Source organism: Anguilla rostrata, chromosome 4 (genome assembly GCF_018555375.3).
Source record: "Anguilla rostrata isolate EN2019 chromosome 4, ASM1855537v3, whole genome shotgun sequence".
Classification (NCBI taxonomy): domain Eukaryota; kingdom Metazoa; phylum Chordata; class Actinopteri; order Anguilliformes; family Anguillidae; genus Anguilla; species Anguilla rostrata.
The window spans coordinates 8,261,033-8,329,044 of NC_057936.1; the positions used below are offsets into that span (position 1 = coordinate 8,261,033).

A 68,012-nucleotide genomic window follows, 5' to 3' on the forward strand; every position below is an offset into this window, starting at 1 on the left:
ATGATGTCATACAGTAAACCTGATCTGTCTCCCTGGAGATTTGGATCTGAACTGTGGCCTGCAGCGATGGGACTCTCTCTGGGGTATGTTCTGCTGGGGCACCCATGGAGGGCTTCTACTTAACCCTCAGAAGGGAAGGTAATTTGGAATGTTCTTTTATTTTATTTTTCAAAATAACAAGTGAGTGTTCTAGAACGCCACTGTTTTCAGTTACCAGTTGTGATTGGTTAAAAATACGGATTGCATGATGCTACATGATGTCATACAGTAAACCTGATCTGTCTCCCTGGAGATTTGGATCTGAACTGTGGCCTGCAGCGATGGGACTCTCTCTGGGGTATGTTCTGCTGGGACACCCATGGGGGACTTCTATTTAACCCTCAGAAGGGAAGGTAATTTGGAATGTTCTTTTATTTTATTTTTCAAAATAACAAGTGAGTGTTCTAGAACGCCACTGTTTTCAGTTACCAGTTGTGATTGGTTAAAAATACGGATTGCATGATGCTGCATGATGTCATACAGTAAACCTGATCTGTCTCCCCGGAGATTTGGATCTGAACTGTGGCCTGCAGCGATGGGACTCTCTCTGGGGTATCTTCTGCTGGGACACTGCTGATTGGTAGCTCCTTTTTCACCCGTTTAGGGTTCCCTTGCAGAAATTAAACACCCCGAAAATTATGCTGAAATAAAATATATAACAAGATACGTCAACACTTTGCAATATATGAGCCAATATAAAAATGATTGATGCCATCAGATTTAGCTATATTTTCCGGAGTAAAGAAAATACCTCTGAGCATTGATTTTTATATATATATATTTTAAATGTATATATGAGAATAAATTCAAAAGGTTCTCAATGAATTGTAAAAAAATATATATTTAATTTATATTACAATGCATTTCGTGCCCATAAGAGTTTACAGTCAAGCCCCTTCTGAGGCAAGACAATAAATGCTACAGGATGATCACCTCCATTTTATTAATTTGTGAAACACTAAATGTAATGTGAGACCCTCCAGGCAAGAACACACTGAAAATGAAATGGAAACACAAGTGGTTAGACGAACACACAAGACGCTGCAGCGAGTCTTCTACCTCAGCTCATCGTCTGTATTTACTCTGCAGATTAATTGTGGCAGTCTCAGGAACACAAACACAAATTAGATTAACAAGCAGCATCCCTTTTCTTTACAGCCAACATATATTTTCCAGTGTATATTTACACTGGAGTCAGAATGGTAATGTAATTACTGGGTTATTTCCACTTGGTTATTTCCACAGTCGTATTGATTAAAAAAAAGACTATTCCGGTTTTGACCGGTCTGTCGATAACCGTGATATCACAATGAAAGGGAATCTGTCAAGGCAACCGATCGGTCAGGCACAGCCGTGTGAATGCAGATTATAAATTGGCACAATTCTCCACGTTGTCACAGCAGACAGAAATTCCCTGTATAAATAGAGTCCCCCTGTGATCCCCCAATGATTAAATATTATTTACCCATCAAGATTTACTCATAATAAACACAAATTGCCTTGAAAGATAGCTGGCAGGAGTATTTGGAAAATGCACGATATAAGATATGAAACAAAAACAACGAATCTTTACTTCAAGGCTTAATTGCAATTATGCAATAGTTGACCATTAGTGACAGCTCCATTCTGATGTATTGGCAAGTTGATTTCTTGTTTCTAAAGGACAGGGGAGCCTTGTCCTCCGCTGAACTGCTACCTCCTTTGCACCACACTCGTCTGTCCCTGCCGTTCGTTCTCAGAATGTCCTTTAAGGGAACGGTGTGTTCAGCGCCTCTCCTAAAGAAAAGAGTCTCACCTTCAATAGAAGCGGGGAAATCGAATTCGCCCTTTGACTCAGACACAGTACCGCGCTCATTTTTCCTTCCTTTCCTTTCTCCGTATTTCTCTCTCTCTCAAACACACAAACAGCCACACTCGCTCACAAACAGACACACAGACGCACGCACAAGCACGCACGCACATGAACACACACGCACACGCGCACACACACACAAGCATTCACACAAGCGCATACACACACACACACACACCATTAAACTCAGTACGCATGTGTAATGGAAATAAAACAAGACATATCTAATCACGAAGAAACCTTTACAAGGCCCTAGATGATGTTTCCTACGGGATAAAAGAGTGCTATGCCATTACATTATAACATTACAACCTTCCACTCGTTGAAATGGCAATGTGTTCTTTAGGCCTCCCATTACTCCCCAGAGCTTCCAGCTCACCTCAGCAATTTTTACTATCTTTTGGCAGCCACTTCTGGTGAAACAAGGACTGATGGGTTAAAAAAATTCCAGAGGACATCAACCCACCCAGTGAGTTTCCAGAATACTCAAACCATATTACTTAATGTGTGTTGCACCCAATAGCACGGAGGAGAATTTTTTCTACATGTCTTGCTCTAATTCACTTTTTAACACCGACTGGCCCATGTGTCACTGGAAATGGACGGAGTGTGGCACAGTGGGTAAGGACCTGCGCTTGTAACCGAAAGGTCGCAGGTTCGATTCCCGGGTAAGGACACTGCCGTTGTACGCTTGAGCAAGGTACTTAACCTGCATTGCTTCAGTATATATCCTGCTGTATAAATGGATACAATGTAAAGTGCTATGTAAAAAGTTGTGTAAGTCGCTCTGGATAAGAGCGTCTGCTAAATGCCTGTAATGTAATGTAATGTAAAAATGCTCCGTGTTTCAGGTGTGCATTTATGTTACGTGTGAATAATCTCTGCATCATGTGCATTTGACCCACTTAAGAGATTAAGTATAACCCTCGAAACCAAAAATGGGTGTTTGTGTATTTGGTTTCATTATTTACGTAGTTCCGGGCATTGTCAAGCCTTTTTTCGTCGATGTCGATCATATGACACATTTGGCATATCGCGTATCTTAATGGCAGTGCGACTACATTGAATCAAATGACATCGACACAATAGCGGCTGCAAGGAACTCGTACCGCATTCGCCTGTCTTGAATAGGCCCCGTGCGCAGAAATTTCAGGGGGCACGGGGGGTCACTTCCTCATTGAATTCTCAGTCCGTGGCTGAAGGTGATGTGTGGAGAACGAGCGAGCTACGGTTCGACCGAACCGTAGGCCGGGAACAATGCATTCTGCAAAGCAAGACAACAATCAACATCCATCTACGTATATCTGCCGCCACTTATCCTGGTCAGGGTTGCAGGGGGGGTGTGCTGGAATGTATCCCAGCATGCACTGGGCGAAAGGCAGAAATATACTTTGGACAGATCTCCAATTTATCGCAGGGCACACCATTCACACACACACACACACACTCACTCATACCTATGGGCAAAGTAGCTTACCTGCATGTCTTTGAACTGTGGGGGTGGAAACACACACCCCTACACAGACACAGGGGAGAACATGTGAACTTGACACAGAAAGGCACAGGCCAGGATTCGAACCCAGGACCTTGTTGCTGTGAGGCGACAGTGCACCACCATGCCACCCGTGAGCGATTTCTGGTCTGACACTAAACCATAAGCCATAAAGAACGCTTTCTGCAAAAACAACCTGTGAACATGCTAGACCAAGATCATCACGGCAAAGCAAGACCGAAAGATGCTTGAGAAATAGAGGCAACAATCACCATCTCCCCTGCGCTTCAGGTTCTTTTCTGTAAATTTGTCAAAGCTTCAGGGATCCCATAGTAACGGTATCACAGCGTGTTAGTGCCGAAACAGCAGTGTTGCGCATGGGATTCAAACTCGCAAGCTCCTAGCTGTAGATTTCATTGCTTCAGTTCAGACCTCAGTTTGGGCAAAGCAACAAAAAAAAAAAAAAAAAAACGAGTTGGCACTCACAGGGAGAATATGACGCAGTCAAAGGAAACTGGCACATCAAAGGAAACACGGAATTTGATCTCTGCACCCCATACGAGCGACGGAAATGTCCCGCAGTGTCACACTACAGCACTGCGCTGAATGCCGCCGCGCTGATGTCCGATTATGCGCGCGTTGGTATGCAAAGCACACTCCTCTGCTCGTTTGACTCGCTTATTTATTTCGCTGGCTGGCGATCCCGAATGTGAATATAAATTAATTTCATGGCAGAGCGGAGGAGAAGCAGCAGCATTGCGAACAAAAATAAATAAATAAAGAAATAAATAAAAATTAAAAAAAACGTCACCCACAGCTTCGGATACGATATTAGCATAGACTCCTCCAGAGTTTCAGTTTTTTAACAGCTGCTGTGCTAATGTGGAAAATGGAAACTCTTTAACGACTTAAATTGCATCGGAGGCTCCTGATGAATCGGCGAAGAGCCTAATGACCAGTGATAATGCTGTGATGGAAAGCACAGGGACCGTGCTGCACCAGCATTCTGAGGAGCGCTTCCGTGTGCCTTCAGTGTTCTAATACTAATGTAAAATATGAATATTAATATCAATATCTACACTGCCACTACTACGATTACTACTAAGAAGAAGAAGATGATGATGATGATAATGCTGATGATGAAGAATAGATTGGAGCTGAAAGTCACCGAAAATTTATTAAATGTATCATATCTCAGTAAAATAAAGATAATAAAAAAGAGAAATAAAAAACAGAAATCAAGAATTTAGAAAAATATAACAAATAAGAACAGACAAATCCAGGATCAAAGTTTTAATTACGTTTCAAAAGTGTTTTAAACCACTTTATTTTAAATGACAACTGATAAGCCAGATGAATTGTCCTGTATAACGTAGGTTATATATAAATGGTTAAACGTTTTTGTTGTTTGTTTGGATTGGTACCTCTTTAAAGAGATGGACAGACAATGCAACTGTGCATATTTGCATGCAATTATCTCTTATCTATTTCTGCTCCACAAATTTACCTTCAGATTAATCCTAGACCCTGGAAATTGCAACTTAATGCATTCATTTTCTTCATTGTTTAATAACTTGGGAACACATAATGATATCATATAAAAACAAAGTGCTATGATAATACTGTTTCACTCTCTTTATAATGAGTAAACAGTTTATTATCATAAAATGACAAGCGTGTCTACTAGATAAGGGCATCGGTGGACTCATGTGGTTTAAGCAATATACGAGTCAGGACTGCCCCCTTGTGTTCACAATGAATATCACCACCGAAGTCAGTATTGTTGCTGGCAGGCTGAATCTCATCAGCGAGTATTGTTCTCATCTGGTTTTGATATCCACAGAAATTAAAATTGCATCCAAGTGGAACAAGTGACTCAGTGCGTCTCTGGGGCTGAAATCAGTATTTGAGCCGGGGGTCATTGGGAGTTCCTAACGGACGTGGCGGAGTTTCCCGGGAACGGCCCCCACGCGCTAGCCAAAGATTAGACGGCCGACATGTGTAAGACATTGTCTATATCCGTGAAAGGAACGAGACGAACTGACGAACAGCACAGCAGACTTTCTCCCTTCCGTCCGTAACATGGAGCTCGGGGGCAGTACACATCCAGTGGGGAATAATAGCTAGTTCTTCCGCAGTGCTAAAATTAAAACCGGCTCACTGTTATGGATGGACGGGTAGCGTGGACGGCTGCCAAAACAATAACAAATAACATGAAGCATTAGCACTGCTAACAGTTGTTTTGGATGCAGTTCAAATGTCAAATGAAAGAACGAACAGCCAGTACAAGCCCACAGGAGGAGGGAAAAACACAGGTGCCGATCCACTCAAAAATACAGAAAGGGGCGTAGAAGGGGAGGGGGGTGCTCCTTAAAAAAAGATCCTGTCAACACAACAAAACAAACTCTCAGCTGGACCTCGCAAGGTGGTGAACAGGTGATAAAGACAGGGCACTCGGTGGCCCTGTGGTGGATGCTCAGGGCCCAAGCGGTGGATGATCAATTACCCTGATCAGGAGCTGGGCTGTAACTACCATTGAGGACACCGAGGTCCTGTCCTCTGTGTTTTTCTCATGTCCATTTTCGAAGCCCATATATTTAATTTCATTCTTTTAGCGAGAACATCTGTTGCAATTCATTTGGGAGGGGAGGGAACAGTCTTTAATATTTTTGTCATGGTCCTGTTTTCCCGTCTGTGTTTCCCCTGTTGGGCCGCCAGATGGCGGCACTTCTGTTTTGTGTCCTGCTCCCCCCCTGTTAATTGTATGATTGTTTCATTGTCTCGTTATCCCATCATTGTTCCCACCTGTCTTATCCCCTCCTTCTGGTTTGATTGTTTTTTGAGTTCACCTGTGTCTTGTTACCCCTGTCTATTTAAGTTCTCTGTTCCCTTGACTCGGGTGCTGGTTCCTTGTGTTTGTCTCCTGACTTTCTTGTACCTGCCTTCTTGTGTTTGTTTCTGAAATCTGTTTGAAAACTGTATGTACCTGCCTGTGTTTGTTACCTGACGTACATGTACCTGCCTGCTTGTGTTTGTTCCACTTACTTGTACTCTGTCCTGCCTGTGTTTTTGAGTTCCTGTTGTTTCATTAGATATTGTTTGTGTTTGTTTCCGACATCTGTTTGTTTCACCATATCTACCTGCCTGTGTTTTGTTTGACCTTTCCTTGTGCTCTGCCTTCCCGTGTTCTGCCCTGTCCGTGTTCTGCCCTGCCCGTGTTTGTGAGTTCGACTTGTTTTCTGTTTTATTTCGATATTTTTTGAGTTTGTTTTGGCCTTCGTGCCCTTGTCTGTTCCCTGGTTGTTTGCCCTTTTTGTGAGTAAAATCTTTGTTAATTTTCCCTTTTGAGTTCGTGTTTTTTTTTTCCCCCTCTGCGTTTGGGTCCCCTCTACCCGTACCGTGACAGAAGGAACCAGCCAGTGTGGGACCCAGCAGAGTGTTTTTTTTTTTTTTTTTTTTTTTTTTTTTTTGTTTAACATGCCATCGGGGTGGTGGGAGCTTGAGCCTCCCAGTGCCCGGGGCGGGCGGTCGCGGAGGCGCCGTGGTCGGGCTGCCTCCCGGTCGGCCGGACCTCCAGCTGATCAGCAGGCGGATCCTGACCCTTTTGAGGGGTCTCGGCTTGCCATTTTTCCGGGGTCCGGCCTGCGGGGGTCCCGCCGGTCCCGTCCGGCTGCCCAGCCGGGTTCCCTACAGCTGTGGTCTGTGTTCCTGTCGCCTGCTCCACCCCAAGTCCCGGAGGGACCTTCACGGCCTGCTCTGCCCCGAGTGCCGGAGCGGCCTTCACGGCCTGCTCTGCCTCAAGTCCCGGAGCGGCCTTCACGGCCTGCTCTGCCTCAAGTCCCGGAGCGGCCTTCACGGCCTGCTCTGCCTCAAGTCCCGGAGCGGCCCCCAGAGCCACCTGGAGCCCCGGAGAGGCTCCCAGATCCGCCTCGAGCCCCGGAGAGGCCCCCAGAGCCGCCTCGAGCCCCGGAGAGGCCCCCAGAGCCGCCTCGAGCCCCGGAGAGGCCCCCAGAGCCGCCTCGAGCCCCGGAGAGGCCCCCAGAGCCGCCTCGAGCCCCGGAGAGGCCCCCAGAGCCGCCTCGAGCCCCGGAGAGGCCCCCAGAGCAGCCTCGAGCCCCGGAGAGGCCCCCAGAGCCGCCTCGAGCCCCGGAGAGGCCCCCAGAGCCGCCTCGAGCCCCGGAGAGGCCCCCAGAGCCGCCTCGAGCCCCGGAGGTCCCGCCTGCTCTGACCCTTCCGCGGAGGCTGCCTGCTACACCCAAGTTTCGGGCTTTACTTGTGCCTCGAGCCCCGGGGGGGCCTCCGGAGCCGCCTCAAGCCCCAGGGGGGCCTCCGCAGCCGCCTCGAGTCCCGGGGGGGCCTCCGGAGCCGTCCAGAGCCCCGGAGAGGACAACGGTCCCATCTGTTGTCCCGCAGGGGCCGCCGCAGACTGCTCTGGCCGCCCCGCAGGCTAAGCCACCTGCCTTGCCCCCTGGCGTTCGTGCTCCCCCTGGCGTTCGTGCTCCCCCTGGCGTTCGTGCTTCCCCTGGCGTTCTTGCTCCCCTTGGTGTTCGTGCTTCCCCTAGTGTTCTCACGCCCCCCAGTGTCCGTTCTTCCCCTAGTGTTCTCGCTCCCCCTAGTGTTCTCACGCCCCCCAGTGTCCGTTCTTCCCCTAGTGTTCTCGCTCCCCCTAGTGTTCACACCTTGCCCCCTGGCGTTCGTGCTTCCCCTGGCGCTCGCGCTCCCCCTGGTGTTCACGCTCCCCCTAGCGTTCGTGCTTCCCCTAGTGTTCTCGCTCCCCCTAGTGTTCACACCTTGCCCCCTGGCGTTCGTGCTTCCCCTGGCGCTCGTCCTTCCCCTGGTGTCGTCGCTCCCCCCAGTGGTCGTCTCTTCCCCGGAGTCCGTCCTCCCCCCAGTGGTCGTCCCTCCCCCGGTCTCGTCGCTCCCCCCAGTGGTCGTCCCTCCCCCGGTCTCGTCGCTCCCCCTGGTGTCCATTCTCCCTTTGGTGTTCGTCCTCCCAACCGTGTGTCCGTGTGTTCCCCGGCCCCCCTGTCTAATTGTCTGCCCGCCTGTTTGTCTGTTGGTCTACCCGTATGTGTGTCAGCCAGTTTGTTGGCCTGTTTGTCTGCCCCCCAAGCCGTCAGCCCATCGGCCAACGTGTTTGCCCGCCTGTCTGCCTGTCTGTCAGTGTGCCAGTCCGCGTGTGTTTTGTCTTGTTTGCCTGTGTGTCAGTCCCTATGTCAGTTGTTGGGCTCCCCCCTCGCCTTCCCTGTCTGCCTGTCCCTTTGTGTGTCCGTCGGTGTCGCCGTGTGCCTCCCCGCCTGCTTGTCCCTGTGTCTGTCCTTGTAGGTCTCCCGATTGTGCCAGTATCTGGCAGTCTGTTTCCCCCTCAGTCTTGTCCAACCCAGTCCAGTGTTGTCGTGCCCCGTCTCAGTCCTGTCCTGTATGTCTGCCTTGCCCCTGTCCAAGTCCCCCCAGGTTTCCTGAGTCCCCCCTGGTTTCCTGAGTCCCCGTGTCGCCCGGAGTGCGGGCCCTGAATTTCCCCGTGTCGCCCGGAGTGCGGGCCCTGAATTTCCCCGTGTCGCCCGATGTGCGGGCCCTGAGTTTCCCCCGTGTCGCCCGATGTGCGGGCCCTGAGTTTCTCCCGAGTCGCCCGATGTGCGGGCCCTGAGTTTCCCCCGAGTCGCCCGATGTGCGGGCCCTGAGTTTCCCCCGAGTCGCCCGATGTGCGGGCCCTGAGTTTCCCCCGTGTCGCCCGATGTGCGGGCCCTGAGTTTCCCCCGTGTCGCCCGGGTCCTGCCCAGCCCTGAGTCTCCCCGTGTCGCCCGGGTCCTGCCCAGCCCTGAGTCTCCCCGTGTCGCCCGGTTCCTGCCCAGCCCTGAGTCTCCCCGTGTCGCCCGGTTCCTGCCCAGCCCTGAGTCTCCCCGTGTCGCCCTGTTTTCCTAGTTCCTGAGTTTTGTCCCAAGTTTTCCTGTTCTGTTTTCCCCCGTCCTCCTGTTCCCCCGTCCGAGTCCAGTCCCGAGTCCTGTTCCCCCGTCCGAGTCCAGTCCCGAGTCCTGCGTCCCGTTCCAGTCCCGAGTCCCGTCCTGTTCCTGTCCCGTCCTGTTTCTGCCCTGAGTCCTGTGTCCAGTCCTGTTCCTGTCCAGTCCTGTTTCTGCCCTGAGTCCTGTTTCCAGCCCCGAGTCTTGTTCTTGTTTTGTTCCTGTCCTGCCCAGTCCAGCCCCGAGTCTTGTTCTTGTCTTGTTCCTGTCCTGTCCAGTCCAGCCCTGAGTCTTGTCCTGTCCAGTCCAGTCCTGTTCCTGCCCCAGTTCTGTGTCCAGTCCCTGTTCCTGTCTGAGTCCTGTCTCTAGCCCCCACCCTCTGTTGACTCCCTCCCCGGGTCGGCCTCCTGGGACGTCAGGAGCCGTCCCTTGGGGGGGGGTACTGTCATGGTCCTGTTTTCCTGTCTGTGTTTCCCCTGTTGGGCCGCCAGATGGCGGCACTTCTGTTTTGTGTCCTGCTCCCCCCCTGTTAATTGTATGATTGTTTCATTGTCTCGTTATCCCATCATTGTTCCCACCTGTCTTATCCCCTCCTTCTGGTTTGATTGTTTTTTGAGTTCACCTGTGTCTTGTTACCCCTGTCTATTTAAGTTCTCTGTTCCCTTGACTCGGGTGCTGGTTCCTTGTGTTTGTCTCCTGACTTTCTTGTACCTGCCTTCTTGTGTTTGTTTCTGAAATCTGTTTGAAAACTGTATGTACCTGCCTGTGTTTGTTACCTGACGTACATGTACCTGCCTGCTTGTGTTTGTTCCACTTACTTGTACTCTGTCCTGCCTGTGTTTTTGAGTTCCTGTTGTTTCATTAGATATTGTTTGTGTTTGTTTCCGACATCTGTTTGTTTCACCATATCTACCTGCCTGTGTTTTGTTTGACCTTTCCTTGTGCTCTGCCTTCCCGTGTTCTGCCCTGTCCGTGTTCTGCCCTGCCCGTGTTTGTGAGTTCGACTTGTTTTCTGTTTTATTTCGATATTTTTTGAGTTTGTTTTGGCCTTCGTGCCCTTGTCTGTTCCCTGGTTGTTTGCCCTTTTTGTGAGTAAAATCTTTGTTAATTTTCCCTTTTGAGTTCGTGTTTTTTTTTTCCCCCTCTGCGTTTGGGTCCCCTCTACCCGTACCGTGACAATTTTCTCAAATTTAAGCCTAATCTCGAAGTGTATGTACTGCATTCACACCCTAAAATGCATCCTCAAATAAACAGCTAAATTAAATCAACCCACACCCCATCTCACCCCACCCCAAGCCGAGTCTTTTGACCTCAGTAATATTTTAGGTCCTGGTTACTCTCTCATCTGGACAAACTGGCACAGACTAGTTACGTTTCCATGGAATAAACTGGGCCAATGATAATTTTATGAGAAGTACTGTGTATAATGAATTATACCTTACTCCCTGGGTAGTACTGTAGAGGCAACAAGTTTGATCCCCAGGTGGGAAACTGCTTTCGTAGCCTTAAACAAACTTTAATAAATATCCAGCTCTGCACAATATGTTCTTAAAAAAGTCTGCAAAATCCTTAAATATTACATGGTAAATGTTGAGATAAATAGTATTGAACTGACTTAAGACATTCTTTGTAAGCCCTTGTTGTATAGCTGAGTTGTATGTTTATAATTTCTTCTGTAGACCATTTGTAACCCTTCGCCAGTAGGCCAAGTCACCTTCTACACTAGTTGTACATCCATCCCATCCATTCTGTAGGACATGGGAAAGTGAACATCCATCCATCCATCCATCCATTATCTATACCCGCTCATCGTGGTCAGGGTCACAAGGGGTGCTGGAGCCTATCCCAGCGTGCATTGGGCGAGAGGTAGGATTATACCCTAGACAGGTCGTCAATCTATCGCAGGGCACACACACCATACCTATGGGCAATTTAGTGTCTCCAATCAGCCTACCTGCATGTCTTTGGACTTCGGGAGGAAACCGGAGTACCCGGAGGAAACCCATGCGGACACGGGGAGAACATGCAAACACCACACAGAAAGGCCCCAAGCCAAAATTCCAACCCCCGACCTTTTTGCTGTGAGGCGACAGTGCTACCAACTGCACCACCGTGCCACCCTGGAATGTGAACATGCTGAAGTATATATTTTCAAAAAAATTCTAAACCATGCTGCAAAGGAGGTCTGTAACTATATTAACTGCGGCAATGAATATTAAAAATGTATTGGATCATTTTGCAACCTTTCAAGCACCCAAATGTTATATCGTCCCCAATGCTCAGTAGGCTGCTGCAGCAGTTGCACTGGGAAATTCTGAGCAGATGTTTCATTAACATTTCATAGCCTCCAAACTGTTATTCTTCATGTAGTCGGCGAGGATTCAATTCATATTATGGATGTCACTTTTTATATATTTTCATATCTTTCTTTCTTTTTTTTTCTTTTTCTTTTTTTGGTTGCCTGGAGTTACTAGGTACGCTCTCAGAAATAAACAGTGTGGAGATACATTTTTGTTCTTTATGGAACAAATTTCCCCAAATTAACCCCGAAAGTGCAATAATGTTCTCTTTGGGCACTGAAAAGTACCTCTTACAAGTACAAAAGAAAAAAGGTACAAATGAATTATCACCCCAGTGACACGCGTTTGTACCTTTTTCATACCTTTTCTTCCCAGTGTAATCGCTTACTTGCTCATCATTTTACGCAATGTCTAGTCACCGCACAATTTTCACAACCTATTTTAGCTGCATGTGAAGCAAAATGTATTTCAGAGTTGAGTTTTTTTTAGTTCTGTGTACTATGTAGGCTATGGAAGTTCTTACTGGAATTCTTCATTTCTAATTTTTTTAATAATATGGAATTTCGGAATCTTTAAATTCAATTTCTTTTCATTTTGTTTCTTAATGCAATTTATGTAATTGCTTATTTAATTTCTTGCATGAAGGCTACGTCACCTTAAATTACCCCAGGGAAAATCAAGTTACTCTGTTGTATTCTACGACTCTCGGTGCTGTGTAGGTACGGGGCATGCCGCCCCGCCAAGGCGTAGCATACCTGCCATCCCAAATCCACGTTGTCACCGTCTTGGACGTTTTAAGTGTTTGTGATTGGCTAGTGCCCCGCGGCTATTTGACAGACCCGCCTTTCTTGGCCACGTGCGATTGTTGCGAAAGTAACAACGGGCATAAAGTTCTGATTGTTCGGGGGTCAGGAAGCAGTAGGTCAGCAGAGGACATCTCGAGTGGAACAGTGCTACAGTGAGTCTATGTGCTGTAGCACGTGTGTGTGTGTGTGTCACTATTGCGTTAAACATATTCGACCTTAAAACTAACTCATACGTTAACTTACGGTAGCCTACTTTTCGTTCGGATAGCGAGGTGGATACCGACGTGATCTTTTAGGCTACTTAATCGACTTTCGACGCAGCCTCCGCTATAAAACTAGTTGGCTATGCAATTAATGCTGCCTACAAAACAGAGTATGCTAATTGTGTAAATGGACTAACTTTCGCTAAGTTATCTACTCTTGATAGAATACACGTGATATGCTAGTTAGCTTGTTTCCTTTGCGTTCAAGTTTCGACAACATTGAATCTATTCTGCTTTCGCAAGTGAACACGCCCTCCCGCTGTATTGGAACGGAGAATTAAAACTGAAATGACAGAAGCGTTAATGTGGTTGTTTCTTGTGCGCTTTTTGAGTTGGTAGAGGTCATATACCAACTACTCGAGTTTGCCAAGTTTCAGAAAAATGGAGGCACAATAGTTAGTGCCTGTTTAATGCGCACATTTCGGAAGAGTTGAGTAAGAGCCTGCTCTGAACGTAATTATTGTACCAACAGCACAGAAGCATCCATTTGAAAGCGAATGCTATAATTTTTTTCTTGTCTTTCTTTTCTTGTATTCTTGGACTGGTCTATTTTCGGAATGTAGTTAGTTTGGATGTTTTTCAAGCTAATCAAAAGTTTGATGTTATTGTGCATTGTATATGCACATTGTTTCAAATGCATATTCATGGTAAAAAAAGCAGTGTTTATTTTGGTAAAGGGCTTGTTGTGCAAAACAACAACAACAGTAATAATAATAAAGGATCACATTTATATGGTTCCCTTCATGATCACAAAGTGCTTTCCTGTAGGAGGAAACAATCTGTCTGAGTTATATGGGTGCTTGACCGTACTTTGAATACGGTGTATTATACTTTGCCCTTCATTTTTGCATCGATATCTGCTGTTGTCTTTGCCTGCTATCTGCGTTTTATGCCACCTCTGAACGGCCCTTTATCTGATGTCGTGCCTTGTCTCGCTGCCTTTATTATCTGATAGCCGGAAGAAAAATAGTCTTCGGGCAATGGGGTTACGCCGATAGACACGGTAGATTAAAGTCCACGATTATAACCGTGATCCTTTGCCCCACTTCTATTTTGCCTACAAAAATTCCGCTACCCTGCCAGTACTTACTTAAGCCACGACCGCCAGTCAGCTGCTGCATAGCTGGCCCCTTTTTACTGTTCCTCCCACTTACAATTTAACCCAAAAAAATCGCCACAGTCATTAGACTTGACATTTGCCGTTGCAAAGTGTCTGCGTTTTAAACCTTCTCCACGCTGAATCGCGTGCCGTCAAAGGTGCATGCGCCTGTCCAGTCGCGCATTTTTTATTTTTTGTTGTATGAGACAATTCAGGAGAAAATTCATGTTTTATTCACCGCTGGTGTCCTGATTTGGAACAATTTGAGTGCAAAAGTGCCTTCTTGTTTTTGCTGCTGCATTCCTTAACTGTGTCCTATGACACCATTACTGTGCATAAAATGATGCCGTTGTCTCCCTGCAGTTGCACTTGGAAGAAATGGAAATGAAAAAAAATTGAACACGTGGAAGGATATTTTGTTCAGTGTTTTCCTATTTAAGTTGCCAGTGTAGATCTATCTAGTGTAGTACAAATATAACAAAAAAAAAACTATTTATCTCAAGAGGTTGACATATTTTATTTAGTGTAAACTTGTCCATGGAAGAGATGCATCTTTCTGCAACAACAGAGTTGATTGGAACAGACAAGTATAATTTTGCCTTCTGCACAATATTTGGAACCATTTTCTTTTTACTCAGAACTCCCTGAATATCAATGCAGTGCCTTGTTTGTGTTCCAATGATTTGATTTAAAAAACTGCGGTTTCTTTTGAGAGGGGGTGCGCAACAAGGACCGATCCATTTCAGGATTTTGTGCCAACTTCTGCAGTTAATTATTTAATTGGCTAAATCACATCTTGATCTGAAATTCGTATAGGCACCAGTTACAGCCGCTAACTGAAAGTTTATTTTAAAGATTTTACTGTGCACAAGTGCAGGAGTGAATCAGCGTAGTTTATAGGGCTGTCAGAAAACTACAACTAAGGTAATTGGTTGTGACAAAAAGCAGCACACAGACCAGCCCTCCAGGACCAGAGTTGTGCACCCCGGCTTTGGAGTGTTATCAGACTTCTTTGAATGCTTTGACTGAATATTTGACTGTTTGGTCTTCATTTTTCAGTTGGTCGTAAAACAGGGTGCACTGTGTTGGCAAGAATACCTATTAAAATCAGATGCAATTGATTTTTTTCTTACAGGACGAATAGAACGTGCAAAACATTGCTCAAATAATTGTTGTGTTCACCAAGAACATTCAGATTCCTTCCTCTACACTGGTCTAATATGTCGTCTGATTGCTTTTGTGAGCATTGCAATTGAACACAAATCGTATTATAATTAGTGAGACGATTGAGCCAATCGAATGCCTACGGCGCCACCCCGTGAGAACTTGGATGGCAATGCAAGTGGAACTCATTTTGAGTCACGTGTCAGGGCTAAACTGCTGTTTGTAATTATGGGCTCGTGGTCGAGTTGACGTGAGTCACCACCTCAAATTGGAGCCACGTCTACACGAGATTGTGATTCATCTGAAGTAACCGTTGGTTTATTTGGCGAAGCCCCCGTTTGGAATTCAGGCCCGCATTCTCGCATCGGAGTGGCAGCCATCTTGGGCCCGTTAGCACTGTACAATTTTTGAACCCTGACAGGCTCAATCCAAAAAGAAAGATGCGCTGCAGTGGACTGCAGCAGCACCATCTGCGTTGCTGATCAGCTGCTAGGCCTTATTGTCCGTCTGACAGCGGAGTATTTCTGACGGGGCTCTCTCTCTCTCTCTCTCTCTCTCCCTCTCCCTCCCTCTCTCTCTCTCTCTCTCTCCGGTTCTGGCGTTCTGTTATCGGATAGATAAGATGGCTGAGGCTGAGAAGAGTCCTGAGGTCAGTGCGGCTGCAGAGGAACCAGAATCCATGGAGCAGCAGGTGAGAGGCACCTTTCACCCCACAAACGGGGATTAAATCCAGGGACACTCAGACCTGGCCCCTTCGGGGGCCGGAAAGCACTGCTGGTTCTAATTCCTCCCCTCTAATCAGGACTGATTTTTAAACCTGGGACATGAGGTGAGTTAAGCCTCTGGCCAATCAGTGGCATTAATCAATCAATTAGCGATCAGGAAGAAAGGAAATCTGGCCTCGAGGGCCGGATGTGAGTATCCCCCGGCCTAATTCCTCGCCTGTGCAGTTATTTACTGGTATTTTCAGTTCTTCGTCACACTTTTGAAACTACAGTATGTTACTTTTGGATGTCAGCACACCCAGTCTTGTAGACTAGCAGGTTTCACATTCCCACATTTGCAGTATACAACTGATAAAAATATATGTCTGTGAACTCTACAATTTTCTTCTTTGTGCTTTGTACCCCCCGATATAGTGCCAACAAAGTCTGAGATGGCATTTGCCAGTTATAGGTGGATTGGCATGGTATTCCCCAGGCATGGAATACCCTAAAGGTCGTTGCAACTCAGTGACCCCCAGAATGACCCTAAAGGTCATCTAGACAGAACCACCCACATAATGAACCATCAGAATGACCCTCAAGGTCATGTGGGATTGATCCTGAAGGTCGCTGGGACAGAATAACCCCCATAAGGACCCTCCAGAGATCATTACGTGGGTTCGGGTCTGGAGGCAGTTTGAGACAGTAGTGTGTGCGGTAAGCGTCGGTTGGTCGATCAGTCGATCAGTCGGTTGTTCGGTTGGTTGGTCGGTCGGTCGGTCGGTCGGTCGGTCGGTCGGTCGGTCGGTCGGTCGAGGCGAGCGCTCACGGTTCTCTGTGCGGCAGAGCGTGATGTCGCGGCTGGGGAACCTCCCCTTCGTCAGCTCGGCGTGCGGCATGGTCTCCAGCGCCTACACCACCACCAAGGAGGGCGTGCCGCTGCTGAGAGGGGTGATGGGCGTGGCCGAGAGCGGCGTCCAGATGCTGGGCTCCGTGGCGACCTCCGGCTCCAAGCCGCTGCTGGACAGGCTGGAGCCCCAGAGTGAGTCCTGCCCAAAAAAAGGAAAGCTTGTGCTCATAGGCTCTTGTGCGTCACATGATCTTTAATCTTAGTGTATACACCAGTGGTCTCCAACCCTGGTCCTGAAGAGCTACAAGGTCTACTAGTTTTTTGTTTTCACCTTAAAATCAGCACCCAGTTGAGACCCAAGACACCAGGTGAGTTGAGTTAACGGCTCTAATTGATTCATGAAGTGCAGAGTCACTATGAAAACCAGTAGACCCTGTAGCTCTCCAGGACCAGGGTTGAAGACCACCGGTATACACTGCTCTCTCAGGTCAGATCTGCCAGTGAGCATAGTGCAAGGACTGCACCATAACCTATGTGAATGCCAGACCAAGTACAATATGTGATGCAATCTAATGAGTAATCTCTTGTAGTTTCTAGTAAGTTTTAGTCAGGGTGATGTTACAGTTTTATGTTTGAGTTGGCTGCATTTTACCACCGCCAACCGGAGCCCCACCCACGCAAAAAGAAGAAGCTGACAATAATCGGCTTATCGGCAAAGCACATCCCTGAAAGTTTGGAAAGTTCTAGAAGTGACCAAAAAAAACCTGTATTTCATTTAGAAGAATTTTGAATTTGAATTTGAATGTTTCTCTCTGTCTCTTTCTCTCTCTGTCTCTCTGTTTCTCCGTCCCTCCCTCCCTCTCTCTCTCTCTCTCTCTGTCTGTAAAGTTGCCGTGGTGAACGAGTACGCCATGAAGGGCCTGGACAAGGTGGAACAGAATATTCCAATCCTCCATCAGCCTGCTGACAAGGTGATTGAAACTCGCTGATTGGCCAGCGCCTGACCTCAGGTGCCTGGTGCCTGTGAATAAGGTGTACACATCCACCCCCCCTCCCCCAAACAAACTTACATGTCACCCCTCAATGTGTTCACGTGAATTTGACGGCTAGCTCAAGCTAGCGTGCTCGCGCGACTTAACGTTTGATTGAAAGCGTTCGCCTAAAGAGCTGATTATCTGTACGTTGAGGCTGACGGCATATCAGCGTATCTGAGATCTGTGGGTGTTTACCGCCCTGTGTCCTCATTGCTTCCTCTCCCGCCTAATCTTATGTTGTCGTCTGTGCGCTTTGGGAAGTTGCATAATTGTGTAAAATAAACACATTTTATCAACTGCTGCTCGGCCAAGCCCACAGATGCGTTCTATCATGAGCCGTGCGCACTGGAAAGCGTTTTTAGATTTTTATTTTCCGTTTTTATTACAAAAAAATGATAAAAACAAAAAACACAGAAAATCCTTTGTCTTGCAAATGTTGATATTCGTCACTTATTAAATAACTCAGAGCTTCAGTGAAATTATCACCCATGAGTGTGAACAATAACTGTGTGTATGAACTGTAAAAATGACTTGTGCTTTTAATATTAGTGCTTTTAAGGTTACATTTTTGCTGCTTTTCACCACTTCTGTGGTGCGTGTTTGTGCGTGTGTGTGTGTTGATGTGTGTGACATGTGTGCGTGTGTCATGGTGTATGTGGGTGATGTGGTGGTCTGTGTGGTGTGTTGTGTTGACATGTGTGTGTGTGTGTGGTTTGGTACTGATGTGTACAGTGTGTATGTGGGTGGATGTGTGTGTATGGTGTGTACATGGCTGTGTGTTGTGTGTACTGTGTGTCTGTTTGATTGTGGTGTGTGTGTGTGTGTGTGTGTGTGTGTTGTGTGTCGTCTGTCTGTCTGTCTGTCGTCTGGTGTGGTGTGTGTGGTGTGTATGTGTGTGTACATGGTGTGTCTGTGTGGTGTGTATGTGTGTGTACATGGTGTGTGTGTGTGTTTGTGTGGTGGGTGTGTGTGTGTGGTGTTTGTGTACATGTTGTGTCTGTGTCTCCCCAGGTGATGTCGGACACCGTGGGTAAGGTGTACCAGTCCGTCTCCGGGGCTAAGGAGGCCGTTACCGGGGCGGTGATGGGCGCCGTGGAGATGACCCGCGCGGCGGTGAGCGGGGGCCTGAACACCGTCATGGGGTCCCGCGTGGGCCAGATGGTCAGCAGCGGGATGGGCGTGGCCCTCTCCCACTCCGAAGACTGGGTGGAGCACAACCTGCCCCTGACCGAGAGGGAGCTCGGTGAGTAAGGGGGGGGCGGGGCTAGAGCCAAACTTGAGTCAAACACGTATTTCAAAACGTTGTGATGTTCTTGGTCTGCATACCATCCCCTGAGATTATATCTATCTGTCCATCTATTCATCCATCCATTCATCCATATAATTGAATTCTTCCGATACCAGTACGGTCCTGAAGTATTCCATGTAGGCCTCTGCGAAATTCCATTTTCTTGTCGCTAACCAAAATGCACAGTCGTGAAAGAGGAAGAGTTTTGTTCTGAGAATTGGTGAAAATGGCTTTTTTCAGAACCCGCAGCAGTTCTAACTGGTGCCTGAAGGTTAAGGTTCTGTAAGTGTAGTATTTGATCCAGGTTTCATGGCTAGAGCTGCTAAACGCAGCGGTGATGGACGATGACACGCGCGATCACATGGAGGCCTCAAACAGAGAGGCCCTTCAAACCGTCAGAAAAGCTTGAGTGTCTCAAGAGGTCACTGTGGTTTAGCTCTCAGCGTGAAAGCAAGTCCATCTGCTTTTTATTTGTTTTTGTTTTTTTGGTGTTTGGTGTCAGTACAATCCGGCAAAACGTCTTTTTCTCCCGGTAAAAAATATATAACCGCTGTAACTCAGCGTCATGGCAACGGTGTCGTTCATCTATATTCAGTGCGATTTCCTGCCGGGCCCACATAAATCTCACTCCGTACTGCGAGGAACGGCCTGAAAATATCTGTCGACGGGACTGTGCTCAGATATAACTGCTCATAACACCGGAGTTTCTCCCATCGACTCGATGACTTATTAATGCTGTTCTTTTTCCGGCGTCGTGAGATAAAAGACAGCGGTGGGTCTGTAACGCTGCTCTTTTTACGCTGAACCGGATGCTTAAGGGACTTGCTCGGGTCGAGATGACGACGCTCGTGTTTTTTTTCTTCAGCGGCAGTGGGAGTCATCCAGGACTCGAGGCGTCAGCAAACAGAGTACACCTGCGCAGGTGTTCAGAAGAATACAGTTTTTAAAAAAACGTTTTTTATTAATTTGTTTGGGATACACACGCAATTAAGCACAATCACAGAGCAGCGTTCACAGCACTGTATGAGTGTTCGTTTCCAGCAGCAGTGTCTTAATGTCCTTTATGGATTGCTTACACTGCAAAAACTAAAGCATAAGTCAACAAATACCCATCCATCCATTCATTATCTACACCCGCTTATTCCAGGTCAGGGTCACGGGGGATGCTGCAGCCTATCCCAGCATGCATTGGGCAAGAGGCAGGAATACCCCCTGGACAGGCCGCCAATCTAGACCTAAAATCTTATTTCTATTACTTTATTTTTGCTAAATAAGACAAAAATGTTGCCAATGAGGTGAGCCAGATTGAAGGCAGATGTTTTTGCAGTGTATCTATCCCTTTGCACTGCACTCGTGTGGCATGCATCTCTAACATGGCACTGGTTTGACTTTATAGCTGTTCTAGTCTCTGTCTCATGTGGTGGGTGGTCTTCTATGTTAAGTGCACCTATTGGAAGTCATTTTGTATGTGTCTGCTAAATGTTGAAATTGTATCTAGTAACAGGACATGGTGACACATCCTTCCCTGCTCTTCCCTGACCCCCCCCCCCCCCCCATAGCTGCCCTCGCGGAACCCGCGCCCGACGCGGAGGCTGTGGTCCAATCAGCAGGGAGCTCCAGCCCCAGCAGCTACTTCGTGCGCCTGGGCAAGCTGTCCTCCAAGGTGCAGGAGCGCGCCCTGGAGCAGTCCCTGGCCAAGGCCCAGCGGGCCCGGGACGTCACCCGCTCGGCCGCCGCCCAAATCGGCAGCACCCTGGACCTGCTGGAGGGCGCGCGGGCCACCCTGGCCACCGCCAACGCCCACCTGGGCGGGGCCTCGGAGCAGCTGCAGCAGCGCTGGGCCGAGTGGCAGCAGGCCCTGCCCAGGGAGAGGGAGGAGGAGAAGAAGGAGGGACAGGGAGAGGAGAAGAGCGAAGGGGACCAGGGAGAGGTAGGAGAGACCGCAGGTCTAGCCCTCCGGTGGCTTATGGTGAACCTCAGCTCAACTGTCTTAGCTCCTTTACCCCTTGAACTGTTACCTTAACTCACTAAGCTGTGACATCACAAATTAGTGTTTAGAATGTCCTTTGCTGAACAATCTAACGCTGATGTAACAATCACGACTGGTCATTGAAAACAATGGCTTTCTAGAACACTGTCTTGGAATTTTGAAAAAAGAAAACATTCCAAAAGGGCCTCCTCTACAAAAGGGTTAAAATCAGCGACCAATTCAGACCCAGGAAACCAGGTGAGGTGAGGCAACGGTTATCGGCTGTTTCAGTTTGTGCTGTGAAGCTCTGATTGACAACAGAAACTGCACACACTGCTGCCCCCTGGTGGCGGGAGCAAATATTTCTGGTTTATCTCATTATTTTGCATGTACTTTTTACATGCTGAGAACCAGATTAGCAGGTTTAAAAGCTCATATAATGGGAGATGTGCCTTTTTTTTTGTTACAAATACTGAGGATTGCTTTCTAGAGCTCACTGCCAACATGATGTCATTGACAAGTATGGTCTTGTGTAGACCTGCGAAGTTGATACCACCTGTTCTTGTGAGTGCAATGTTGCAGACAGAAAGTCCAGCAACGTGAAAACTGGAGATGAAGGAATGGCATTGTGTGTGTGTGAGTGTGTGTGTGGTCACCCTGTCAGTATAACACACTGCATGGACACGTGTGTGTGTGTGTGTGTGGTCACTCAGTCAGTATAACACACTGCACACTACACACCCTGTGTGTGTGTGTGTGTGTGTGTGTGTGTGTGTGTGTGTGTCTATGCAAGTGTGTGTGTGTGTGGTGCACCCTGGCAGTATAACACACCACATGTCCCCCTGTGTGTGTGTGTGTGTGGACACCCTGGCAGTATAATACACCACATGTCCCCCTGTGTGTGTGTGTCTATGCGAGTGTGTGTGTGTGTGTGTGTGTGTGGTCACCCTGTCAGTATAACACACTTCATGGACACGTCTGTGTGTGTGGTCACTCAGTCAGTATAACACACTGCACACTACACACCCTGTGTGTGTGTGTGTGTGTGTGTGTGGATGCAAGTGTGTGTGTGTGTGGTCACTCAGTCAGTATAACACACCACATGTACCCTTGTGTGTTTGTCTATGCGAGTATGTGTGTGTGTGTGTGTGTGTGTGTGGACACCCTGGCAGTATAACACACCACATGTCCCCCTGTGTGTGTGTGTGTGTGTGTGTGTGTGTGGACACCCTGGCAGTATAACACACCACATGTCCCCCTGTGTGTGTGTGTGTGTGTCTATGCGAGTGTGTGTGTGTGTGTGTGTGTGTGGACAGCCTGGCAGTATAACACACCACATGTCCCCCTGTGTGTGTGTGTGTGTGTGTGTGTGTGTGTTTCCAGCAGCTGGAGTGGCGTGCCCTCTCCATGGTGCGGGGCCTCAGTGGGCAGGTGCAGGCCGCCTGCTCCGGGGTGGTGTCCAGCGCTCAGGGGCTCCCTGGAGCCGTGCAGGAGCAGCTGGCCAACGCCCGTCAGGTGGCCCAGGAGCTGCACTTGTCCCTGGGCAACACCAGCACCCTCTCCCCCCACATCCTGGAGCAGACTCGACTCCACCTGGCGCAGGTATACACCTGCACTGACCGCACCTGTCTCGCTTAATGTCGCTCGTCCTGCCTTGGGCGGCAGTGTAGTGTAACGGGTAAAGAGCTGGTCTTGTAACCGGAAGGTCACAGGTTCGATTCCCATATAGGAACACTGTCCTTGGACCCTTGAGCAAGGTGCTTAACCTGCATTGCTTCAGTATATATCCAGCTGTATAAATGGATGCAAAGTAAATGAAAAAAAATTGTCTAGGTCGCTCTGGATAAGAGCGTCTGCTAAATGCCTGTAATGTAATGTAATGTTGAAAAAAGGCCAGGGTTCATATTTATGAAGCATCTCAGGGTAAGAGTGCTGGGGGTGTTTCATGAAGCACCATTACTGAGTTACCGGGGTAACTGCGCTGACTAAAACCCGGAAAAGCTGCTTTTACTTCAGTCCACGTTCCACATTTGGTAGTGTTCCGGGTTTTACTCAGTACAGCTATCCAGCTAACTCCGCAATCCTGCTTCCTGAAACAAGGCCCTGATCAAATCGGCAGCTTTGCCTTGTAGCTCACACTGGATCAGGTCAGTATACGGACGGGCGATAACCTAACCCTGTATCAGTACTCCAACTCTCGAGCCACTTTATAAACAAGGGCCTGAGTCACACCCGCTAACATTAGCTGCCTCACATACTGTACGCGGTTTAGATTGTGTGAATTCGGTCTGGTGTATTTTTTTAAAATTATTTTTTCCCCCACAGGTTCAGCGTTCTCTCGACGGCGTGACAGAATACCTTCTCAACAACACCCCCCTCAACTGGCTGGTGGGGCCATTTGCACCTCAGATCACAGAAGGTGGGGAGGGGGAACCTGGAGATAAAGGACATCCCTAAAAATCAGTGAGCGGTAAATGAGCACTAAGAGGAAAGAGGAAACATGGTAACATTTCACAATGAGGCCACATGATATGCCATTAACTAATGTATTTGTTGGCATGAATTCATGATGTATAAATACATTAAGCATGAAATTTAGTTGGTAGTTTACAAATACATTAACTATTAGTTAATTAACTATTAATGTATTTGGTACATGATTATTTTAAACATTAGCAAAACATAGAGTAAAGTTAAAATTAGTTAATCATTATCAATTGAATTAACTGTTTTTTTTTTCAACCCCAATAAGAATTGCCATAATCTAATGTAGTTGTTAACATGAATTAATGATGTACATTAACAAAGCTGTACAGATTAACTTTTCGGTAGTTAGTATTTAGCAACTACATTAGTTAATGCCAGGTCATGTGACCTCATTGTGAAGTGTTACTGGAAAGATATCTGATGACTGCACATCCTGTTCTTTTTCAACAAAGACTGTGTCAGCTTGAATGTTCTGTAATACGTTGCATATAATTGTCTAAGAGGTAATATAATATGTACTTATAAAAGTCTGCAAAAATAGATATAATAAAAAATTTAAAAGGCTCATATTCATTTTTCAGCAATGTAGTTATTTTTATGATATAGGGTCTGTTGACGGCCGCAGATACAGTACGTGTAAACATTGTCATTAGTCATTTGTGAAGTTGAAAATTGCCATTTTGTTTTTAATGGAAAAAAGGAATTCACTTGAACAGAGTTCATACTCTCACAGACAAAAACACAGCGCAGGCTCGGGTTTGTTTATCGTCATTTGTCTATTGTGTCTCAGCTCCAGAAGTATTTAAGTCAGGAGTAAGTCAAAGCTTTTCTTTATTAGTACTCTGGAAATAAGCCTGTTGACAATTGTATGTGTGGTGTTTGCCTATCTTTTACACTCCAACAGATTGGCTGGGTGTTGTACTATGTGCGTGTGTGTGTGTGCGGGCATGATCCCTGATTTGAGGTAATTTCTCACTGCTATTAATGTAAAAAGAGAATGTAGTTTCCCTTACCTGATGTGTTCACCTGTAATTAAAGAAATACCCTAATTAAAACGGGTCAAAGCTTCTGTCTCTTCCCTGTTTGGTCCTTTAATTCATAATTACATAATTTGTACACTGCACGTGATATTGAAGAAGGTGCAAATGCAGCTTGCTAGAGCAAATATTTCTATTCTCAAGCAGCATGAGCTCGGGAAAGGACGTGCAAGTTTGCAACAAACTGGCATGTAACTAGAGTGGATCTGTCAGTAAAAAAAGACCAGGTTAAAACCTAGTATATGGCTGGACCTAACACGTGATCCGGCCGACCAATGGTGTAACTTCATCACTCAGTCACAGACACTCCGCTGTTGCGGTCCAACCAAAAATGGTCTTCGCGCCAAATTACAGTAGCAATACTTGACCTCTAGGGGGCGATTGTGGGGAGGGGAAACATTTACTGAATGTTGAAGAGGCATCACACAGGTAATACAGGTAGGGAGAAATAAATAATAAAGTAGGCAGAATATATAATGAAATGGTTGACGTAGAACTGTTTTATGTTGTTTGCAAAAAAGGAAAAAATATAGATTAAGAGCAAATTGAGGAATTTATCAAATTATTGTACAATTATACAATTAATACATATATTGTTGCTACAGAGCCTAAACTGTTTGGTAGCCTCCAATGCCACGTTTTTTAGTTTATCTCGGCAACTGAAACAAATAGAAAAGCCACGAAACCTTTTAACTTTCTGCGTGCAGAAACACCACCCCACCCCACAATACAACTTAATTGAATATTAAGTGACATCGGTTCGGTGAAACCATTTTACACACACCTTACATCTCACCTCGTCAGGATTAGCTAATTACTAAATTATGATTACACGCTGTCTGCATAGGAAATCTGTTGGGTTACTGTACTGTTGAGTTTGGTAACTTTTGTCCACGGTGCCTGTAGGCTATCTGGTCTGGCATACCTGTGTCAACCTTTTTCTTTTCTTTCACATTTTGGGGATGGAAAAATTGTGTTCATTCCGGGGACTGACGTGTACCAGTTAATCAAATTTTTTTTTTTTTTTGGGGGGTCGGGGGGTCGGGCTCTGCGTCCTACACCCGTCCGGTTTTCCCGTTACAGTTGCTGTGAACAATAGCGCATATAACCCAACTGCTGACGTCACGGCTCGTTGTTTGGAATGACTACTTGGGTCTGGGGCTGGGGGAGGCCGCGCACAGAACCGGGGGCAGATTAGCCGTAGCTAGCTATATAGCTAACATTTAGCTAACATTAACGTATTCTGCTGAAGATCAAGGTCGACGACAGCCTCGGCTCTAGCGATAACAGGTACTGTAGATAGGATGTAAAACCTCTGACTCTGTTTTTGAGGATATGGAAAAACTCTCTTCTGCCAAAAACAATAGTCTCTGCATATCTTCTCTAGTCTACCGCCATGTTTCCGTATCTTAACTGCTAGCTAGCCAGATCGTAAGCTTGTTAGCTATCTTTAGCTAACTTAACTCGGCTGAAAACAATAGACTAGCTACCCAACTAATCTTAGTATATTTTCACAACGAGGCTAGTATAACTACCTAATTTTATCAAACCAGCTAAAAAATAATAATACGGTTGCTAGTTCGCTTGCTAACTAGTTGGCTACATAAGTCTGAAGATGTGTTTAAGTTGACCTAGGAAATAGCTTCAGCTAGCTAGCTGTGTAACGTTATTTGTTTGCCTCTGATGTGATGCCAATCTCAAGAAGCAGTTTTTCCCGTATGTATACAAATGTGCAGTACCTACTGTGTGTGAACGTTGCCTATCTAGAGGTGGATGTATTATTGGCTAACTACACATTATGTTTATTGTTTATGGCTAGTTGTACGTTACCAAACTTGGCGAACAGACAGTCGTCGTGGTTGATTGTCCCAGCTTGCAAACAATAGCTATACTTATCGCAGGCTGCCTGTCAGCTAGCTAGGTATAGTTAGTAAGCTTGTCAGTGTTAGCCAAGTTAATATTAGTTCGGTAGACTAGTCTTAACGTTAAAATATTTATGAACAAGATTTATGAAAGGCAGACTAGTAGATACGGCGAGCTTCCGCTAGCTGACTTCATAATAGTAATTGGTAGACTACCAAAATAACCTAACAGAGCTATTTAGAGAGGAAGTTGGATGATTAGACTTGTGTTCTTCGGGTTCTACTGGCTAGCAAGCTACCATTTCTAGTCAGTTATAGATTAGATAGCGAATAGCTCAAATTCATCAGTTGGTTGCTAGTTGGGTGTCTAGGAGGAAGGGCAGAATTGTGGAGGGTGGGGGGTGGTGTTGGCTTGTGTTGTTCGTTTGTGTAGCGAGTTGATGTTTCCTGGCTCTACTTCATTCCCTTAATTGGTTATTATGGGTATTCAATATACGCTTCCTCGGACACACACGTACATTTGTTAGTCAGCTGGTTTGACAGACCCCGAGAGACCTCAGACTGCAGTACCGCTTTGTCTTATAAGATGTGTTGCTATGTTAGCTGATTATCGAGTGCAGTAAGTCCCGCCCCTCGCCAGGGTTGGCTCGCTTCCGCAATGTAAAAAGGTAGCTTACCTTGATTGGTCAGTTACCGACGAAAAACTTGTGAACTAGAAACAAAGGACCGCAAAGGCAAAACAAGTAACTCGGTGGAGTAACATTAACTAAATTATAAGCAGCAGCTCCCGTTGGTTGTTTGAAGCTGTAAAGCCATGTTGATTGAGTCTTTTTTTGTGGCATTCACTAAAATATGATCCCCTGTTTTCAGGACTGTCCTCCCTCACCTCTCTGCCCTTCCCTGTCTGCGAGTATGGCTCAGGAAACAAACCAGACACAGGTGCCAATGCTGTGCGCCACGGGCTGTGGTTTCTACGGTAACCCGCGCACCAACGGCATGTGCTCAGTCTGCTACAAGGAGCACCTTCAGAGACAAAAGGGAGGGGGTCGTGCCAGCCCCCCAGGTAGGTAGGGGAGCGGTGACCTGGTGGGTTGGTTGGGGGTGGGGGTGGGGGGCATGCTTGGAGCGGGACAGAGAAGTAAACATTTTTATCTACCAGCCGACGACAGATGTGGATTCCTGGAACTTGTTAAGCTAGTTGTTCGAGGCTTTAGCTGTAATAAATCACCGCTCAAGTGCAATTTGCATGCATGACTGTGCATTCATGTGCACATAAAAGTACATAATTTGTTTTTGTACTTTTTGCGGTTTTTGCCTTCGGTAACACCTCAGTGTTTGTTCCCGGCAGTCGCGGCAGCTCCCGCGGTGTCCCCGGCAGCGGCTGGTGTTTCCGTGGAGACCGCACCCGACCCCAGCACGGATGGATTCACCAAATCCGAGGAAAGGAAGTCCAGGTATGGGGCGTTGACCTTCTGTGGTGAACATCAGGCCTTGTTAACTCTGCGCGTCTCCGGGGCCCCCGCTGCTCAGCTTTATCGCTAAACGTTGCCCTCCTTCCGTGAGGGTGCATGAGCTCTTTGTGTGTGCTAGTGACACATCCGAGGTCGTGTCTGAGTCTGAATCTGGCTGTGATATTCGGTGTTCGGAAAGTCCGTAATTCACGAATTAGCAGGAAGAATTGCATCCCTGATACTTGAGACAGTTGGAGGGGGGAAAAAAAGAAAAAGCGAGATTTACATTGACCCTGCTGATGATGCTCAGTATTGTTCTGGAGGTGATCTTCTTTAAGTTGAACATTGGATGCAGCTGGTCCATGACAAACAGTGCGTGTAACTAAGAGGTTGCGGTACGTTTACATTACAATGGCGTTTATTTTTATCCATTTGTACAGCTGGTTCAGTGCCTTCCACAGGGGTACAATGGCAGTGTTCTACCTGGGAAACAAACCTTTGTGTTACAAGGCCAGTTCCTTACCCATTATACTACCCTGCCACCTTCTGTTTGCTAGTTAGATTCCCAACTGGAGCACTGCCGTTGAGCTCTTGAGCGAAGAACTTCTCAGGAATCCAGTTCTGCAGTAAATATCCTGCTGGATAAATTGATACTACATAATGGAAGTGTAATCTGTGTGAGCCGTTCTGCGTTAGAGCCTCTCTTAAAGGCCATAAGTGTAACAGTGTTTAACGTAAATACTTAATGCAGGGCTCCCACGTGTCCTGGAAAACCTGGATTTTTTTTTGAAATGCAATTTTCCAGTCATATAAAATGAGTAAATGGCTTAAATCCCCTGGAAAATAATTAGTTGTCCTGGAAAATGTTTTTTTTTTTTTTAGTGTAACCTTTTTGGCCAAAACTACAGATGCTCTGGTCTGCGATTGCAACACCCCCCCCCCAGTATTACAAACCAATCAAAATGTCCTGGAAAATAATGTCTCCCCAAAACGGTGGGAACCCTGCTGATTACCTGATTCCCGGCTTGTAGTTCTCCCAGCCCAGTCACCCAGCAGATGATAGCCATGAGCCTGTCCCAGGACAGCGGGACCACCGACTCGGACCGAGCGGAGGAGGAAGAGGAGGGGACTTCCAAATCTACAGGTGAGAGAGAGCCGCGTTCCTCCTGATCCGCCGTGTCTCCGGGGAAGCGTTTGGTCCCGCCAAATTTCACGTTTTGTCGTCTACTTGTTTTCTACCTTCGTTTCTTACGACGAGAAAAGCGGAGACTGTCCTGTGAGGAGAAAAGCTTTTTTTTTTTTGCCAATTAATTCCTTTACTTTCTTACCTTACACTTTCATTTCATTTGAAGGCAAAGGGTATTGGAGTTTACAGTATTGAACAGCTGCTGTAATCTCCATTGGAGGAATTCCTTGGTGCCATGTGCATTAGCCCTGTTAAAATAAAGCATTGCATTTGGACGTGCCTTTCTTTGCTCTGCGCTGTAGCCTGCCAACGGCGTTAGCATCCTTATAAATAGGGCCCTAAGTCTTTTTCTCCCAGGGAAAGTGTTAGTGAGGCAGGTCAAGCTCTTGCTAAGTCTACGACAGGTTGGCGACTTGGCGTGTCTATTCAGATGCTCTCAGTTGGATTAGCTTGCTCAGGTCCACCTGTGCTGTTTAAGTACGCCTGCGTAGATGAATGAGAGGGTGGTTTAAAACAGAGTTATTCCTTTTTTTGGGGGGGGGGGGGGTGGAGGGCAGCAGGAGTCATGTTTATGCGAAAGCAAGCTGGCTTATTGCACCAACTGTTTATGCAAACCAGGGAAAATTAGCTGTTTGTCTTGTGTCATGCTCAAATCCAGCTTCCTTATGTGATGGGGGGGGGGGGGGGGGGGGGGGGGGGGCAGTACTTAATATAATCAGATATAAATATATTTAGATATTAAATGTATCATGTTCACCATATTTTTTACCATATTTATTGACAGCGTAGGTGATGCTGGAGATTTCTTCAGAACATGACCCACTTGACGCTTGAGTTGGCTATCGACATTCTGTTGGATTTTCTTTGCGTGGAGCTTTGTTATATTCAGTACTCCAGCTTGGATGTAAATGGTAAATGGACTGCATTTATATAGCGCTTTTATCCAAAGCGCTTTACAATTGATGCCTCTCATTCGCCAGAGCAGTTAGGGGTTAGGGGTTAGGTGTCTTGCTCAAGGACACTTCGACATGCCCAGGGCGGGGTTTGAACCGGCAACCCTCCGACTGCCAGACAATCGGTCTTACCTCCTGAGCTATGTCGCCCCTGGATGTGTTTGTCCGTCTCGGTTTCGCGTTTGTCTTGGTGCTGAACGTGCCTGGAGCGAACAGCTTAGCGTCCGTCGGGCACGGACGGGATTACCGGTCGCGCGTTGAAGCTACACCCTACGGGGGAGTCTCCGCTTAGACCCAGTTTACATGCGCTTTGGCTTTTAAGAGCTTACACGTGTCGTTCTAAAAGGGAATGAGCGCCGTGTCTCTAATCTCAGAAACGGTGTATTCCGCGGTGCTTTTTCTCATAACAAAAAGACGGGATTCGGAACGAGCCCGGGGTCCTGTTTCACAAAGCAGGATTAATGAATAAGCTGGGTAACGGCACAGAGTAAAACCCGGAACCCTCCCGAATCTGGAACGTGGACTGAAATAAATACAGCTGTTCCGGGTTTTACTCGAGGCACAGCTATCCGGCTGACTGGTGATTGGTGAAAGACCCCCCTGGTAGTAACTCTTTCTCTTCACCCCACAGGGCTGGCCCTGGAAGCCCCCCAGCCCTCCTCGGACGGGGACCAGACCCCGGACAAGAGCAAGAAGAAGAACCGCTGCTTTACCTGCCGGAAAAAAGTGGGCCTCACGGGTGAGAACCGAAAACAGCCAATGAGAGCGCAAGCTGCCTTTGGTGGGGGCGGGGGGGACAGGGGAAGGGGCTAATTTGTGTAACTTTCCTTTGGAAATTCTGCCTCTGTTCGCACCGGGGATATGAATACTTATTGCTTTTATCAAAACTGAATGAATAAAAAAACCAGCCTCGCAGAGACGGAGTTGGGTCTTGGCAGGAAGTCATTCCGCTCTCTCTCTCTCTACTTCAGGTGGCAGTGTATTAGATGTGTAAGCCTGCCTGTAATTTATTACAGATCTGCGGGGAGGGCTGCGTTACTCCCGCGTGAATAATAATCCAGCGCTCGATGACTGCAGGCTCCCTGGCTCCTGGTCCCCCGTGCTTTCGTTGTTAATTTCCCCAGCGACTGCGTTGTGGCTGCTGTTCCAAAAAAATAAAAATAAAATAAAAACGTGTTTTTTTTTCTCCTGAAGAAAAATATGAAATCTGCAATTCTGTCGTTAGTCACTCCCGGCCCTCTTCGTAGTGTTTCTTTTTTGGGGGGTTTTTTTGGTGCTATCATTAAGAAGTCTGGATGGGCTTGTAAAATGCGTGTTGCTTGCTGAGGGACGCGTACGTACAAGGCAAGATCTTGGCTGCATTTACCTTCTGAGAGTTTTTCGCTGTCCCATCCTTCGGCCGGGTAATCAGCCTATTCAAACGGGCCGACTGTCTCTGACCGATATTAGGTGTTAAAGGAACAGCATGATCCTGAGCGAGGTGCTTTTAAAATTTTTATAAAATTTTGGTTATGGCAGTGAAAAGCACCTCGCTAATTGTCCTGGACGAAACTAAACCAAACAGATTTCCGATCTCTCGCTCGTGGGTGATGCTCTGGGTAGACTGGCAGTCCAGCGTGCCAGATGTGATGTGAAAATGGCCGCTTTAATTGTTCTTCCGTCTGAAATTAAACCTTTTTAATTGAAGTGTTTTTTTAAATATAAAACTCTCTGAGTGAGTGCTTTGCCCTGCTGTTCTACCCGAAACGTGTGTTAATCTCAGCTCGTAATCATAAAACTGCCAGTGCAGGAAGCCAGGTCGTTTTTTAAAAAACATTTTAAACACGCCCCTGTTCAGTCATTTTTTTTGGGATATTTCATTTCTCAGAATGTTCCGTTCGTAGTGTGTGGGCGTGATGGGTAATTTATTTGTATATAGAAGGCAGTGGTGCGAAATGTCCTTCATTTAATTGAGCGCTTGATTGCGGGTTAACCTCGTGTGCCGGGCTCGCGCAGTGCCTGCGTTCGGTCTGAAGGACCGCGGCGTCTCTGGAGTGCCTGCCTGTGGTGGGAGGGGGGGGGGTTTTGTGGGGAGCGCTGCGGAGATAGCTGCGCCCCGGAGCGCCGTGTCGAGTGAGCGGCGTGGAACGCGTCGGTCCGAGCCGGCTCGGGCGCTGCCGTCTGCGTTTTTCTCTGTCCTTATCTTTTCTTTTCTTTTTTTTCTTTTCTTTTTTTCCAACGAGATTAAATCCCCTCTGCTCCTCTGTCCTTGTGATGCAAATTTCTGTGTGTGTTTTTTTTTTTTTTTTACTTTGCTGGAGCTCTGGACGCATCGGAACCGCTTTGGTACGTTTGTTAACCCTTTGCGGTGTGAGATCACAGGCATGTGATCGGTGATCAACATTCTATTGCTGATGTCACAATCACCACTGGCAACTGAAAGCAGCGGAGTTCTAGAACACTGACTTAGAATTTTGAAAAGAGATTCCAAAAAAGAACCTGCTTATTCAAAGAGGGTTAAGTTGTCATGGAGAAAGGCCACAAACGCCAGCCTCAGTCTGACTCTTGTCTCCTTGTTTCCAGGCTTTGACTGTCGCTGCGGCAACCTGTTCTGCGCCATACATCGCTACTCGGACAAACATGACTGTCCCTATGACTACCGGGGGGCCGCGGCCGCCCGCATACGCAAGGAGAACCCCGTCGTGGTGGCCGAAAAGATCCAGAAATTGTGAGGGGGGGTGGGGGCGGGGGGTCAGGGGGAGGGAGGAGGGACCAGCGTCATCAGAATCCATTCTGATGAGGGAGTTTGGATCAACAGTGGTGGGGAGCAGTAACTGATGAAATGACACTTTTTTTCCCCCAGTTGTTCATTGTAGAGGAGGGAGAGCTGGGGGTGTGGTCAAGTCAATACGGCCCCTCCCAGTCCCCCCTCCCTTAAATAGCCCCGCCCCCTTCTCTCCTCGAATGATTGAGCAGATGTGCGAGTGACAATGTGTGTGGACTGATATGAAAGGAGGGGCAGAGCTGGGTTTGATATTTTGGGCATTTAAATTCACTTTTGTCATTTTAGAAACTTTTTCTTTTTTCCCACATTTTTTTTTTTTTCCTTCAAACAAGGTATGTTTTTATTTTTACATTCCCTGAGTATGATTTTGGGGGTTTAAACTGTTTGAGTGACAAGGGAAACTACACATTTGCAGTGTATAAAACCACATGGGTTGTGTCACCTACTGCAGAGTTATTCACGTCGACCTACTTTAATTGTCACATTCAGGCTTTCCTAAAGTTGTTATTTTTATTCTTATTTTTTATTTTATTTCATTTTGCCTGAATGGCAAATGTCTAGCCCCCAATCTGCATTTACAAGGAAATGTCTCTTTGATATGTTGACTTTTATCATTACTAATGTTGGGTGCATGAATCTGATATTTGAGGGGATTGAGAAACTTGTGTGATTGAGCCGTGTTTTTTTTTTTTTTTTTTTTAAGTTTTCTTTTGTTTTGAAGGGGAAATCTGGTCAAAAATTGAAATTTTTGTTTTGGGGTCAGTGTCAAGTATTCCGTTTTGCACAGTTGACAATTCTGTACTGCGTAGTTTTTTTAAAGTCTAGAAACGTCCTCTGTGCCTCAGAGACAGAGAAGCCTCTTTGGGGGGGGGGGGGGGGGAAAGCTTTTTACACGGATGGCTCTTTGATTCTGTAGCTGCCAAAATGGGCTGGAAGAGCTTGTTGGGCTGCTGTCTGTGTGCAGTTCATGCACGGTAACCGTTTCGCTGTTCTGAAATGGTGAAAATGCTAAGACCACGAAAATCAAGCTAAAAGGAAACTAGGACAGACCTAGGGGTCAAATAAAGTGCTACTCGGACCTGCTCAGTGTTAGAATTTTAATGGCATCCCTTCAGGTCCGTCTTGGGCACGTAGGGTTCAGGCGCGGGCATTAGTGGACCTCTATTTCTCCCTTGGTTTTGTTTTATTTTTATAAAGCTTTTTATTTTTTGATCAGGGAGTCTTTAGCGGAGAACGTGGCTGTGATTGACAGGTGATTCCTGCATGTTTGATCGCTCCTGTGAAGAGTTAGGCTGGTGGTTAGGCCAGCTAATCGTCGTGTGCTGCAGGACCAGGCACCAGCCCGAACCGTTATGAAGCACCATTCAGAATAACGAGTCATGAATGTAAATACTTGACATCATAAAACACCAATTCCAATTTATGACCAGACTTGCCCTTTTAATGGGCGTATGACACATGGAAGATCTATATTAATATATTGTAGTTAGCTTGAATTGTGTGATTGCATTATATTTATTTATTGTTTTTTTTTTTTTTTTCCTTTTAAAAAAAAAAAAAATTATCATTGGTTGGTTTGAATGGAGGTTTGGCCGCATGTCAGCAAGTCATGATGTTTGTACACCTTTTCGATTTGTGTTTAAGCATTTCCTTCTTTGATTATGTAACCGGCTTTCGAAAAGAAAAAAAATACAAATTCCAATATGTGATGGGTTCCTGTGAGTACATGCAGGCGTGGGGTTGAGTTTTAACGGAGAGCCCCTTCCACTGTCCAGTGATTTCAGTCCCAAGCACAACTAATTTCACGCCTCACCTTCGCAGCACAAACGCAGTTGTTTTAGCAGCCGTCACTCAAGTTTGTTCGGTAAGGTACTGAAGATACTTCCTTAGGTTTTAAATGGACACGGAGCTCTGCGTACCTGTTTGATATTCTCCCTGCATGTGGTGCGGCTTCCGTGGAAATTGACTTGTAAACAGCCGAGCTGCAGAAGGTTGGAATCGTTTGTCTGCCCCCCTCCCCCGGTCCCTAAATCACCAGCAAACCAACGAAGGGTGCTGATGAGAGAGCACCCAGCGGGGGGGGGGGGGCGGGGGGGGAGGTCAAAGGTCACAGGCCTCTTCATGGCCGGAAACCTCTTCCTCTGATTGTACGTTAAATCATTCCTGGCGAAGCGGGGGGTCGTTCGCCGTGGCTTCGCTCCAGTCGATCCGCGGTTCAGACGTCCGGCGTTCCTGCCGCGTAGCGACACGTGATCTGTGTGCTGTGCAGAACCACTCCCAGGTTGGCCTCCTCCTTTTAATTTAGATTTTTAAATTTTTTTTACTGGAACTGCACTGTCCCTGTCCCGCCAGATCACCGTGAAGCAAAAGCATGGATTCCTGGAACCCACCGATGCCCAAATTAACAAGACTGTGCTGTACGATGTAAATACCCTTTGGATTACAGTTCATTCACTGTCCTTCTACATGTAGAACGTCGCGAGGTAACGCACGGTAAAGCGAAGGGGGTACGGAAGTATTTATTGCGTGTTGGAACAGTGTTTCGTTATGTTGCCCATGCAGTGCTGAGTGTCTCCACAACAAAAGAGCATGCTGGTCCTTGGTTTAGCACCTTCTTCTATTTCGCGAACGGTCAGTGCTCGCGTCCTGGAGCTAGGGTGGGCTCTGTCAAAGGTCTGGAGTGTAATTACACCCCCGAGGGGTGTAATGTCGCTGACGTCCTGCGCCTGACTGGGTCACGTCACTGTTCCTTCTGTGCACCCCCTCCCCCCCCTCCCCTTCCTCTGTTTCATTGGCTCAGCTGTCAAGTTGGACCCTTGATTTATGTGAGCTTGTAAAAAAACTAACTCGCACTGGTTCCTGTGGCAGGGCCCCGAGGTTGGGTTTAATGGTCACATGTTTGTCTGCAGTGTCTGGTGTTTTCATGTGAGGGGTTCACCTCGGGCATGTTCTCGTCTGTCTTCTCTCGAAGGTGACCAAACTTTCCACTTGGAGCCATCAAAAATCCACATTCCACTGAACCACAGCAGAAGCTGAAGCCTTCTTTGTTCTGTCATATCATTGTATCAATGGGGGTGGGGGTGCTGTTGCTATGGTTATGGTGGTAATGCATCTTACACATATCAAACCCTGTAGTGACCAAAATTCTCTTAAAAAAACAAAAAAGAAATCAAAACCTCCCTCAGCTGAAGCTATAGAACAATTAAAACAGGGCTAATTAAAACAAACAGAAGCACCACGACCCTCGTAGACAAACGGGTAACTGAGATGGTGCTAGATCTGAGTAATGGGAAATGTCCTTGGTGGCATGTCCAGTTGAGGTCTTACTGAAGTGCTGTTTTGAACGACTTTGCCCATTGTCTCTGTATGCTGAAGTTAGGCTGCACGTTTCCTGATTCTAAGATGGGTAAGATTGAGGATTTCATTTTACCGTGAGCATGAGGTTGGCTACCTTCATTTTTTTTGTTTTTTGCATTGTTTTACAGTTTTAAATAATCTGAGCTTGAGAGACTGCAGTGCCTGTAATAAGCACTGTAGCATGTTATCTAGATGTGACATGAAAGCACCCAACTGCTATAAATACTGCAGGGCGAAATATCCTACAGTGGAACTCCTGTTTTAAGGAGGAAAATTGAGGGGTGTCTGAAGTGCAGCTTGGACACGACACCTTAAATGTGCAGAGAGCTTTTCAGCGATCAAGAAACTGGAAGGTCTGTCCAATCAGGTTACCCTTTCGAGTTAAGTAAAAAAAAAACGAGGAATAAAACTGACCAATAGATTCCCCCTCCCCCCGGGTCTGTGTTGCAGTTCAAGTGAGGTCTAATCAACCCTGACAATCCCATTGGCTGAAATGATGTGAGCAAAGCCAGGCGGCCTCCCGCTGGGGAACGTGCCGGCCGGTGTCGGGGGCCGCCCGTTCCTCCGGGACTCGGCCACAGGAAACAGCTGCTCGTGAGGGGGGGGGGGGGGCGGCACTCTCCAAAGCAGCCCCCCCTGAAGTCACACCGAAGTTCTTGTGTTCCTGCTACCTGAGCTCCTGTGGGTGTTCCCGAGCCTGTGTTATTACTATTTACGGGAGAAGCGGTTGGTTACAGGGGGGGCACCCACAAAGCCTGCTTTGAGTCCGTGCTGATGCACTGCGGGTCAAGAGCGGGATGGAGGTGCCCTCGGCTGTTGGAACATTTAAAAAAACGTGCCGGTTGGATCGATGTCGGGGGGGTCCGTCTGTCATTAGAACTAAGCTGCTTGTCAGAGTGCTTGGCCACACTGTTCCTGTCCAGTCGTTCACATTGTCTGCACATCTTTGGACAGTGGCCGGAAGGCTCACGGAAATGTCTGAACTTGTATACGAGCGTTCACACAGGTGTGCATAGTTGGGGAGGGGGGGTGGGGGAGGAAGGGGGGAAACACCTCTGTATGTGGCTCGATTGTGCCTCCCGTATCATGACAAGAAAGAAAAAAAAAACGTTTGTTTTGAAAAGAATTTGAACTTGTAACCTGATTGCCTCCTTTAGCACAAATTGTTGATGCTGCAGTTGGCGTACTCATCGTGCTCAGCTTGTCATAACTACGTCTTTCATGTGCTTAGTAATGAATTACCATATGTTACTTATGTGTGGGGGGGGGGCAGGTGTCTCACGGTTACTCACTTCATCATTAACTAAGAGTTTACGGTGCTGAAAAAATGAATTGTGGATGGAATGGGTGACGTTTTTGTTTTTTTTTTTTCTTATAGTGTGACGCATCAACAGACAAGTGACTGTTCTGTTCATGTTATGAGCTATTATGTGAGGGTGGGTGGGGGAGGGGAGGGGAGGGGAGGTGAGGGCGGGGAGGCACAGGGAGCTGAAGCCCAGTGCATTCTGGTCCTCTGACACGTCAGTCTCTCAGACATACAGCCTCCCAGAGAGACGATTGTAGGCATCTTTTCATTCTTTCTTTTTAAACTTTAGGATTGTATGGTGTGTAAGAATAAAACAATAAAATCACAAAGTTTATTTTAAATTTAAACCTTGTCTGGTATATTATTTTTATGTCCAATATGTGTGGGTTACTGAAGTAATTGCAGTGTGCAGCCATGTAGCGGTGTTGTCTGGAAATGACGACTGTAGGACACTTCTCTAGAATGGATGGAAAGGGATGTGGGACTTACATTTTTTTCTTGTGGTTTTGCAGCCCTGTAGTTGAGAAGCGGTTTTCCTGCAGCTGCACCAACATCACATGGCCATCTCCAGCCAAATAACACCTGATACAAACATCTGCTTGCCTTCTGTGAAAAGACTGTACCAGTCCAGAATAGTACAATGCCTCTTACTGTTCTCGGGATCACTTGAAACATTTAACTTATTTCAGCCCTTACCCCAAGGCTAAAATATGTTTTCTGACATGTTTTTCTATAACAGCATGATGGTGCTGGCTGGAAATTGCGTCGTTCCCATCACCGTTGGCAAGACACAGTTTTCTCTGAATATGGTAGTGGTGCTGCATTTCCCTCTGTGATGTCACTTTGCTGACTGGTTCTCTTGGCCTACTGGAGAGCTGTGATGTAATAATGGAATGGAATGATTTGAAAGGGAAATCAGGTGATCCGCAGAGGCTTCTGTGGGAGCTGCCCCTGGGCCCTCTGACATTCTGTTCCCTGGACTTCCTGCAGGAAGTCTCTGAAACCAAAGGAATGTCACTCGTCGTCTTTCCTCTGTCCCCCTCTATCTTGTTCCCACTCCCCCTCTTCAGCTGCAGCTTTTCAAAGAGCTGCCACAGAATTTAAAAGCAAAAAGACATGGGGTGAGACCGCTTGGCCACCAAATCTCAACCCTTGTATGAACCCGATAGTCCGGCCTCAGGTTTGATAGTGCCACTATCCTTGGCAGTGATCCCATCTCTATCTGTAATGCACCATGCTTTCCCCCTGTATGAATAAAGTGAAGAAAATAGTGAGATTTAATAGAAACCCTCCCTGGTATTCTGTTGTTGTCGGCTGTTGCAGCTGTGTCTTTGTGTTGTGAATCACAAGCCGCTTCTCTCTGGAGCTTGTAAATCTTTGCTGATCTGTCCGTGTCTCAGCATGAGATTTTATTACTGAAGAGTGCAGACAGTGCCTTGTTTTGGAGAATTTTGTAAGGCCTATACGCACGAAGGTTCCGCCATTTCATACCCGCTTGGAAATAAAATCGCCTCTCGGTTCTCAGCTGTGAAGTCATCAGCAAGAAAAACTGCCAAAACTCTGAGCCAACTGTTAAATAATATTGTACTGGCTGTTGGAAAATAGGTTTACAGTTAAGGGAAAATTAATCATGTTCCCATTTGTAATGAGTCTGTTTATATTTAACCTGGTACGTGAGCTGCCAACTAAGAAGATGAGCTGCACTGTGAAGTGAGCTATTTAAAGCCACATGTGCCTTTAACTCTGTGTCTCAGCCTTTTGGTGTTGCAATGCTAAGTCATCAATAAATGGCTAGATTAATGAATGACCAATAAAACTAATTTAGTCCTCTATTGTCATAGCCAATTCATTTCATCCTTGATGGAGGAGCATCTTGCAGGGTGGTGGAAAATAGCATTCTTGTTACTCCATGTGGTCCCGATACATATTCATTTTTACTGCTGGCGCTGTCTTCATTCTTCCATTGTACTGGAGACGTTGGGTGCATCTCTACTGTGTTTCCTTATTCCATATTCTGCTGTGACCAAGTGTATGTGAAACAAAAATAAAGATAATAGCTTTGTGTGTACAGAGAAAAGGAGCAACCATATGTCATGTAAAATTACAATTGTGACCGCAAGCCAGTGAACACTTGGAAAATGAGCTTTTAATGTGGAAAATCAATTAAACTGAGAAGATTTTATTGCTAACAGTATTTGGAATGATGATACTGTCCAGATAAACAGTGCAATATTCTGCAGGAATATGGCCTATCGCAATCTGAATTGTTCCTTATCAGGGACAAAGTGCATGGAACAAATTTTATTTTTTTTATGGCTGTTCACTGTGGTGTAATCAGAAACTGTTCTGCTTTAATTTCTTATTCTAAGTGATGATTTTCAGTTTTGTCTAAATAATGTTTATTTAAGTTATTTTCCTTTGCTCCTGGCTTCTCTTAAGTAGAATAAGAGGGCTATCCCCTAAAACGTCTCAGGATATAGAACCATGTGTTGTGTGTTAGTATGTACTAACGTTAGGAGCCACTTATTCTTATATAGACTATATATCAACAAAACCTTTTACATCACAAATGCAGTATTTGATAATGCAGGTTGGCGCTGCCCCTATTTCTCAGATTACTGCTTATGTATTTACATTTCTGTGAAGTCTATAGCTAATGGAAGAAGAAATTTTTCTGTGAGTTTATGATACTCGTGAAGTGTTTACTTTCACAACTACAGGCGATATTAAACTACATGAACTGCAGTAATGCATTGAAGGCACCGTTCTGTGGTTGGAGGACTGTTGCTTCATGCGGCGATTCGTGCGCGTAACATTGGAATCTAAACTGAGCTTCCGCCGTCACGTCCTGTCTCCATGACTTCCGGCTGAGGTAGGACAGGACGGGGGGGAAATATTGTACAATTTGCCATCTAATAAGTGGTTAATCGGTAGTATTGACAAGCTAGCTACGGTTGTAGATAAGCGAGGTGGACATTCGGGACATCTGTCTTATTATAGCTTCCGACAGAATGTTTTGCCTTGTCGGGAACCGAATTTATTTTTCCTGAAGAATCAGTGTTTTTACTATATTGCTAACCGATAGCCAGAGGTCTCAGGTGGTGGTGTGTAAAGATTCCCTGGTTAGTAGGAACGACTTGTTCTCATTTTTCACAGACGTCTTCATGCTCGTAATGATGTAATTGCTCGCGTTCTTGTTTTGCTGCCACAGGTTTCTTTTCAGAATCATAGTTTTGCTAGATAGGACACTGTCTATCTTGCTATTTAGCTAGCGTTAGACGCTGAGTGTTGTAATTTTGTTAGCCAGCTAATTGTAGCCTGCTGGTTCCGCCAGCAAACATCAATTCACCACTGACTGTATGTTGCACTGACCGACCGGCTCAGTACTTACCCGCATTCACGGTGATCTTATGATAGATTGAGTTGAGCAAATTTGCTCGTTAACTACCATATTAACCTGGCTATATTGCGTAGGATGAGGTAAATTACAATGTTGTAATGTTGATAAAATAACCGTGGCTCTTGTTAATCTTGTTTCGTTATTAACGATGCCTACAGTATCCATTTGGTTTGCTATGTAGGAGTAGCTATTTCAATTTAATGAATGTGTAGCATCAAGTTATTTCACTGTTTTTTCTTATACAAGTCAGTCTTCCTCTCCCAATGCTGGCAGACGTGAATTTGAATTTGATAGTCAGAACTGTATGTCCCTATAAAAAATATTTTTATTTCAGAATTTCCGAAAGTTCATATTTAAAAACAGCTAGTCTCTACTGACTAACTCGCTTATTTATTGCTGGTATTTTGCCTAAGTATTTCACTTAGCCTATCTAGCCCTAGATTGTATGTGTTTATTCAGCCTTATTGTTTAGAGTTGGCTGTCATGGTAATGCTAGCTAGCGGGCTACTTTCTAAAAGAATCATTAGATTATGTAAAATGCATTATCGAGTTTACAAATGTACCTAATCTGTTTGTGTGATTGTATTCATATTTTAGCGCCCTGCCTATGTGTATTTCGTCACTTGGGCTAGGTAACACTGTAAGCTAGCTAGGCGAGCTAACGTTTGGTAGTGAGTGTCAGCTTCGTGCGATCCCTTTCGTTTACTTAGGGAGGGTTGCTGTGTATTTCATGGTCTGCAAATACACTCATCCGGATATTTGAATAACAATGTGTTGGTATGTTCAGGCCTGTGTGTTGGTACTGCATCTGTCTGAGTAAACGAGGATATGTGGTTTGTGTGCGTGCAGTTGAAGGTTTACATGGTTACTTCCTTGTGTGGGTTGTGTATAATTTGTTCAAGCTGTTCTTAACTTGACTGTTAGCGTTACACGCAAACGACTTGAATACTAACTACCCTCATTTGTGGAAAAAGAATGAAGGGACTTCATCTCTAAATCCCCAGCCTTATAAATATAGCTATAGATTTAAGAGGCGATCTATGGTCTACGTGGGTAGTTCGGTTGTTTCATATTTTGATGCAGGGGTTCACGTTATTTAATGAGGTATTCCCCCGCCAACGCAAAACTCGGAATGTTCAACCCATACCTGCCATGCCATTAACACCCGTCTTTCTCCTCCTTTTCCAGTGAAAGATGAACGGTCTGCCTATCAGTGAGCTATGCTGCCTGTTCTGCTGTCCCCCGTGCCCCAGTCGCATTGCTGCCAAACTGGCTTTTCTGCCTCCTGAGCCGACGTACGCTCTTCTCCCGGACCTGGAGGCCGGGTCGGTGGCCAGCGGAGTGAGCGCGTCAGGCCTTCGATCCCGCGGCGGTGGAGGAGGAGCGGCGGGCGGGGGCGGCGGTACCAGCGGCGAGAGCCGATGGAAGCTCCACCTGACGGAACGCGCCGAGTTCCAGTACTCCCAGAGAGAGCTGGAGGGCTCCGAGGTCTTCCTTACGCGCTCCAGCCGTGGAAACCGAGTCGCCTGCATGTACATCCGCTGTGCTCCCGCTGCCAGGTTCGTGACTGAGCCTGAGGCTCAAATACTTTTTCATGCGTTCAAACCCCAGAGACACCTGTAAAATTGGCAAACACTGCTGGCAATTTAAAAAGGGTGTATTCACAAATATTCCCAAAATGATTTTGTTGTTTTTGTTCATGTTTTGTGTGATTTGTAAGGTGTGGTTGGTAACACGTTCTGTTGAAAATTCATAGACCTCACAAAGTGTTTTCAATGTGAATGCTTTCTTAAGAGTTCAGACATTTCAAACATGTATTTGACCAAAGTATGGGAGAGAATAGGAAGCCAGGGTGCAGAGAAAAAATGAAAGAAACAAGGTATACGTACGTCACCTTTTACCTTATTTATTTTAACTCGATCAGCCTCAGCATTGGTTGAATCCAACATCTAACCCTGGTGTCATGTGACACTGTGAGTGACTTGTGTAGCGCTTTAAGACTCGACAGAGTGGGAATGCGCCTGTCCAGTCCTGAGATGCAGAGGTTCACTGAAGGCTGGACTCGGCCTGCGGTTCGGCTAACCGGTCCTCCCTCCCTCCCTCTGCGCCCCTGCTCAGGTACACTGTGCTGTTCTCTCACGGTAACGCGGTGGACCTGGGTCAGATGAGCAGCTTCTACATCGGCCTGGGCACGCGCATCAACTGCAACATCTTCTCCTACGACTACTCGGGCTACGGGGTCAGCACGGGCAAGCCGTCCGAGAAGAACCTGTACGCCGACATCGACGCTGCGTGGCAGGCGCTGCGCACACGGTACTGCTGCACCCCCTCGCCTGCGCCCCCCCACACCTGCACCCTCCACCCCCCTCCACCTGGCCACCTCACACCTGTGCCCCCTCCACCTCACCTCACCTGCCACCTCACACCTGCCCACCGCCCCACCTGGCCACCTCAGGCCTGCGCACCCCCACCCCACCTGCACACCCCCCCCCCACCTCACAGCTGCGCACCCCCCACCTGCGCACAGCCCCCATCTGCGACCCCTGTCCTGCGCACCCCCTCACCTGTGCACACCCCACCTGGCCAACCTCACACCTGCGCAGTCCCCACCTGTGCACCGCACTCCCCTCATCTGTGCAGCCCCAGATACTCTCCCGACCCTCCAGACACTCACACCAGGTACTTAGCCTCTTGACTGCTGGAGTTTCCAGACCCATAACACGGCAGCGGTTCACAGTTAAGAAATTTGGCAGCTGCTTTTAGCCAAAGCAACTAAAGTGTATGTAAGCAAACTCCAGTAGAGCTAGAGGCAGTTTGAGACAGCGTAGTATAGTTGCTAGGATACTGGGCTTGTTACTCAAACGTTGCGAGTTTGAATCCGAGGCGGGGCACTGCCATTGTACACTTGAGCAGTGTACTCAGGCTGAACAGCCTCAGTAAATAACCTGCAGTATAAATTGATTTAGAGCATCAACTTAAATGTAAATGCTCCTGAAATGAAGTCAAATCTGTAGACTTAATCCCAGGGAAGGGGTGGGGGGGGGGGAAGTGGGGGTTAGGAGGGGGTGTTGTATTTCAGAACTCACAGGGATAGCAGACACACACACACACAGAAACACACACACACACAGACAGAGCGCTCCTGCCGAGCTTAATTAAGAGCGCCTCAGACTCTCTGCGGCGCAGATGGCTTGCATGCCCTGGCCCGTCCCCAGCTGCCGCCCGTCTGCCGCTGACGGCTGCCCGCTCTCTCCCCGGCGACGCAGGTACGGCATCAGCCCGGAGAACATCATCCTGTACGGGCAGAGCATCGGCACCGTGCCCACGGTGGACCTGGCGTCGCGGTACGAGTGCGCCGCCGTGGTGCTGCACTCCCCGCTCACCTCCGGCATGAGGGTGGCCTTCCCCGACACCAAGAAGACCTACTGCTTCGACGCCTTTCCCAAGTGAGTACACACACACGCACACGCGCGCGCACACACACACACACACACACGCACACACACACAACCCTAACCCCGACACCAAGAAGACCTACTGCTTCGACGCCTTTCCCAAGTGAGTGCGCACACACACACACACACACACACACACACACACACACTCACTCACACACTCACACACACACACACACACACAACCCTAACCCTAACCCCGACACCAGGAAGACCTACTGCTTCAACGCCTTTCCCAAGTGAGTACACACACACGCACGCAGACACACGCACACACACGCACACATACACACACACCGTACCCGATGCCAAGAAGACCTACTGCTTCGACGCCTTTCCAAAATGAGTACACACACACACATACACACACGCGCACACACATACACACAAGCATGCACACGCACATACACATACACATGCACACACACACACACACATATGTACACACACACACACACCGTACCGGACACCAAGAAGACCTACTGCTTCGACGCCTTCCCCTAGTGAGCGTCCCTGTTGCTTCTGTTGCCTTCCTGCTCTTTCGCTTTAAAAAAAAATTAGTAGCAGTTATTTTTTCATCAGCATTCGAATAGTATTCGGTGTGTGTGCCCATTCCGAAAGAATGCTGTTACAAAAGAATTCGGTATGGGTCCGTTCAAGAAGAACGGCGCTCAAAAAGCGATCCGGTATGTGTTCGGTAGGGGTCCAGACATCAATGGAAGCGGTTCTGCCTTCTGTCGGTTGGCAGGTCGTGTTGGTCAGCGTTGTGCACAGAAGCATCCGGAACCCTTCCCGCTCCTGTCCTTCCCGTAAGGGTTTCCATATCAGGGTGTTCCCCAGGATCTGTGAATAGGCCGAGCCCTCCTCTCTGTTCATTGAACGAATGAATGAATGAATGAATGAATGAATTATTGCGGTCAGTTTTGCCATTCATTCGTATAATGGGTAAGGTCAGAATATGGACAGGGGATACCTGATCTGAGAGGATTTTAAAATACGGGCTTGTTTCAGTCTCAGCCTGCGTCAGTGGGCATTATGTGGAGTATTGATTATGCGCCGCTCGCCTACCTCGGACTTTTGGTCTCTCTCCACCGAGGCTCAGACGGGAATCGACGGGGGGAAATCAAATCCGGAGACTTTGTATAAACTGCGCTTTCTTTTTTCTTTTTTTTTTGACCTTCTGAGCTTGCAGAGCAGGGCGCGCGCCTGGAGTGGTTCCGCCCGGATCGCCGCGTGCCAGACGCGGCCTTATTGCCACAAACATTACATTACAGGCATTTAGCAGACGCTCTTATCCAGAGCGACTTACACAACTTTTTACATAGCATTTTACATTGTATCCATTTATACAGCTGGATATATACTGGAGCAATGCAGGTTAAGTACCTTGCTCAAGGGTACAACGGCAGTGTCCTACCCGGGAATCGAACCGGCAACCTTTCGGTTACAAGCCCAGTTCCTTACCCACTGTGCTACACTCCGTCCTAACAAACGCCGCCATTCGCCGCGCCGCGCCGCGACTCGGAGAGACCCAGCGGTTTTCATTTTCGTTTTGTTTTCGTACGCCCGGGAGGCCCGGTGACTCCAGAAGCCGTTTGCCTCGCCGTTAAACTGAGCAAAAATGATTTTTTGAGCTGGGCTCTTTTTTTATTTAAGTGCGCTGGATATTTACTGTGCTGGGACTCTCGGGGTAATTAAAGCTGAAGGGCTGTTGTAATAACAGAGGCTAGAGGCATAAAGCGCTGGTGAAGTTACTGAATGACTTTTGCTATTATAAACTGTACGTGACAGGGCCTTGTGCGCTCAAAGACTGTCCTTTTTGGCAGTTGGTCAGGTCTACTTTGACCAATGGCTAATAAATCAGACCAGTGCCGCGATTAGTCATGCACACCATTCCTGACTGTAGACTTCTCTCTTTGTCTATCCCTCCCTCCCTGTTTTTTTCTCTCTCACTTTCCTTCTTTCACTTTCCTTCCCTCTGTTTTTCTTGCTCTCCCTCTGCCCCTTTATCCCGTGTCTTCATCCTTCTTTCTCCCCTTATCTCCCTCTTTCCCTCACTCCTCTCTTGCTCTCCTTCATTCTCTCCCTCTCTTTCTCTCTCACTTCCCCTCCCTCTCACTCACTCCCTCCCTCATTGTCCCTCTCTTTCTCTCTCACTTCCCCTCCCTCCCCCTCCCTCTCTTTCTCCCTCTCTTTCCCCCTCCCTCGCTCTCTCTCGCTTCCCCTCCCCCTCTCTCTCTCTGCCCTCCCTCCCCCTCTCTCCCTCCCTCCCCCTCTCTCTCTCTCTCTCTCCCAGCATTGAGAAGGTCTCCAAGATCACGTCGCCCGTGCTGATCATCCACGGGACGGAGGACGAGGTGATCGATTTCTCTCACGGACTGGCCCTGTTCGAGCGCTGCCCCAAGGCCGTGGAGCCCCTGTGGGTGGAGGGGGCGGGGCACAACGACATCGAACTGTACAGCCAATACCTGGAGCGTCTGCGACGCTTCATTGGCCAGGAGCTGACCGCGCAGCACGCCTGAGCTCCGCCTCCGTCTGTCCGCTCGTCTCACTCGCTTCGTCTTTCTCCTTATCTTTCGTTTTCTCTCCCTCCCTCCCTCCCTCCCTCCCTCCCTCCTCCCCTCATTCGTCTGTCCGCCCGCGTTGGCGTGAGGATGGAGAAACGCGCGCTGGGTCTCTCTCTCCAGCCTGAGGCACCCCTCGTCTGTCCAGCCATTGTGTGTGTGCGCGTGTGTGTGTGTGTGAGCGTATGTGTGTGCGTGCGCATGCGTGTCCCAGACACATCAACCGCCTGCCAAGCCTGGAAAACCTCTGGTGTTACAGAGAAACCCTTCCCCCCTCTCCCCCTGTTCTGTCCCCTCTTGAGTTCCAATGAGTTTTCACCTCTTTGGGAGCTTCACTAAAGAAGTCCAGCTGCCCGTATTTGCTCTTTGCATTTTCACACACAAAAAAAATTACTTTTTTTCTTTTTCTTTTGTTATTATTTCTTAAACGAGGAACAAGACTGACACCTACATACATCATCTCCCTCCCCTCTCTCTGTTTTTGCCTGCCCCCCCCCCCTCAGATGGAGAGGGCATTGTAAACCATGGCTACCTGCTTGGCCAGATGACCATGAGCCTCACCCCGCCCCCACCCCACCCCCACCAAACCCCCCCCTCACAGGGGGCCGTTTCAGGCCAGTTTGAGCCAGACGCAAAAGTGGATTTTGTTTTTTTCGCTCGGACCCTGATGTTTAAAACCACTACTCCAGACTGCCCTGTACAGTGCGGACACTACGTTTGCCCCAGCCGCCATTGTGACTGCGCATTCCCGCCATTCCGAGCGGCCAATCGGAAACAGGGAGCTCAGAGGGTAGAGTAACCCGATTGGTGCTGTTGATCAGCTGACGATAATGAGCTCACCCGTCGTTGTGTGGAAAGAGAACACAAACATTTAAACTATCATGAGTTCTGGTTAATGTTTTGAGTTGTTTTCCTAAACAAGAGAGGAAGTCACTGTGTGTGTGCGTGTGGGTGTGTGTGTGTGTGTGTGTGCGCGCGTGTGTGTTTATGTATACATATACATATGCACATATTTTGACCTAATGTCAGTTACATCAATTGTAGGTAGTGCCAAGATATTTTGTTTAAAACATCTGTTGTTGAACCAAGAAACATGGTGATTTTACGAAAAAGGGTGTCATTGCTGAATGAACCATTTAAAGGTGTCATTGCTGAATGAACCATTTAAAGGTGTAAACAGTCTTTTTTTTCAGTCTACAGGAATGTCTGAACTCCCCTAATGTAACAAGTGTTTGGGAGAATTAACTTTTTTTTTATTTTTAAAGATTATTATTTCATTTTATGTTTCTGCAAAAGTGTCTGCTTTTTTCATTATATCTCTTTAATAGGTATCTATATCCTGGAAAAAAAAAAATAACTTAAAGCAATCAAAAAAAAAAAAAAAGAAAAAAAAAATATTTTTTATAATATTTCGAATGATCGGTTTGAGGAGAACGCTGCGTGCACAGGCCACACAGCCAGTGAGGTGATGTCATTCAGCAGGGTGATGGTTATCGCCGGGCCCCAGAGGGGGCCATGGCTCTACCCGGCCCTGTGCTCTGGAATAAGAAGCAGCTGCGCTCTTTTAGCTTTTAATAGAGATGATTTTGACACCAGGCGTGTCTCCACTGTGCTGCGCTGTGATTGGCTCTCGTTAGCGAGCGAAGCTAGCCACAATTCACGTACAACTGAGGGAAGTCGTTTTTTGTTTGGTAGACGTGTAGCATTTAAGTTTAAATTGGCAGAGACGAGGTTTAGTTATCAAATTTAATGGGGTGATGCGGAGAGACGTCGATCGGTGTTTTAACACTTTTTTTTAAACGTCTTGTAAATTCAAAAATTTAAATAGACATAATTTTCTCACATCTGTCCATCTGCTGACTGTCCTGCCTGATACGTTACATGCAGTTTCTGTGGTATGATTAAACTGCAGGACTTAAACCACGCATTCGCATGTAGATACCTGGGCCAGGTGGACAGGTGGGCACTGTTAGCTGGCCTCTCTCACTGCTACGTACCCATTCATATTCAGCTCTCTCCTCCCGCACACTCATTCCCCAAAGCCGGCAGAAATTCCTCACAGTCGCTCGTTTATGCTTCAACGTTTACTCTTTCAAAGTTCTTTAAAATAACCAATTTACTTATTTTCCCCACATTTCTTTTTTTAACTTTTTTTTTTTTAAGCGAGGGTTTCATCGCCATACACAGTGGACATAGTTGTATAAATTCAGCATCTTCTGTCGTATAACTAACTGCAGCTAATGATTGTGACGAGTAGACCTTACACTTGTAATCTGTACCTTGGAAACACATGTTGCAGAGTACTGGGCTTAATGTTAGCGATGCCAATTCCAATGCAAACCTGGGCCAATCCATTTTTTTTTTTTTTTTGTTCATCGAGGCTGTTTGGCTGGATATATTAAGTACTGAACTTGCTGCTAAAGGTGGTCGAAGATGAGTAGAGTGAACGCACTAAACCCTCCTACAGTGAGTGTGTGTGTGTGTAAAATACATTTTAACCAAGATGGATGATCTTGCAGGATTCACTAGTCTTTTGGAACATAGTTTTTTTTTTTTTTTTTTTTTGATGCAGAGATTTCTATGGACGTCATTACTGATGTCCAGTGACATTATGGAGGGCATTGGAGAGGTTTAAGTAATGCTAGTGCATTTTGAGAACGCTCACCCAAAACCTTGTTTTTCCTGCCCCTGTAACGGTAAGGCTGGGATGTGGACGGTTTGTTTGTGTGTTTAATTTCGGCGGGTAGTGAATTCCGCACTCATCAGCTGCTAGCCGCTGGCGTTCGGTTTCACGCCGCCGCGCTCGCGGCTCCTTTCGCAAACCCGCGCAGTCGCGCGCCGCCGGGGGGGCGGGGGGGGCGACGCGGTCACGCGACTCTGTGCATTCTGGGAAAGAAAAGAGACGAGCGCTGATCTTGTTTCTGATCCCCCCCCCCCGTGTGTGTTCTTTTCAGAAGGTCGGTCCTTGAAGCGGGATTCCGCCAGCGGTTTATGTGTTTTTTTTTTTTTGTCGTTTAGATTTGTTGCCGTCCCGTTCTAGAACCCCCGGCCTGGCCGCGCGCCCGCGAACCCCGAACGGTCCCGCACACCGCGCACCCGCACCCGCACCGCACACCCGTCCCGTTTCGGGCGCGGGCGTGGGGGGCGAGAGGTTAAGCGAAAGAGCGCAGCCGTGGAGCCCCCCCCCTGGGTAACTCGATACGGGCGGCGCCGTGGGCGAGCGGGTTGAGCGTCCCGCGGGGGCGGAGTCGGCCGACGCGCGGTCGCCTGTGAGCGCGGCACGCCGGCAGGAGAAACGCCTCTCCGGTTTCCGTCGGTCGCGCTCCCTCTGAGGGGAAATCTCGCTCCCTCTGAGGGGAAATCTCGCAGGGAAACCGCCGGTCGCGCTCCCTCTGAGGGGAAATCTCGCTCCCTCTGAGGGGAAATCTCGCAGGGAAACCGTCGGTCGGCCGCGCTCCCTCTGAGGGGAAATCTCGCAGGGAAACCGTCGGTCGCGCTCCCTCTGAGGGGAAATCTCGCAGGGAAACCGTCGGTCGCGCTCCCTCTGAGGGGAAATCTCGCAGGGAAGCCGAGCGGAGCTTCGTTCTGAAATGTCGGCGGTTTTGGCTCCCGTGGATAAAGCTGCCGCAGCTCAGCGAACATGCTGAGGGTGCAGATAGTGTGTGTGCGTGTGTGTGTGTGTGTGTATGTGTGTGTGTGCGTGCTTAAGTTTTAGTGGGGGTTTTTTTTTTTTTTTAACTTCTTGTTTTTGAAGTTTTCCTACATCAGCGCCAAAGACGACAAGGCATCCAATCAGAGGTCTGTAACCAGGGGGTGACTCAGTGACATAAGAGTACACAGTACCAGACGAAAGCTCGTAGAGGAGGCCAGACTACACCTGACCTGAGCGCGGAGTCCTGTCTGAGCTCCTGGATGCCCACATGGGGAGGGACTGTGTGCGCGTACGTGTGTGTGTGTATGTGTGTGTATGTGTGTGTGTATATGTGCGTGTCTCATTCATGCACGTGGTGTGGGGAATCCAACAACTTGAAAACTGGAGATGAAGGAATGACGCAGTGTGTGTGTGATTGAGTGTGCGAATGTGCGTATGCGTGCAAGTGTGTGTGTCCATGAGTTCAGAATTGTTGAATTCCCCGAAGGACACACACAGCTTTTTTTCTGTAAACCAAGGTGAGAAAATATGATTTTCTGTTTGTTTTTTTTGTTTTTTTCAAATTGAGATGTATGTAAGTGTACTGTATTGTTTTCAGAATGGTTGTTCTGGGTGGGGGCTATGAGTTAATGGAATGGGGGGGGGGTTGGTGTGTTTTGTTGTAACCAGCTATACTTTATTGTTTTCCATTTTTAGTTTTAAAAAGACACATTTTTGTTTCTTTTTTCCAGAAGTAATAAAAAAAGAACTAAATAAATTCATGAATTGATTAAAAAAAAGTGTTTTGCCTTGATATTATTCCTAAATGAAGAAAATGGTGCTGAAATTGACAGAAACTAGTAGTTCGCAAACTACTGCAGAACATTGGAAACATAAGCAATAAAGTGAACATGCTCTCTCTCAGCAAATGCATTGGGTTTATGCATCCATAACTACGTCAATGATAACAAATTATGTTTGTTATGGGGTTTAAAAAAAAAAAACTATGATCCTCAACCAACCAACAGGTGGAATTGCCAGTTAATGGTAAAAGAATGCCCAACAAGTTTTTCAAACGAGATATTGTAACACCGTGTGCAGTCAACCGTGCAGCTGAGGAGATCCTCTGATAGATTTATGAGAAATAAATTGCTTTTTTTCTGTCATGTGAAGATACTGGCATCTGTGGTAGCGAATAGAAATGAGCCCTCAATCCCCGGCATTGGAAAAAACAGTGTTTGTTTGCTGCAAAACTGCCCCCGCACGGCTCCCCCCCCCCCCCCCGTCTCCAGGCACCTGCTCCCCCTTTTTTAATGAAATTTGTGAACTCCTTCACTTGCCTCCCCTGAGAAGAATGTTCTGGAAACTCCTTGTAAAGCAGAGTGGGGTGGGGGGTGGGGGGCGGGGGGGTGGGGGGGGGGCTCGTGTTGGCCTGTTTGTTGCTCGAGGTTCTTTTGGGCCTGGCGTGCACTGGCTTGGGAGTGCTCCTCTGTAAACTAAGCAGGGAAGTCGTGTGTGGAATGGCTGTCTATAACTGCTGCTGTTTGTGTGTATACAGGGATGGGGGGATGGGGGGGGGCTTCTGCACAGCCTGACAGATGGACTGGGCTGTTATCTGTAGCCAAAAAAAAAAAAACTCCAATTATCTGTCTTTTAATTATTACAGTACAAGTCCCTAAGCTCTGCCCCTACCCACCCCCCATCCACCCATTCTCAGCAAACTGCAGTGGAGAGGGAGGAGGACTATAATCCTGGCAGATGGGTGTTACATCCAAACCCTTCCCCCCCACCCCACTGGTTCACCAGACTGCGTAGGCCAGTGTGCACCACACACACACACAGGCCTCTTACACAAATGCCCTCATGACCCGGAGCATGGATTACAGCAGATAAAAATCATCAGCGCTGCCGTTTGACCACGCCCAACGGCAACCAAGCTGTTGCCATGGTCCTGATGTTCATGTGCTTACAACATTTCCACCCAGTGAACATTTTTGTGGTGAAAAGTCGACGAAAACCCTGAAGCGCCAAGGCGTTTGCCAACCTGCCTAACCTGGTAACAGTCTCATTTCCCCTGGTGTTGGCGACCTGCCAATTTTAGTGTTTGTTTTTGACCTATCCACATTACAGGCATTTAGCAGACACACTTATCCAGAGCGACTAACACAACTCTTTACATAGCATTTTACATTGTATCAATTTATACAGCTGGATATATACTGAAGCAATTCAGGTTAAGTACCTTGCTCACGGGTACAACAGCAGTGCCCTACCCAGGAATCGAACCTATGACCTTTCGGTTACAAGCCCAGTTCCTTACCCACTGTGCCAGTACTCCCACACGCCCTCTGAAGCTCGCTCACTGTCATTATTCGCTCATTCTTTGACCTTAAATACACTGCCACCCTGAAACCCGTCCTACACAGTTCAGAAGAACATGCCCGTACATTTACCTTCTCCATCTGAATTTAATTAACGGATGTTTTTGACGTCTGAGAGACAGTCGTGCAGGGCAGGCAATACCTGTATTGCCAGATTTAACTGAAAAATCCAGCTTGGTTTCATTTTCACGGCAACAAAATGGGATTGTTTTACATTTTACAGACACTCTTATCCAGAGAAACCTGCATTCTTTTCTATACAGTCCATTTATGCAGCTGGTTATTTATGATAGAAATTGAGGTCAAGTATCTGGCTTGTGGGAGCAAGAGCAGCACCCCTCTTCGGAACCGAACCCACAAACTCCGAGTTATAATCTTAACTCCCTACCCACTACGCTAAAATAGAGTCCTTATTCAAAACCACATTAGGTCTAGTAGGCTACTTTGAAAACAACCGTTTTATCGCGATAAACGTAATGCTGAAGTTGGTCTGTAGTAGCTATTGGCAACAGAGGCAACCAGGCGAATTTTTAAAGAGGTCAGACCTCGGACCTTTGTACGCACGTGTGTGTGCGCGTGTGCGTGTGTGCCCAAATGAAAGGAGGTAGGCTACACGATAGGAATTTCTGTATTACAAATACAGTTGATGAAACCATTTTTTGAGAAATGGCCTCCCACAATCAACCACTGAATTACCATAAACTGAATTTTAAAATTACTGTAAAGGCATTCTACTCTAGTTAATGCCAACATCAACGCAAATCACTGTTTAATAGCCTGTGTTCTGTAACGCGTAAGTGAAATCTAAAGTCGAGATGGCGACAGGGGAGTGGATTGTGCGAATGGGTGGGGCTGGAGCACGAGGGCAAGGGGGCTACAGTAGCCTAATAATTATAATGTAACAGAATATTTTGAATATTTAAATAATTTACTTAAGGCCACTCTGGGGAAGAAGTGAAATTGTTATATTGGAATTTCACATATCTAATTGAAACGGTTATGGCAACACGTAATTTGTAAATAGACCAGCAAGGAATCTTGGCCGCACGACAGAACCAGGAGAGAAAATCTTGTTTCCTCCTATTCTATTCCTGTAAAATCCTTCCTCTTCGCCGCCTGCGATTCACGTCAGCCGGCGTCACTGCGTGATTCCCTACACACTGGCGTGAACCGCACCGGCTTGCTCTCAGACACAATGAAGCGAACTGAGTGTAACACGCGCGCTGGGGCTACACATGGATGGGTCCGCGTGTATCTTTAACTTATTTTGCTCAGTTTTCTTTCAGTTCGTATTTTGAAAGTCGTCACGTTCTGTCGTCGAAAGTGCCGAATACAAAGCTGCGTAATTCGGTAGATATAACTGGACACCACAAGCCTGATCGGAGACCACGGAAGAATTTCCACCCATCCCGTGGCGCCACAAGCAAGTGTACAGAAAAAAAGCATGTCAATGACTGCGTATTCGGACTACTTCGCCGCTCAGTGCCTGGTGTCTATATCCAGTGGGCCGGTCCTGCATCGTCCTACCCCGGTTACCTCTGCTGCCCTGGGCCCCCCTCAGGCTCGTCCTTCAGGGGATCCAGAGGGGTCGAATGAGGACAGGGAAGTACGGGACATGCTGAAAGGTGGAACCAACATAATGAAGGTTGCCGGAATTCTCACGGATCTTCACGGCAAATTCCGACCTATGTCGGCGTACTCCGAAAGTAGCAATTCCTCGATCGGAGACGTGGACAGTTTCTCTCACGGGGAAAGCGGGTACACCACGCTGTCCGACTCAACAAACCCGACCCCCACCATGACTCCCTCTTCCACGCCGACGCCCGGACAGCACAATCCGCCGAAAACATTCCAGGGAGGGCCACCACGATCGCCAATGAAGCGGCACTACTGTACTTTCGACGGCTGTGACCGGGTCTATGGAAAATCATCTCACCTCAAGGCGCATATCAGAACTCACACAGGTGCGGTCACGAAGAGTAGGAGGGGTGTGTGTGGTGTTGTGTAAGAGAACGTTCGCATGCTGTAAAACGAGGTCGTTCTTTGAAAGCTGCTAATATGTTAGGCTATGTAATTATAACCGAGAAAGGCAGACAAGATTGTTCCTCATTAGAATTTGAAACCAGAAAAATGCCTAAAATCGTATGAATATAAAACGGTTTATTCTACACTGCTGTGTAGTCGGCCACATAAAGTGAGGCTTTGTGAGCTCGCACGAGGTGATCGCTAGTGACACGGGGCGTAGGATTCAGTAATAGGCATGCATAGTCAAAATATGGGCACGAAGAAACAAACTTTCACGCGTTAGGGTGCTGCAGAATTATCCATGTAAAGAAAACCTTTTTACGAACATATTTGTAGATGTTTGGCGTATACAACAAGCTAGTTAGTTAGTATTCAATCCCACTAAAATTTCTCATTTAAATTTTTTTTTTTTTTACACTGCGTAAAGTAGGTAGGGTGGGTTGGGGGCAGAGAGGAGGAGTTGGTAAGCGGGTCACTCCAGTACAATACTCTAACGAACAAAGAAAGAACTGAACACTAGAACAAAGAAAATAACGAACAGATTGGAATGAGATGAGAAAAAAAACTACACTGTCATTTAGATTGTTCTTAGTAACTCTTGGCTTAGCGAGTTCACGGAAAGCAATCTACATTAAAATAATTGAGAATTTGCCTCGAGCAAATAATTGTTGTTTACTGTTTTTTTCATCGGCTTTCTGAGTTGTCCCCTAGAAACCCCCTATCCTTACCTTTCATGGAGGGCTGGCGTACAAGCCGGTTACAGATGTTTGCTATTAAAGTTAGGCTACTGAATGCAATCACACAGCTACATATAAACGTTGCTGACACGTGTTTTGGGGATTCAGCATACAGGCTACATTATATTTTGAGGAATCAGATATTAGCCACATAGAGTGCATAATTTAGGCAATAAATACTTACGGACCAAATAATAGTTTATGTGTGATTGTATCTAGTTTGGATGCAATTAGTAAATTCGTATTAATGTGTAAATTCAATATGAAACCACAATCAACACCGTACTACTACTGTGACTAAAATGAAAATACTCCATTTTCGTCACAGTTGTTGAAAGTTTTTTCATAGTGATTTCATATTTTAACAATTGCTGCCACTATCAACGCCACAAACTGTTAAGAAAACACGTTTTTCAGATAACAGAATTTGATGCTTGATGTAGTACAGTAGTCCCACCCTATAACAACTGTTCCATGAATACTTTCAGGTGTAAGGGTATGATCAGTGATAATACACATGTGTGTTTAAAAACAAAAAACAACAGTATTGTTCTTGGATAAAGTTTTCGTGGAAAGCTAAATCAAATCAGAAGACAGTTAAGTAGGCCTTGGTGTTCCCGTGGTAAACAAGAGCCAGGCCGCGAGTCCAACTGATGTAACAGGAAGTACATATTTGAGGCTTTCACTAGGAAAGCTGTTTTGTGCAAAATTTTGCCTTCGTACGTTTGGGCTTAAGCTGCCGTTTTGTATCTCAGCTGTAGACTACAAACCGGTGCAAGGATAGCTAATGTAGCCATAGTTTGCACTTTTTTATAAGAAAGGACTCGGCATAAACAAACAACCTAATTGATACCTTTCCCCAGAAAAAAAACCTGTACTACGTTTAAAAGCACGACACTGCAACCGGATTTTCTGTCCGCGAGCTAGCTCTTTGTAGGCCTCCTCTAGAGAGTCAGTTAAGTTTTAGTTTTGCGGCACCGTGCGTAATCTATGGTTGTTTTAACTTCTGCATGACTGCAGTTAGTCTAAGATGGCTGCCGAACAGAAAAGAAAAGATGGGGGGAAATAACAGTGACCTTGAAAGTGGGAACAAGGATTTAGGAAAATAAGCACTAGTCGTTTCTACTAGGAGTGCAACTGTAGGTTCACTGCGAATTTTCTCCTCAAGCTCTATTTGTTTTCTGTCTTTACACCACGCCGCACATAAAGTCAAACTAGAGAAACCATTGAAATAATCATTTAAAAATAAAGCACACGTGGACGATATTGAGACACGTTCATGCACCGTCACAGTGAGAACTGAGATCTTGCCGACAGATTCATAGCTACTTGCCGTCACTTGATTCCAGTTTTGTTTTTCCTCATATTTCTACGGGGCAAAGTTCACACGTCGGTATCAAACGCTCGCCGGTGCGATGCACTCTAAAATTAGAACATAAATGAGATAAGCGTCGACAGTGTAGGTAAAACATGGTAACGTACAGTGCACTATATCTGTAAATTTAATCTGAAAAGGAACAAACTGTTGGATTGCTCTTATCTTTGGTTATGAGACACGTTCATCCACCGTTGCTTTTGAAGTCCGCCTCGTGATGCTGTGTAACAATCCTGCTATTATTTTCCCTCTCTAAATCTGGGGGGGTTTCCCTTTTCCTTTTTGGGGGGGGGGGGGGGGGCTTTTCTTCCTTTTTCATGTAGGCCCCGTGCGCCGCATGGAACTCAGAGTGGTTTGTTTGTTTGTTTGTTTGGGGTGGGACCGGCTGGTGTGTGTTTTTTTGTCGACCCCCCCGTTTGAACCCCATGTCTCTTTTTGCGGTCCTGTTCCAGGCGAGCGGCCCTTCCCCTGCACCTGGCCGGACTGCGAGAAGAAGTTCGCCCGCTCGGACGAGCTGGCGCGCCACACGCGGACGCACACGGGCGAGAAGCGCTTCCCGTGCCCGCTCTGCGACAAGCGCTTCATGCGCAGCGACCACCTGGTCAAGCACGCCCGCCGGCACCCCAATTACCACCCCTCCATGATCGGCCGCTAGGGTCCCGGGGGTGGAGGATCGGCCGCCCCCCACCCCTTATCAACCCCCTCCCCCCCCTAACCCCCCCCCCCCCCCCACCACCCTCAGAACGCCGGAAGTCTCAGCCTGCATTGCCGGTCCCAGGATGGGTAGTTCCAGCCCGAAAAAGACAGTTAATTCCCAAATGAAGACAACGCAAGAGAGGCGTGTTTGCTCAGAATTCAGTTTTCTGTTTCAGAACAAACAGAAGTGCAGCCCAGACTCCTCACTTCTCACTGCGCTCACAATGGTACTGAGGAGAGATGCACGTTTATCCACTCCTTGAGTAAATATGGGTCAGTTTTTTTTTTTTTACGGGTTAATGTACTGATAAATCCCTTGGCCTGCGTCTCCCGCTAACACAAAATGTCCTAAACAAGCGTTGCTGCGATGCATTGGTCATGGAATGACGTTGAAGAACACGTTGCGGTAACGGTGTGAGAACATTTTGTGTTGGCTGGCTTCCTGTCCCGTTAGAGGCCTGAGCGCTGAGAATTGCAGCTGCCACAGCTGTGAGGGCTTCCCGCATGTGCAGGCCAGATTTTTTTGGCGACGGGGAGGCCAGCGAGATCTCCGAGTCAGGGTGCAGGGAACGGGACGGTCTCGTCTTTCACTTCTCCGGCCCCCTTCCAGATGTTCGTAGCCGCGGACACCAGACCAGGGCGGGACCCCTGAAGTACCCTTTAACACTTTAGACGTCAGCAAAGTGGGAAAGCGCTCCTTCGTTAGATCCGTTAGAATTTTTTGGCGGAGCGCTTCACCAGACCAAAACTTGCAAATACAACAAGAATTAAGAATCTTCGTTCTGAATACTGGTGATAATGGCTGTTTCTTTTAGACAAATCATGTAATCTGCGGGAAATGTACCGGCATCTAAAGGCTTGTAGTACTTTTGAGTAATTTTTTGGCCTCGTTCTGCTGGGCACACAGCTTATTGCAGATGCTGCAGATATCATAGCTGTTCTGTTTTTTAAGGAGTTTTTCTAAGTGTAGTGCTATTACCGTGGTTATGGCATTTAGCTGCTGCTGCTTTTTTTTTTATTAGTATATTTTGTGTAAGAGTCAAAGACACCTTAGATGTGGAAAGTTTTAAGGACTGACAAGGTGTTTCACTGGCACAACAGTTGGCACAGCCTGCTTACAGTGCATCGTCTCAGTTCTGAAACCTCTGCATTAGAGATGGCTCTGTAAGTGCTTTTTATTTTTTAGCGACTTGTCACTTTGTTATAGTCCGTATACATGAGGAGTGATTGCTTAGTTAGTTTAAAGCTGCTTTTCTGTGTGTGTGTGGGGGGGGGAGGAGGGGGAGGGGGAGGGGGAGGGGGTAGGGATGGTTCGGGGGAAATATTATCTCTGGAAAATTTGCAACTGCCTTTTACCGGCTGTCCAAACTCAGGATGGTTGCCTTTGTATAAGTGAACTCAACAGAACCTCTGGAAGCCTTAAGATGAATCATAATCGTTTGCACCATCAGTTTGATAGACATTGTGTACTGGCAAGTGCCAAAAGGCACGTTAAAGTTGTGTACGTGCAATATAGCACTTTTCTTATAGGTGTGTTGATTCCCATATAGCTGCTAGTCTTTTATCCTACACTTCTTTTTTTTTAAATTCCGGAACATGCTTCTGCAGTGTGTGTTTTGCCTCAATGTGAACATTCACATATACATGCACACACTGCATATATTATACCTATTAGCCAGTCAGTAGACATTTTGCACCGTGGTAGTTTTTAGTGCTCGAGGACGTGAAATGAAGGGTAGAATTGAAAAGAATCTACAGTTTTACTATTTTTCTACTTTTACTGGCACTAGTCATCTTGCAGGGCGGGGACAGGTGTGGAGGTGGCGGGAAGGGGTCGTCACAAGCTTTGCAAGGAAAACACATTCCAACAGTTCGTATATTGTGCCACTAGGGGGCGACATATTTTTGATTGCGTATGGATATGGAATGCATTCAATGAAACAAACTAAAAGATTGAACAACTGGATTGTTACATGCTTGTCCTTTGTGTAAAATATGGCAATCATATTAGCTTAGTTTAGGAGAAAAAGAAAAACTTCCAGTAGCACAGAAATGTTAGTTCTAATACAGAACTCTGATTGAAAAAGATTTTAAAACTGCAAATTAGTCCAAATTACCTACATCATACGTCTTTTTCCTTTTCTCTTCTTAGAACTCACACTGCCCTGTCGAGAGGCTGAGTCAGGGATAGATCTGTCAGGTAGAAGAAAAAAAATTAATCGCACCATTCATACACAGAACCTATATTTTGAGAGCTATGACTGCTCCTGATTTTTCCCTGATTAGTGAGGAAATAGTTTTTTTTTCTTTTTTTTCAGGCCATAAATGTCTGAGGCTGGTAGTATGTGGCTTAACTGGTGGCCATTCTCTCCTCTCCACTGTCTGTGGTCAGAGACCTCAGTAGCTTTTCATGTGTTCCTAAGTCCAGTGCTTATGCTCAAGGGTCTGGATATAAGTATTTCCTAATCAATCGACTAAATTATCAAACGTTATTCAACTAAAATTGCATTCCCTTTCTTTAATGTGTAAAATATAATTTCTGGCATATGCTTAATTTCATTGAATATTTCACACCAATTTCAGGTCACACTCATATTGTGCTTCTTCTGTCATGAATCCCATGGTTCACCCTGTTATTTGTATTAATGTGCTTTTCATTCAGCCCGGGATGCAGACAGTACTGTAACCCTGGGAACTGCGTTAGAGTTATATATATCTTATTTACCATCAACACAGAGTTTTGCAGAGACGTTTGTATATACTGGAAAATTAATTGTGTTGGGTATCAGTTACTCTGATAGCTGGCTCATGCAGGGATGATATTTATGCACCGTCTGATATTAGCCTCAGTGTTAGTTTTTTACACAACCTCATGAATCCCAGTCCGACAGCTCCGCACCAGCCTCACGTTATCCGAACAGCTGTCCAGCAGTACCTGATCTACACTGATTAAACGAACGTGCGGTTCTGTGAGATTTGCAAATTCTGGATTTTTAAACTTTTTTTTTTATTTACCGTGGTTGTTGTATACTGAAGGGTTGTTAAGGCTTTCATTTATGCACCATTGGAAGTGTCTTCTCTCAGGTTCATAAAATGTGTAAAATAATTTTGCTTCCTGGACAGCTCCTCTGTGTGAGCGTGTTTTTTTTTTTTTAATTCCTCTGATTAATTTATTACATCATATTATTTGTGTGGTTAAAATATTCTTTTTATAGCTTATTTTATCGTTTGGAATACTTTTCTGTTTGCTTAAAAATAAAACTGTCAGTGCTTTTAAAATAAGTGACATCATAATGAAATAAATCATTAAAAGTGCACCGGAGGTCCTGTTTGTTGACCCTGCTAAACCATAGAGGGTGTGTCAAGTTTCTAGACGATCCTGGAACTCCATTGTGAGGCAGCTGTGATGATGTCACAATGACGCAATCGAAAGTGGGTTGGGTTAGAAACTAGCAACCCATTCGCTGGGCACAAGCTAACATTTTTGCATATGAACCAAATGAAGGGCAGTGGGAGGTGTTGAGTCACCCAAGGACACATTTCTATCATACCCAACTGAATTTAATCCAGTCAAATGCATTCGAATTTGCAATTTAGAGAAGAAAACAAAGAATTTTCAAACTGAAAGGAAATATCAGCATGGTATGATGGGCACAAAATGCCACCTTGTGGATGCTGAAGGAATTGCAATTTTTAAAAAAGTATTGCGGGGTTCACTTCTAGGCAAGGCAATTATTCAAAGCTTTAATGTGGCAATCAAAATAATTTATTTTCGAGGCAATATATGTCATTAAAATAAAAACTCCAAAACTGCGGTATTGTATTATCCTGTATTAAATATGGGGTGACTACTTTTCAGTTCATACTAGGATAATGCAAAATATTTTGAGAACACTGAACTATAACCTAGATTATTTTACTTCCCTATTTACACTCAGTATTACGTATACGCCAGTTAATATTGTTTCTCCATGATGTGACGTCTGTCCTGCACATACCATCTCAACACACATTACCACTGTTGCCCTGCATTTGACCTTCCAGCGCGCAGTCAATATTAACGAAATGGCCGTCAACCTGGTCACATTTCTCAAAACCGATGAACCTCAAACGGCAAATTATTCGCGAGCTCAATAACAAGACACGACAAAAGAAGATAATGATAATAATTTATTTACTTTTGCATGTAGAGAATTCTTTGGCAGTGAAGAAAGAGTATTTAAAAGCGGAAAAAGTGACGGCATTTGGAGAGAAGTTCACAAGTGCTGCATTTGAAAGAAGAAAGTGGGACTCTACTGCATCATCCCTTCTGCTCCAGTTCCACCCTTTGGCCTTAACTGATGTGGTCAGCATGGGGTATTTACAGTGACCATTTGAGAAGTTTGTGCTGATTGAAGAAGAAAGTGGGACTCTACTGCATCATCCCTTCTGCTCCAGTTCCACCCTTTGGCCTCCTCAACACTAGGGGTCAGCATTGGGTGTTACAGTGACATGTGTCGGTTTGTGTGAGAGGAAAGTGGGAGTCTACCGCGTCATCATCCCTTCTGCTTCAGTTCCGCCCTTTGGCCTCCTCAACACTAGGGGTCAGCAAAGGGGGTTGCAGTGACAAGTGTCGGGTTTGTGCGAGTGCGAGTCTATGCAAGGGCGAGAGACTCGACAGTGAGTGAGGGAGTGAGTCTGTGAGGGCAACGCTTTGAACAGAGTGAGGGGGGAACAGTGCTGAGGACACGTCATGGCGGACACAATGCGGGTTAGCGTCAGAGCATCACCGCCAGGACCATAGCCTTGCGCGTTTTCTGGGTGCCCACGAATGGTCAATGTGATGCGCGTGCTCTGTCCGCTACAAGGCGTGGCCTTCCCCACACACAACTCCACACACACACACACACACACATACAGCAGAACGTCTGCAGCTACACAATCCTGCGGTTTCTGTACAGGAACTGCTACGAGTTCCGGGTCCAGTTATAAAAAAACAAACAAACAACATTCTCCGCTATTCCAGCCGACGTCCATACATTCATATGTTTATACATTTTCTAACGTTTTTTTTTCTGTCCCGTGTCATTTTAAAAAAAACACACACACATTACACACACAAAAGACAAAGGAATTTCATAACCTCCAATTGACCCTCAGTTGACACAAGCTCCCAGCACATTCTACAAACCCCAAACAACTGATCCAGGATCACCGTGTGCTACTCTAGTCCTGTGTCCAATTACTATGTGGAAAAAGGCAGAAACCGATCCAGAATCAGTGTACGGGGAGCAGAATCTACCAATACACCCAGTGCAAATCCCAAAATGCTTTGCCCAACCACAAAACAAGTGCAACTCTATTGGACAATCACTGAGAGGCAGCCGGGGAGGGTAAAGCCAGACGTCCAATGAGAAACTCCCATTTTGTGCAACCGGACCCCGAAACTGAAGGCAACCAATCAACAGGAAAACAAGAACATTTCACAGACTTGTTAAAACCAAGTAGGAACCAATCAGAACGCAGATACTGCATTCATCACACAGCTCACAATATGAGAAGCTTAATCCTCATTGTCCACATAGTGCACACACAGGGAAATGGGGGGGGGGGCACAGTGACATCACAGCTCCTGCAACGCCCCCACAAAAAAATACTGACGCAAGAGTCCATTCATCATCACCATAAGGCAACAGGATCGAATCCTCTTCATCCTGTCCGCCCCTCATCTCCTTCCCCACCGGAAACAAGCAGGAGGGCCAGAGGATAGACAAAGATAGCAGTGAATAAAAAAGGAAAAGGGGGGGACTGATGGAGGAGAGCAGGGAATTCATCTCCTTCGCGTGCGCGCGCGTGTGCAAATTCTCTCAGCGCGACGAGGGTCCGTTCCTGCTGGGATTGTGGTGGGCAGTGCGTCTGTCTGCGCAGTGCGTCTGTCTGCGCAGTGCGCCTGTCTGCGCAGTGCGCCTGTCTGCGCAGTGCGTCTGTCTGTGTGTCTGTCTGCGCATCTGCAGTCACTGCGCAGGCAGGCTGAGGACAGCGCAGGCCGCAGCTGGAGAGCAGGGGGATCCGCGGAGGGGAAAGAGGAGTACGGCTCTGGGGTTCCAGTCTTTCAGTCCCATCCCCCCTTCCTCTCCGGCTCTCCCAAAACGAGTCTCTGCAGGCTGTCTGAGCCCCGCCCTCCCGTGGAAGCCCCGCCCCGCCCTGGCCTCGGGGGGGTGGGGCTACAGCGTGACCTTGCTGAGCCGCAGTGACAGGCAGCTGCGTTGCTGCGCGCGCGGGAGCGTGGAGCTGCATCGGCTGCGCAGCTGGACGGGCCGTCCCGCAGAGCCGCGCAGCCGCAGCAGGAAGTTGAAGTTGGCGGAGGTGTTCATGGCGTAAAAGACGTTGGCGTTGTCCGGGATCACCAGCTCTGAAACATAAGGCGGGGGGGGAGGAGACAGATCATGAGAAATTACCCTGATAAAATACCAGAGTTCAGCCCAAAATGTGTAAAAGCATCAGTACGAATATCCCTGCTACATCCATTAGCAGCTTCTTGCTAGCAGTTAGCGTTGAAAGGGCCGCAGTAGAAGGAGAACAAGAGGGAGAGGCTTAAAAAAAAAAAAACTTTAAAAAAAACAACAAAACCAACTGCATGAATCTGAGGGAAAGAAGACAAGACTGTGAAAGGTAGAATAAAGGACTGAGAGAAAGCAGTGAAAAAAACTTGATTGCCAGCGAATCAGGACGATTCAGCATTTCATCACCACTCATTCACCCATTCAGAGTGGATGTATTACATCTCCCTGCCTGGTCTGAAGAAGTCCTCTGACTGAAAACCAGAATTAAGAACCAGCTGACATGTGCTCTGAACACTAGAGATGCAGTCTTGGCCTGATCGGGCCCATCGCCCTCTGTTCACCTGTGCCTAGCCCCCTTATTGCACTGACCCGGGCCAGGTTTTGATGATGCGTTCTATGCCCAAGCCCAGCTCGCTCAGCGACTGGCCAATAAAAGCGGCCGATCGCGTGGATCTGAATCGCGCCGCGTTCTCCTCACAGAAACGCGGACGCGCCCTGCAGGGGCCCAAGGGCAGGAGGAGGCCGGCGCGGCGTTCGCCAGCGACGGACAAGACGCTCCGCCCCTCACCTCTCTCGTCGGAGATGACCTGGACCAGCTCGTAGGCGTCGGCCGGCTCGTCCTCCAGGTTGTGCTTGGCCATGGCCCTGGAGATGACCGCGGGAGTCTTGTCTTGGCTGGTCAGCTGTGACAGAGCAGACAGAGAGAGAGAGAGAGTGCCTTACTGTGAGCCCCCAGAATCCTGACTCACAGCTCTTCCATAGCACCGACACCGGCCTTAAAACTCCAAATTCAAAGGCTGTTTCCATAACGACAAGCCGAGAGCTGGATGAATCGACCGCTCTAGTCTATAACCAAGGACTCGGGATCGGCTGTAACACAAAGGAAGCCAGCAGACGCCGCCGTGGCCCTCCGGGACTGGAGTTCAAGACCCCTGCCCTGTCACTGCCACGCAAGTTCTTCACGTTAAAATGAAATCAGTGCCGGCGTCAGAAAGCTTTTTTTTTTTTTTTTTAATGTAGTTGTCAGGGCAAGGATCGAGGTTGACACAGTGCTGAACACTGTGAATGCTTCAGCGCTGAAGGCTGCAGTGTGCAGGTAAATGTTGAGCCAAGATGGACTCCCGTGAAGAGCCGGCGATGGCGTACTGCACGGTCATCCCCTGACTCTGGAAGGCCGAACTCACCACGATGCTCTTGTACAGGTTCCCGTTGCCATGCTCCAGACTGACGCGGATGATGCAGGCGTCCTGGGCCTGGGTGTTGTAGGCGGGGGGGAGGAGGAGGGTGGGGGAGGTGGGCGAGACGGGGGTCAGGGAGGCCGAGCGGCGGTGCGCGCGGGGGGGCGGGGCCGGCGGGAGGCGAGGCGGTGGGCGGCGAGGCGGGCGTGGGGCGGGCGTTGCGGGCAGGGGACTCGGCGCTGGGGCGAAGACGAGACGTCCATGGAGTGCAGCAGGAGCAGGAAGGACCGAGACAGTCAACAGGACGGAAGACGATGGACGGACACGCAAACAGGCAAACGGACAGACACACAGGGAGACAGACAGACAGACAGACGGGCAAACGGATGGACAGAGACACAGACAGGCAAACAGACGGACAGACACACAGAGAGACAGACAGACGGAGAGACAGATAGACGGACAGACAGACACACAGAGAGACAGACAGGCAGAAGTTAGCACAGTTACACAGGGCTCATCCTTGGTTCCTTAACTGTGAGGGTTCTGTCTCAAAGCCAAAATGTTCCAGTCTGAGGCAGAGACCTCATTAAAAAGCTCAGTCTGGGACAACACTGTAGCCACAGCCATAGATGACAACCGTACTGTAATACAGCATCAGAAACCACTGTTACAAAGCAGTATCCACTCTCATTTACAAGCAGAGAGGACACAAGGAACACAGAAGCTGACCATCAATTCCACTGGTGTAGAATTTGTGGGACAGGTAGCAGTTTTTGCTAGCGGAGTTATCCGCTATGAGTCTTGAGTTATGAGTGGCGGTATCCGGGTGCGGGGGTCAGGTCAGTACCTTCTTTTCGGCGATGTCGGGGGTGTGGGTGGGCGTCAGGCCCTCGCTGTCCGAGGGGCCGGAGTCGCTGGAGGACACGCTGACCGAGTCCATGCTCTCCCCGGAGCTGCCAGCAGGGGGCGACCGCGGGCTCTCCCTCACCGGGGAGCTGGCGGCTGTGGCCTCCGCGCCCAGGAACAGCCTGGCGGACCGAGACGCTCGTTAAGACGGGAGCGGCTTCAGCACACGGCTAGCGGCGCTGATTAATGCTCACTCTCCTGTTTTTAGCACCTTTGCACCTTCTCCATTTCTACTGTTTTAATTTTTAAGCTACACCCAAGCCAGAGCTGAAACTGTGCGCTTTCTGTGTGGTTGTTTTTATTGTGAATTCTGCATTGTGTGTCTTATTTATGTATGCTCCAGGAAGTTGGCTGTCATTTTTACAATGGTCCACCCCCCCCCCCCCCAACCTCCTCCACCCCTCCCATTACAATTGACCCCTCACGACAAATAAAACATATTTTATTGACTTGCATTACAATTCACTGCATTGCACTGCAGTGAAAGCATTGATTGGCTGTAATGTGTTGACTGTTTGTATTGAAACTGGAGTTTCTCCTGTTCCAGGGTGATTCTGTGGAGTTTTTCCACACACTACTTGTGTCAGTGAGGGTAATGGGGGGGGGGGGGGGGGGGTAAGACCAGCAGGCAGTACTCACAGGCTCAGCCTCTTCACCATGCTCTTGCGGGGTTTGGGCGAGGTGGGGCTGCTGTCGCCCACTCCTTCAATCTCGCAGGACAGAGCGTAGCTGCAGGAGGAGGAAGAGGAGGAGGAGGAAGGGGAAGAGAGCGTTACGCCTCACACTACGCCCTCAGTCACATTTCTTTGGCAGACGCCTTTCTCCAAAGCGACGTACAATAAGTGCACACCGAAGGTCATTGGAACAATTACAGAACACAGGCCCGATAAGGTACAATACCCATTATGTAATAGTTATTCTTAGCCATGAACACGCTAAATCCAGTTCACACAGCAAGCCGAGGCTAGGTCAGAAAGTTATGGTAGGTCAAACTAGGAGACATGACAACAACCTACAACATCAAGATAACGATACGAGTGCAACATAAGAGCTGGATAGAGGTAAAAGAGTAACATGAAATCACTACAGGAACAAATGAGAAGGCAGCAACTCAAGCCAACTCAAACTTGCAAGAACCAATCAGATCGCAGGACACTAATCTCACAGACCTTGACTTCCCTTTCCTGTCTGCAAAGGATCATGGACCAAGACTTTGAGACAAAGAGAAAGAGGGAGAGAGATGGGGTGTTGGGAGGAGAGAGAGAGAGAAGGTGGGTGCGTACCTCTCCTCCTCGCTGTGCTGTGGTTGGCTGTGGAACCAGCGCAGAAAGGTGGGGTCAGGGGACAGGCAGTAACTGTTACAGGCGGACTGGAGCAGCTTGATCTGGGCGATCACCTCAAACTCCTGCGGGGCAGAGCAGGGGAGAGAGAGCGGTCACAAACACACGGTCACATGCTCATTTAAACCTTCAAAAGGTCGGGCTTCCTGGAACGTTTTTTTTTTATAAAATCAGTGTTCTAGAACTCCATTGCTTACAGTTACCAGTGGTGATTGTTACATCAGCATTAGAATGTTCAGTTAAGGACACTCTAATCACATACTCTGACACCTAAAAAGGTCGAACAGGCCCTTTCAGAATCTTCTATGAGGGCATGTCACTCACAGGGGCACCTGAATGCTACTTTAACCTAGCATATCAGGGTTTTCAAAGAAACGTGCAACTAAACAAATCATACTATGGAAGACTTTGCAAATTAATCATGGTCTTGAATATAGTTGAAATTATTATTACTTTTAAAAAAATGTGTTTTAACACATTTTCAGTAATCAGCAGGAACGTTACTGGCGTCTAAAGGGTTAAAGCTTTTGGGATAACTGTCTGACGCAGGTGTAACACA

The 68,012-nt window shown here is 47.1% G+C and overlaps 5 protein-coding genes across 14 annotated transcripts in view; 4 read left to right on the plus strand and 1 right to left on the minus strand.

The window, feature by feature from the left end:
* Positions 1-12,457: 12,457 nt before the first annotated feature.
* Positions 12,458-24,373, plus strand: plin3 (perilipin 3). 5 transcript variants are annotated; one of them, XM_064330402.1, is made up of 9 exons: positions 12,458-12,598; positions 15,590-15,663; positions 16,523-16,718; positions 17,415-17,497; positions 18,572-18,803; positions 19,714-19,770; positions 20,408-20,778; positions 22,201-22,419; positions 23,143-24,373. In XM_064330402.1, the coding sequence occupies exons 2-9, from the start codon at positions 15,595-15,597 to the stop codon at positions 23,272-23,274; spliced, it is 1,359 nt and encodes a 452-aa protein (XP_064186472.1). In that variant the 5' UTR covers positions 12,458-12,598; positions 15,590-15,594; the 3' UTR covers positions 23,275-24,373. The 5 variants fall into 5 exon arrangements, with proteins under 5 accessions (XP_064186472.1, XP_064186474.1, XP_064186475.1 ...); XM_064330404.1 differs by having other exon boundaries at positions 22,204-22,419; XM_064330403.1 differs by having other exon boundaries at positions 12,476-12,598; positions 15,595-15,663.
* A 1,085-nt stretch (positions 24,374-25,458) lies between these two features.
* zgc:77486 (uncharacterized protein LOC405808 homolog) lies at positions 25,459-37,567 on the plus strand. 3 transcript variants are annotated; one of them, XM_064330407.1, is made up of 7 exons: positions 25,459-25,631; positions 27,074-27,266; positions 27,552-27,657; positions 28,686-28,798; positions 30,425-30,532; positions 32,356-32,500; positions 36,365-37,567. In XM_064330407.1, the coding sequence occupies exons 2-7, from the start codon at positions 27,116-27,118 to the stop codon at positions 36,378-36,380; spliced, it is 639 nt and encodes a 212-aa protein (XP_064186477.1). In that variant the 5' UTR covers positions 25,459-25,631; positions 27,074-27,115; the 3' UTR covers positions 36,381-37,567. The 3 variants fall into 3 exon arrangements, with proteins under 3 accessions (XP_064186477.1, XP_064186479.1, XP_064186478.1); XM_064330408.1 differs by lacking the exon at positions 25,459-25,631 and adding an exon at positions 25,735-26,057; XM_064330409.1 differs by lacking the exon at positions 36,365-37,567 and having other exon boundaries at positions 32,356-32,504.
* Positions 37,568-39,965: 2,398 nt separating this feature from the next.
* On the plus strand, positions 39,966-48,754 carry abhd17ab (abhydrolase domain containing 17A, depalmitoylase b). Of its 4 annotated transcripts, none has more exons than XM_064330411.1 (5): positions 39,966-40,092; positions 41,809-42,179; positions 42,739-42,933; positions 43,887-44,066; positions 46,372-48,754. In XM_064330411.1, the coding sequence occupies exons 2-5, from the start codon at positions 41,815-41,817 to the stop codon at positions 46,595-46,597; spliced, it is 966 nt and encodes a 321-aa protein (XP_064186481.1). In that variant the 5' UTR covers positions 39,966-40,092; positions 41,809-41,814; the 3' UTR covers positions 46,598-48,754. The 4 variants fall into 4 exon arrangements, with proteins under 4 accessions (XP_064186481.1, XP_064186480.1, XP_064186482.1 ...); XM_064330410.1 differs by lacking the exon at positions 39,966-40,092 and adding an exon at positions 40,099-40,342; XM_064330412.1 differs by lacking the exon at positions 39,966-40,092 and adding an exon at positions 40,526-40,700.
* A 4,920-nt stretch (positions 48,755-53,674) lies between these two features.
* On the plus strand, positions 53,675-60,634 carry LOC135252404 (Krueppel-like factor 9). Its single transcript, XM_064330418.1, has 2 exons — positions 53,675-54,615; positions 57,241-60,634. The coding sequence occupies exons 1-2, from the start codon at positions 54,096-54,098 to the stop codon at positions 57,441-57,443; spliced, it is 723 nt and encodes a 240-aa protein (XP_064186488.1). The 5' UTR covers positions 53,675-54,095; the 3' UTR covers positions 57,444-60,634.
* A 1,007-nt stretch (positions 60,635-61,641) lies between these two features.
* Positions 61,642-68,012, minus strand: part of rgl1 (ral guanine nucleotide dissociation stimulator-like 1) — a 31,485-nt gene continuing 25,114 nt past the window's right edge. Inside the window, 7 exon segments of the mRNA XM_064330424.1 lie at positions 61,642-61,816; positions 61,936-63,875; positions 64,595-64,709; positions 65,211-65,419; positions 65,982-66,235; positions 66,753-66,842; positions 67,397-67,518. Of these exon segments, the coding sequence (XP_064186494.1) occupies positions 63,688-63,875; positions 64,595-64,709; positions 65,211-65,419; positions 65,982-66,235; positions 66,753-66,842; positions 67,397-67,518 (978 nt within the window). The 3' untranslated portion in view covers positions 61,642-61,816; positions 61,936-63,687.

Excerpts from the sequence above, each read along its gene's own strand:
- plin3 (XM_064330402.1), top strand. The coding sequence starts at position 15,595 with ATGGCTGAGGCTGAGAAGAGTCCTGAGGTCAGTGCGGCTGCAGAGGAA. Across the intron at positions 15,664-16,522 it reads CAGAATCCATGGAGCAGCAG|AGCGTGATGTCGCGGCTGGG; the intron begins GTGAGAGGCACC and ends TCTGTGCGGCAG. Across the intron at positions 18,804-19,713 it reads CCTGACCGAGAGGGAGCTCG|CGGCAGTGGGAGTCATCCAG; the intron begins GTGAGTAAGGGG and ends TTTTTTCTTCAG.
- zgc:77486 (XM_064330407.1), top strand. The coding sequence starts at position 27,116 with ATGGCTCAGGAAACAAACCAGACACAGGTGCCAATGCTGTGCGCCACG. Across the intron at positions 27,658-28,685 it reads TCCGAGGAAAGGAAGTCCAG|TTCTCCCAGCCCAGTCACCC; the intron begins GTATGGGGCGTT and ends CCCGGCTTGTAG. Across the intron at positions 30,533-32,355 it reads GAAAAAAGTGGGCCTCACGG|GCTTTGACTGTCGCTGCGGC; the intron begins GTGAGAACCGAA and ends CCTTGTTTCCAG.
- abhd17ab (XM_064330411.1), top strand. The coding sequence starts at position 41,815 with ATGAACGGTCTGCCTATCAGTGAGCTATGCTGCCTGTTCTGCTGTCCC. Across the intron at positions 42,180-42,738 it reads CGCTGTGCTCCCGCTGCCAG|GTACACTGTGCTGTTCTCTC; the intron begins GTTCGTGACTGA and ends GCCCCTGCTCAG. Across the intron at positions 44,067-46,371 it reads TGCTTCGACGCCTTTCCCAA|CATTGAGAAGGTCTCCAAGA; the intron begins GTGAGTACACAC and ends TCTCTCTCCCAG.
- LOC135252404 (XM_064330418.1), top strand. The coding sequence starts at position 54,096 with ATGTCAATGACTGCGTATTCGGACTACTTCGCCGCTCAGTGCCTGGTG. Across the intron at positions 54,616-57,240 it reads GCATATCAGAACTCACACAG|GCGAGCGGCCCTTCCCCTGC; the intron begins GTGCGGTCACGA and ends GTCCTGTTCCAG.